The sequence below is a fragment of the Gopherus flavomarginatus genome, chromosome 11, assembly GCF_025201925.1.
Source record: "Gopherus flavomarginatus isolate rGopFla2 chromosome 11, rGopFla2.mat.asm, whole genome shotgun sequence".
Classification (NCBI taxonomy): domain Eukaryota; kingdom Metazoa; phylum Chordata; order Testudines; family Testudinidae; genus Gopherus; species Gopherus flavomarginatus.
This window is the reverse complement of record NC_066627.1, coordinates 33,831,446-33,902,980: the sequence shown is the minus strand read 5'-3', so window position 1 is coordinate 33,902,980 and position 71,535 is coordinate 33,831,446. Positions and strand designations below refer to the sequence as shown.

At 44.5% G+C, this 71,535-nt stretch overlaps 2 protein-coding genes and 1 gene segment (V, D, J or C); all 3 read left to right on the top strand.

Annotated features, from left to right (window-relative positions):
• The window catches only part of LOC127030676 (tyrosine-protein phosphatase non-receptor type substrate 1-like), a 143,405-nt gene extending 136,476 nt beyond the window's left edge, over nt 1-6,929 (top strand). The window contains 5 exon segments of the C gene segment in view: nt 1-41; nt 917-1,276; nt 1,417-1,725; nt 2,693-3,007; nt 3,944-6,929. The exon segment at nt 1-41 is cut by the window's left edge and continues 79 nt beyond it. Coding sequence covers nt 1-41; nt 917-1,276; nt 1,417-1,725; nt 2,693-3,007; nt 3,944-3,948 — 1,030 coding nt within the window.
• Nucleotides 6,930-19,312: 12,383 nt separating this feature from the next.
• On the top strand, nt 19,313-60,507 carry SLC13A3 (solute carrier family 13 member 3). Its single transcript, XM_050917346.1, has 13 exons — nt 19,313-19,436; nt 31,075-31,340; nt 31,784-31,947; nt 36,766-36,832; nt 37,606-37,791; nt 41,019-41,144; nt 45,337-45,432; nt 47,559-47,663; nt 48,750-48,847; nt 50,635-50,747; nt 51,083-51,244; nt 53,788-53,925; nt 58,422-60,507. Exons 1-13 carry the CDS (start codon nt 19,326-19,328, stop codon nt 58,605-58,607), a joined length of 1,818 nt encoding a protein of 605 aa, XP_050773303.1. The 5' UTR covers nt 19,313-19,325; the 3' UTR covers nt 58,608-60,507.
• Nucleotides 60,508-71,248: 10,741 nt separating this feature from the next.
• The window catches only part of OCSTAMP (osteoclast stimulatory transmembrane protein), a 6,773-nt gene continuing 6,486 nt past the window's right edge, over nt 71,249-71,535 (top strand). Inside the window, 1 exon segment of the mRNA XM_050917511.1 lies at nt 71,249-71,535. This exon segment is cut by the window's right edge and continues 35 nt beyond it. Coding sequence (XP_050773468.1) covers nt 71,527-71,535 — 9 coding nt within the window. The 5' untranslated portion in view covers nt 71,249-71,526.

Genomic DNA, 71,535 nt, shown 5'->3' with positions numbered 1-71,535 from the left:
TATATTTTTGACCATATTCTATCGGGAACAACTTATGAAAGGTAATTTTTTTTAAACATTCCTACCCTTCAGCATCCTTCTAGCTGTGGTAGGCCTCCCATTTACGTACTAATGATAATAATAATTAATGACTAATGATAACTTAGTTAAGTGTACACTCTGCAAACAGTGTGCTTCTTAGCTCATTTTTAAGGGAAAGTTGACCAAAAAATCAGAGCTACAGCTTTCTCTAACAAATATCCTATTTGATTCTGAGCCCCAAAGAAGGGAGTTGCTAGCTTCTGTACTTCTATCTGATTTCCTTATGGGTATTTTGCATGTTAGAACAGCTCAATCAGCTGTATGACCCATGCACAGACTCCTTGGGAGGCACCAATAGTAGGTAATCTAGTTTATTTACCTGCATCATGGCAGGATTGATTTCATTTCCCTAAACCATCTGTCATGGACTAATATTTAGTCTACTCTAATTCAGTCATTAGAGGGATGCAAGAGGGTATTAGCAACTATGGGAGACCAACGGTAGAGATAGAGGCACTAGATTTTAGCAGTCATAGCACTTGTCAGTACTGGAGGGATCACAAGGGTTTAATCAGATAGAAAGGGTGGGTTTCAGAAACTGAAGGAGGAGTTGGCCCCCTCAATTCATCTTATTGCAAAGGGCCATTGGGTGGAGGAGGTCCTGGTAATGTCTGAGCAAGAGTGATGACAAAGCAGGGCTCCCATAAAAGGTCCGGAGCGCTCTGCAGCTACACTTTGGGTACATGCCTAGAAAAGACCCAGTGTGTTGATTTCACTGGGGCCAGTATTTCACTGTTAATGTGAATATCACTACTTTATATATCCGGGAACCCCCAATTCTGCTATGCCAGCATCTCACAGAGATTTCTACCTCCCAAATTTATCTTCTTTTCAGTGCCGCCTCAGGTTTCCTTGATTAACAAACCAGATGTGATCCCGATTAATGAGAAGCTGAAGCTGATGTGCAACATAAATGGGTTTAGACCAAAAGCAATTAGTGTGAAATGGTACCGGAGAACCCCCCAAATGGCATCAAATGAAGCTCCTGGAGAAGTCTCTTTTCTTCTGGGTCCGAGAGACGATATTACAGACAAGGCAAGGCAGCCTTTGGAAACCAATGGCAAGTTCTTCAGTGTTCCATCCTGTCTGACCTACACACCCACTATCCGGGATGATGGGGCAGTGTTTGAATGCAGCGTTGAGCACAGTGCACTGAAAAGTGCCATATGGATAAGCACCACACTGAGTGTCACCGGTAAGAGCTTCCCCCCCAATCCCAGCAGATCTTTTCTTACTGAGTCGTTGCCAAAATCTGAACAGTAACTTTTTACAAGATTTCCCTAAACACACACACTCTCTCTCTCTCTCTCTCTCTCTCTCCCCCCACCCCTTCAGCTCGGCCGACAAGTCTCTACATCACTAGCTGGCCTCAGGCTCCCACGGTAGGAGAGAAGCTCATTCTGAGCTGCGTAGTAGAGAAATTTTACCCAAAGGATATCACTTTGACTTGGTTTCGAAATGGACAACTGGTTAGCGATGTGACACAGTTTGGACCTTTCCCTTGTGAAATAGACTATTTCAGTGTCTGGAGCCAGACTGAGTTTATACTGACCAATGAGGAGGAAGGGGCAGTTTATATCTGTCAGATAAAACACAGCAGCTTTGGAAATATAGAAGAACTCTTCTACGAAGTTAACTTGCAAGGTAAGCTGCATGCTGAGTGAGTCAACTGCTGCAATGATGCTAGTAGTGGAGCTGCTTTTGAGAGGTTCAGCAGATTTACACTGTGAGGTGCAAAAGATTTGGAGGGTTGAGTTTCAGAGCTTGAGAGGCAGGGTGGTCTATTGGCCCGCGCACAGGGCATAACGCTAGGAAATCCTGAAAGCTAATCCTGGCTCTGCCACTGACTTGGAATGTGGCTTGGGGCAAGTCAGCCCCTGTTTTTCCTTCTATAAAATGTAGAGGATAGGGGTATTATGAGCATCATCTAGCTAATATAAAGTGCTGTGGAAGTATTCAATATTTCCAGGTGAGACTGGTTTGATCAACTGGAATCTGAATGGGGCCTTTGGGTTAAAGACTTTGTCGGAAGCTAAGGAGCAGCTGAGTTCCTCCTAACCCAGCCTATTAGAGTGATTGCTGAATGGGCCTTCTGTTTTCTTGTCTTAGCCCCATTTCACACACTGATCTTCAGCAGTGGTGCAAAGGGGAACCGGCTCAGGTAATGCCCAAAGTCTGAGATGAGGAAGAAGAGGTGTGGTGCCTGTGGCTGAGTAGAGAGAGACCTTATTCAGCACAGTGCAGTGTGTGTCTGTATGGGAGAGCCTGGGGATGTGATGGGGGGCCTGGAGTACTGAGAGAGCCCCATGAGCTATAAGTACAGGAGAGAGCGTGACACACACAATGTTGGGCCAAGGTCAAAGCTACTGTCACACCCAAAAATTTCCATTGCCAGACCCACAACATGCCATAAACAATCAAGCCAGGCACAATCTGCAGCAGCTCTCTCACTGTGTGAGCTGTAGGCTCCCACGTTCTCATTATGACTGTCATGAATAATTCACCACTCCCATTGGTACAGTTATGCATCTTGGCCGTTTGCCCTCTTCTTGACATTGGGGGTGACTCATCTAACCATCTGTCCTGCTGTGTGTTCTTTCCATTTGAACAGGGACGCCCCCTGAAGTTCTCTGGATCACCACAGACCCCTCCGTTCCTGTGGTGGGAGAGGAGCTGAGGCTGAACTGCAGGATCAATAACTTCTCCCCTAACGTGATCACTGTGAACTGGTTCCGAGATGGGCAGCTCCTGCAAGCGGGAGTCTGCCATTCAGTCTCCATAATGGGAGCCAATGGTTTGCACTCCGTCTGGAGTGTTTTGAGAGTCACGCCTGGAAGGGAAGAGGAAGGAGCAGTGTTTACGTGTCGGGTGACACATGCTGCTTTAAGGGACTCTGTAGAAAGATCATACACTCTGCAGCTGCCTGGTATGTCCTGTACAGTGTGTTTGATTGGATAGTTCAGACAGTGCCTGAACAACGGAGATTAGCTTAAAGCAAAGTGTGGTCAAGGGGCCAAATGAGGCCTGTAGAGTGCCAGAGGGAGGCCTAAAGTAATGGAGTGAGCCGATGGCTGAGAGCTAGGAACTTAATGAGACCTGATCTCAGCTCTTACGCAGACTCCCAGCATGCTTCATCTCTTTGTCTAAGAGCACCCATCTGTACAAACACTCACTTACATAAGGGTGGAGCGAGGAGTGCTGTGTTTGTAAAGCGCCTCATTTCTAATTCTTGTTATGTTATTAGAATGCAGCCTGTGGCTGCTCTCTGCATGTAATCGTAGGACAGGAACAAAGCTGATCAACTGCAGGTTTTTAGGGTTGGTGAAATATTATGAAACACAGTCTCCTCTAAGGTCATCCTAGCCCTCCTGCATCCAACAGCTAGAGGTGAGCACTGCACCAGGGCATGCTTGGACTTTGCTGGTGCGTTCCCCACTCCCACCCCTCCTCTTCTTTTGTATTGGTCTCTGGCTACCAGATTTAGTCCTTTGGCTAGTTGGTGTCTGTTACATTTTCCAAGCCTTGCCCAAAGTACTGTACTCCTATATGGGATCCTCACTGTGGTCAGCAAATGCAACTTCCTGCATCACAAATGGCGACATTTCACCCAGGACAAATAAGGCAAATTTTTGTTTATGAATTTGCCCCATATGGAAATGTCATTTTTATGGAGACATTTAAAAAAAAAAAAAAAGCTCTGCAGACTATTGGTAGTGAGAACCCAAAATGTTTTACTCCCTTGCAAACTAATTAACTCTCCCCCACCATTTGGCATGTGATTTCTTTTTTCGTATCGGTGTAACAAAGCACACATCAGCAGTTACTGCTGGCCAAGCTGACAATTCTGACTTTTTCTTTATAGATTGATGTGGTGAAGGTTCAACAGACTGTCCAGGGTGGGAAAGAAAGCAGAAGGTACACTTCCAGCACAGGGAAAATTCTCTGGAAATGAAATACTGAAAAGTTGATTCTCCATCCCTCCCACTTCATCTCCTGGCTTTCACGTTCTCCTTGTAAAGGGATACTAACTGCTAAGGACTGTGTCTGGTTATATGTCACGCTCGTGGCAGCTGCTTGCTGCCTTTCTGTATGAGAAGCACCAGTTCATCAGCTGGCTTGTAGACAGAGAGAAATTTTTGTTCTTTAGCTTCACTTTTGGTTAAAGGATGGCCTAGCTTCCTGCATTTGGTGGGTTGTACAGAATTGCTAAATGTGCATGTGAGAAACACTGTAGAGTCAGTATTATTAACATAAAACTTTTTCTTAGTATTATTAACACCTAGGATTTATCTCCAAAGGGCATTAAGTAAGTACTAGGGCTAGGGTAGCTAGGGCATAGCTATCAACCTGTTTAACAGAAAGAAAAACTGAGACACAAAGTAGTGAAAATGATTTACCCAAGGTTACGTAGAGAGCTGTGGAATTATTTTCACAGATACTAAGGGGTTCATTGGCTTTCATGTACATTGAAATGATCCTACTTGATTCCTAGACAGAAATGGGCAAGGCCATGATGAAGACAAGAGAAGACCTATCACACATATTTTACCACTGGGTGTCTCTCTTTACCTCATCACTGGCGATAGAACTGAAAAATGTAAAGACGGCTCTGCACTCTGGCCTGTGGTGTCCAAAGTGTGTTAGCTAGCCCAGTGTGAATGGAGAAAGAGCTTTGCCTTTTGTTTTCTTGATTCTTTTCACAATCAAGTATTTGCAAATTCATTTATTGAACAGAAAATTGACACTCCTCCTATACTTCTTACACAGTGGATCGACTCCAGCTGCTTTGAGGAATGAATTCCCTTTCTCAGTGAGCCAACTCTAGATCTGCTGTAAATGGTCGCCATTCCAATGATTTCAGTGGAAATGCACCTTCTTACACCAGGTCTGAATTAAGTTCAGTGTGCAACAACATCAAACCATGGGAAGGTGGGATATAAGGAAGCAGGGAATGATAAAACAAGGGCAGAGGGAGAAGTTCTTTTGGGATAGCATGTGGGGTTTTTTTTGGAGAGGGATGCTGGTTATCAACTGAATTGTCTTAATTTGTTGCATTCTTTTTTTTTTATTGTTGTAAGTCAGTGGCTCTCAAGCTTTCCAGACTTCCCTTTCAGGAGTCTTATTTGTCTTGCATACCCCCAAGTTTCACCTCGCTTAAAAACTACTTGCTTACAAATAAGACATAAAAATACAAAAAAGTGTCACAGCACACGATTGCTGAAAAATTGCTGACTTTCCCCTTTTTACCATATCATTATAAAATAAATCAATTGGAATATTGATATTGTACTTACATTTCAGTATACAGAGCATAAGTCATTGTCTGTACAAAATTTTAGTTTGCACTGACTTCACTAGTGGTTTTTATGTAGTCTGTTATACAACTAGGCAAGTATCTAGATGAGTTGATGTAACTCCTGGAAGACCTCTACGTACCCCCATGAACCACTGTGGTAAGTGACTTCTATCATAAGCAGTGGGCAAAGAGCAGCAAGTGCCTAGGTGTAGATTATTAGAAGTAATAATGTTAAAGACCACTTTGGCCACTGAATTCATTGGGAGTAGAATCCAGAACTCTAAGGGGAAATGAAGGAGGAAAGTGTGGTTGCTTGGCCAACAGGAATGCAAAGATAAAAATAAATGTGAAATATAATATAGATGTGTAAAACCAATAAGCATGGCTGCTGGTACAAGTGTGTGAGCAAGAATACACGTGTATAATGTGTGTGTGTGTTTAGTTACCATGACTGCATGCGAAAAGGATCAGTATCTCACTGTCCCTTTGCATGTTCAGTTACTGTGATTCTGAATGAAAACTGTATGTACAAATTATGCACATGCATTGTGGAATGTGAATATTTAAAACTCTAGGCCTCAGTAGCTGCAAGAATTTGGAATCCGCCAGCTTTGCAAAATGCAGAGCATTACTAACCTCCTGCAAACACCGTATGGGTGCTGATAGGAAAATAAGTCAAACAGTACAATAAAAGCTCATTGGTAAAACAAAGGTCAGTATGTGAGGGTCACTAATGATAAATACAGCCTCTCCCCAGTCAGAACACAAGCCCAGAGTCTCAGGCTGTCCCTTAGTGCCATACCTACCAGCTCTCCCGTTTGCATGAACAGTGAGTGGATTTAAATGTATTGGAATTAGTGATTACAGCAACTGTTGGGTTGGCATCAACCATCCTTCCTTCCATGCCCATTAACAGAGAGATACAAATCTAGTTCCAGCAGGAAATAATTACTGTATACACTTGTTCATTAGCCCGTTTGTTTATAAGCCAATCCCCGTGTAGGTGTGTGCTGTTGGGGTCGCCCCTCTCTGGGGTGGCTGGGAGCCAGACCGCCTCACTACACAAGTCTGGTGAGTTGGGGAATTAGCCTGATGGGGCAGGAAACAGTCAAGGGCTCAGGCCCTCAGGAAGGGACTGAGCAAATAGTTCCCTGACTGGCCTAGCCCTAGATAAGGGCAGGCTGCAAGTGCTCAGTTGGGAGCTCAGGCCCTCAAACAGAGGCTGAGCAAATAGTTCAACAAGCCCAGGCCCTGGGTCAGGGCAGGCAGCAAACAAACAGTTCAGGGTTCAGATCCTCTGGCAGGGGCTGAGCACAGAGTTCAGTAATAAGCCCAGGCCCTGGGTCAGGGCAGGCAGCACACAAACAGTTCAGGGCTCAGACCCTCAGGCAGGGGCTGAGCACAGAGTTCAGTAATAAGCCCAGGCCCTCGGGCAGGGCAGCAAACAGTTCAAGAACAAAACCCAGGTTCCTGAGCGTCTAGGCGTGGGGGAGACAGCCACCCGTGAGTGGGGACGCAGGCCTGCCCACTCCACTGCGTCCCAGCCCGGGGCCTTGACGTGGGGATCCTGGCCACAGCACACTGACATTGGCTCTGGGTGTGCTGCTGCCAGACTAGGGTTGGCTGCCCCCAGGCTACTTCCTACCTTCCCCTCTAGCAGTACCTGCGTCTGGTCAGTGTCTTCCACGGCATCAAGCGCCATGGGCTCCTCGGGGTACCCAGGGAGTGGTAAACTGGGCAGCTCCTCTGGGTCCCTTCTCACCGGTAGGCTTGCTGGCTTCTCCGGTGTCTGGTCGATGTCCGGCCTCAATGGGTATGGCTAGTCCTCGGGGTGGTCACAGGCAGCAGGCGTCTCCCCAGTGGGAGCTAGGGCACCAACATCCAGCCTCTCTGGCAGCCAGGCAACTTTTGAGGCCTGGGGTTGGGCTTTTATACTTCCTGTCCTGCGCCTTGACCTCTGGGGGGCGGGCGCAGACTCCAGTGGCTCTGCCCACTTTGGCATCCGGAGGGGGTTGTCCCTCTCTGGGGCAGCTGGGAGCCAGGTCACCTCACTACACCCCCCAAATGGATAGGTAAAAATAGCAAAAAACTGTATGACCCTTTCTTAAGCCAGCCCTATATTTCAGGGGTTGGAAAACTTTGGCTCCCAGCCCATCAGGATAAGCCGCTGGGGGGTTGGGACATTTTGTTTACTTGGAGCATCTGCAGGCATGGAGCCCTTCAGCTCCCTGTGGCCGCAGTTTGCCTTTCCCAGCCAACAGGAGCTGCGGGAAGCTGGGAATGGTGAACTGTAGCCACAGGGAGCTGAGGGGCTCCATGCCTGCAGACGCTGCAGGTAAACAAAATGACAATGTAGCAGATATTCAGTTGAATGATTCCACAGAGTTTAAAATCATAAAATTTTGGTGTAGACCCATTTATAAGCTGACGCCTGCTCTTTGATGAGTCACTATTTTACCAAAAATATTCAGCTTATGAACAAATATATATGGTAATATGGGAAAAAATGAAGGAAAGAAGCGTCTGGGCCTTGGCTAATGCTGGCGCAGGAAGTGTTGATTATAGGTGTTTACAGGGGCACTGGAACAATTTGTATAGTGGGAGTGTTGAGAGCCAAACTGTAAACCCTGTATATAATGGAAACCACTTCAAGCCAGCACCCCGAGCACCTCTAGTTCCAGCGCCTATGGGCATTTACATAATTAAGAAGATGCAAAGAGGTCGGGGTTTAAATCTTAATTACATTCAAAATACTTGAACTCTAAGCAAATCAGTATGTCACCATTAGTACAGTAAACCTCAGTAAGAGACAGGCCCCTGTCCTATGACTATTGAGCGGCATGTTTATGATATTGAGCTGATAGGGGCTGCATTCAGGAAATTGAATAGAATTAAACATGCACAAATGTGAATCGAGTAAGGAAATGCCTTCCCTTTGTTTCTCGCTGTTAGAAACCTGTATCACTATAAGAGAAATGGCAGATTTCTGCACTGGCCACCAAATAAACTCTCTTTCTTTTCTAAGATCTCACGGTGTTCTTGTATTTCACATACTTGATTTTTCAGAGAGGAGTTTGTGGGGCTCCTGTGGCTACAGCACAGGGGCAGAGTATATTATTTGGTGACTTGGGCTCCTTTTAAGTAGTTGTAGTGTTTTATGATTTGAGAATTTTACCGTTGGGTCTTCAGCTTCTTTATCTGCTCATCCTTTGTCTCCATGCATGGAACGTTACCTAAGTGATCGGGTTGTGTGTGTGTTAAAACGCCCCCCCCCCCCTTAAGAGTCATGTTCACAGCTGATGAGCAGGCTCCCTTTTCTTTCTCTTTCCTTCTTATTGTTAATTATGGGCCTGATACTGCAGTCCTTACCCTCTTGGCTAACTCACATAGGTGTGTAGCCGTTGACTTCAATGGGAGCCGGAACAGACCCAGGACAGTTATCCTGGGACTAGTCACAGGAATAAGGGAAGCAGATTAGGGCTTTGTGTTCGTGGTCTGAAAATGAGAAATCTACCCCACCGGCTCCTGATTTCTACCTGTGTCAAAATGATCCCTGATAACCCTGGAGCCTAGATAGAAAATCAGTTCAAATCAAGGCTACCCTATCAAAGGATGGGAAATTGAAACAGCATCAGGCCAACAAAAGCAGCCCAACTAAAATGCAGCCTGCTTTAGCCATGTGCATCTCTGCTGCTGTAAAGAACTCTGGTATTGGGAAATCACTGCCCAGTGAATGGCACTGGGTATGGTGAGGCTCACCCAACTATATTATGGTCTTGGTTGTGTTTCAGTTCTTTGCTTCCAGGATGTGTCATCTTTTCACCGGGGTTTGTTTGTTTGTGTTGGCTAGAGCTGCATTCCCTAATTGCCACAGATCATTTGTTTTTTGTTTTATTTGGTCATTTTTGGTGTAGGCACGAAGAGCTCATTTTCCTTTAGCGCTGCAGTTGCTGTGTAATTAACATCTTTGAGGCTGTTTACTCTCTTTGAAAACAGATTCTTTTCAGCGTATCAGGCTGGCATAAGAAGGCATTGGAGGGCTGTACTGTTGTCTGTGGTTGGTTTTGAAGTTTGACTTTGGCCTTCCGGGTTTGGATCTGCAGGTTGTGTGTGGAGAGAGAAATGCAATTAGTCTGATTGAATAAGGTCTCTTCGGCTGCTTTGTTTGTAAAGGATTAAAGCTTATGCAATGCTGGAGAGTTATTCTGCATCTTAGTTCATGCAGTAACTTTTTATTCATGTCTCTCAATGGCAAAATATGAAACTTGCAGAAAGGGCTGAAACATACACATACCTTTCTCTCTTCCAACCAATTCTTTAATTAAATGGAGAACCACACAGTATCACTAAGGAAGTAAGCAGGAAAGGAGGTATATATGCCAGCATGGACTGAGCAGGGGGCTGGGAGCTAGGAACAGCCTGAATTCTAGCTCTGCCACTGGCTCTCTGGGTAGCCTTGAGCAAGTCATTTAACTTCTTGTGTCAGTTTCCCCATTTGAAAATCCACTTACCCACTCTGAAGGATTGATAGGAGTTTTAATTGATTTGTTATTATTTGCATAATATTCCAAAACTATAAAGTGCTATTGGAGAGGAAGGAAAAACTATCTCACATGGACCAGGATCTGCTCAGACAAGTTGCAAATCAGTCTCTAAAACATACTGTACCAACAAGCTCTGTGGTTATATACTCCACCTCTTTTCCACCAGGCCATTGATTTATGGTTTTTATTATCCAAGGGATGGTTTTCTTCTTTGGAATCTGTTTTGTACTTTCTTGCTACTCATTTGACTCTGTTAAAAACTATGACTTTCCTGACACATTAGGAATGACCTATCTAGTATCGCTAATGCCCCGATGGCTAATTGGCTCTGAAGGGGAAAGGGCTTGTCGGCCTAATAATAATTCTATATCTTCTAGTACGTTGTGGGGCTGAATTCATCACTGTCTGTAATGCACTTTGAGCTAGTCAGCGAGAGGATGCTGTAGAAGTGCAAAGTGAGATCAGGTTATTATCTTGCTTGTCTTTTCTGCTCACTCTCTGGTTTTATTCAGACTGATTTAGCCTCCATTTGCTGTGCTCCAGACACAGCAACAAAACAGAGAGAAAGTCCAGCCCGCACTTGACTTTATCCTCCCATCTTTTCCCCCTTTGATCTGTTCCTCAATTTGATTATAAAGTTTGAATTGTCATCTGTATCTTCTGCCCCTTGCATGGAGAGACTGGGATTCTCTGAGGCTATGGTCGATTTTACTTTTTTCTTCTTATGTGGCATTTCCATTACTGGAGGTTTGCACTTATGGTTGCTCATTCTGTACGATCCTCTGCTTATCTCTTTGTGGATAACAGTCCTTTTGGTCCACCAGGATACTACATTGCATTGACTGAGTTTAACGGCATCGGAACCTTTGTAGAAGGTTGTGGGGAGGGCAAGGCCAGAGTGGCGGGGGAATTAAAGTGCTACTTAAATATCCCACAGAGTACAACTGTAACGTAAATACCCAGAATACAAAAGGTAGCCAGATTATAATATTTAAGGCATAATTATAGTATGAACAAACAAAAGAAAAGAAGATAACTTTAGTTCTAAACATCAGGACTGCATTTTATTTTTGTACTTCACTTGCATTTATCATGTTATTGCATATACGACACTATTAATATGGCATTATTATTTTTTTTACTATTGAACTGTAACTTGAAATTCTGTAACATTACAATCAAATTGTCCTTGTTTATATATAATGTATATTTTAACAATTGTAACCCTAAATTGTACATCTCCTTAGAAAAAGGCATCAGCAAAATTAATAATCATAACAAACAACTCTGAAAGAAGGTAAACGTGTCCCCATAGAAGAGCTACCATATGAAATGATTTTTCTATGTTTTATAAAAAATAAAATAAAATCAAAAATATATTTTATATTTTTAGATATCCTAACAAACATCATGAACAGGCTGTAGCAGACAGAAGCAATACAATATCTATTAAGAAAAAAATGTTAACTTTAATGCAGTTTTGATCACGCAATTATCTAGGATTGCAGTGGATATCTGGGAATGCATCTGATCTCGTAGTGCATCTTGGTCCCTAGGAGTACAATTGTGTTTTTTCCACATGTATTTCTTTGTTTAAAAGTATGTGTGTTGGGGGGTGGGAGGGAAAGGGGCTCCTTGGCCCTCTCCCCAGGTCTGGTGACCTAGTTCCAATCATCCTTAATAGTTTTTGGTTAGTTATGTGGTGTATCTAGGATATTTTCAGAATTCTTCTGTAACATCATAATTTGAAGGATTGCAGTTTATTATCAATTGTTTGAATGTCCATGTTGGATTTTACTTTTAGTTAGTTAAATAAAAGAATCCTCTCCTTGCCTTTTATGCTGTCCTTTTTCTTTTTGGCTGTTTGATAAAGAGGAAAAGAACTATCCTGCCTGTGCTGATCGGGAATTTATTTTGCAGGGGTATTTGAGGTCAGGTGTGAAAAGCCAGTCATTTGGAGTTATAATTTCTGTACTTCCTCTGTGATCTGTTTATAAAGCATCCTTTTCTAACAGGCTTAGCCTTTGCTTGGATTAATGTATTTGGGACACATTCACTTGCAAGTTTTTGCTTGCTCAGCATCAGTGTGCAAAGTGGGGAAATAGCTTTAGTTTTGCTAAGATTAGAATGACACAAGGAAGAATATTCCAGAGGGCCTGGACCAAAACTCTTGAGCTTAGGACCTGCAAACTTTGAGAAAGTTTGGAACTGACTGTTGTCCTTTGGCTTGGGTCTGCTGTGATTAGCTCTTACCTTTACATTGGTTTCCTCCTAGCAGTGTAGAGAACTTGTCAACAGTCTTTAAAAAAGCCCTGTGTTATTGAGTGGAGTTGGAAAAGCTGTTGTCATTTTTGGCTTCTCCGTAATGTGCTGTTGTGTTTGATTTCTGTGTACGGAGAAGAAATATGATACTGGATTCCAGATTGAGCATTGGAACAAATATTTAAGCACATGGGTTTTCATTGTTTTTTTTAGCACATCAACACCTTTTCCCCCTTTGCATTTGAGATGTATTTAATGTAGTTGCTGGGATCAGTACAAGGGTACCTGGCTGAAATTCTCTGGCTTGTGTTCTGCAGGAGGTCAGACAAGACAATCTAGTTGTCCCTTCTGGCCTTAAAAATCTAAGATTTTATTTTGAAATGCATGTCCTGCTAATCCCCTCCTGTAACAAATGGCATGAAGCAAGTGGCTCTGCAGTGTGGAAGATCTTGAGGAGAGAAGATGCCTGTGTCCCTTTTCTGAGAATTGAGATGGAAAAGAAGTAGGGTCACCTCGCTTTACTGTCTTGGTGTAATGCCATTGTTAGCAGCAGAGTTGCACTACTGTAAAATTGGAATAACACAGTGGTCCCCTGGAAAACAAAACAGAAACCAACACAAATAAGCACATACCCACTTCAGGCAAATAGCAGCAAATTTTAGATTTGGCTGCATTCAGGCAACCACTGTTTTCTGTTGCTAGATTTGCAATAGAGTTGCATTCAAGTCTTGTTAGATAGGATACTGATGGACCTCAAGCTAAAAAGAGTTGGGTTAGTACTGCTAGGAAATCCCAGGAAGTAATAATGGTGAACCAACTGATATCAGTGCTGGATGAAAGAATTTTGGAGTCCTGTGCAAATTGGGGTGCCCCCACCTCAAATTTGGCTCAGCTGCCCCTTCCCCGTTATCATGTCAGGGCAGCTGGACCAAACCTGAGCGGCTCTACAACCCTGCTCTAGCTCTGCTCCAGCTGCTGCCAGCCCTGCAGAGCATGAACAGGGGTTGCACAGCACCCCAGCCCACCCCTTACTCCACCCAGGCCCCCAAATGCCCCTCCCACATATACCCCTATTGCCCTCTACCTGCCCCCACTTATCCTGACATCCCAAACACATCCCAGCAGCCCTGACATACATCCTGCTCACCTCAGCCCCACTGACAGAGCCCCCAACATGCCCCACTCACCTCAACATCCCAGCCCCACAACCTCACCACCCTCCAAAATCCTCCATCCCCCCCCCCACAACTCACCGCACCACCTCCCAACATCTCCCCAGCTCCCCTAACACTCCCCACCAACCCTTAGTCCACCAGCTGCTAAGGTCCCTGACTCTCACCCACCACCCTTTGAACCTTCCTGCCCACTCACTGGCACCCCCCACCGCATCCTCTGGCTTCAGTGTTTTGCTCCAGTCCTGGGCGAGTGCGGCTCCTTACGATCCCGGCTGTGGCTCTGGTTGCTCCCCTCACGCACCCTGCACTCACACAGCAAGGACCAAATCTGAGTGGGTGGCATTGCCAGGTCATAACACCACTCATTCAAATTTGGCCTGGGGTAGGGACAGCCAGGCTAAATTTGAGTGAGGGGCATTGTAATCTCATGTGTCTGGTCGCAGCACCACTCAGGTTTGGCCTGTCGTCACAATGCTACCCACCCAAACCTGGTGGTCTGGGGTGCTCCTGAGATGGGTGTAGAGCTCTATCTCCACGGTCAGGAAAAGACCAAAATCATATCAACACCATACAGCATCTTCAGCGGGTTGGCACCCTTGTTACTTAGTACTCTGCCACTGCCTCAGCATGGTGCTGGGGGTGCTGTGCTGCAGAGCGTGCTGGAGTTACTTGTTCCTGAACCAATGCCTCTGCAAGGTGCTTGCTCTTTCGCTGGATATGCCATCTTTTGGATAAGATGTGCCAATTGTAGTCATTAAAGAGTCCCACAAGAGTAGGGGTATTAACTGTGGTATCCTGGCCAAATTCCAACTTTACTACACTTGCCCCTAGAATTTCAATTGTATTAGTTACTCTTCACTTCTCCTATAAATATGATGGCAGAGTGTTGCTGGTGCAGCATGTCTGCTGCATTTCCATCCCAGAAGCATCTGCTTTTCAGTGGTGGGCTAACTGATCCACAGACACACAGGGTCCAGTTTTCATGCTTGCCACCTTAGTGAGGGCACTAGCTGTGCATTCGGGTGCTCAGATTGAAAACTGGGTGCCCAAGTTTGAAAGGTGGGCTCCCCATCTACAAATTGCTTTGGAGTCTGTTGAAGCTGAAGATGCTGTATGGTGTTATGATTTTGGTCTTTTCCTTACCATGGAGATAGAGCTCTACACTTGATACCAATTAGGATTCAGACGCCTGTAGTCCCAGATATGTTTGTATGGGGTTTGGGATAGGGTTTTTTCAGTGGAGATCATTCAGCTCTGGAATAAATTGGCCCCTGTGATCTGGAGAAACCCAGATGTGCTGGTCTTCAAAGCATGTTGCAAGAAATGTCTATTCTCCTAGGCTTTTTCTTAGGGAGGAGTGACTAGGGCTGCATGGAGATGGCAGAAAGATGGGCTTGTGTTGCTGGGAAGGGAATTCAGTGATTGTTATATGTTGACAGCCAGTCAGTTTTTACTTTGTGTGTATTTTTGAACTGACTTATACAAGCAGCTGGAGTGTTAGGCACATTTTATACATTAAATAAATAGACAAAAGTTAATAAATATTAATTAACCAAGTAATCTTAATGAAACAGTGACACTACTCATTTGAACAATGTCTGGCCCACCCCATAGGCTGGGTTGATTTGTTTGCAGGTCACTGTATCCCTTTATCAGCTGATTAAGGGTAACTCGCTAATGAAGTCGTCAATTGGTTTCTTTAATCCTTTGTTACTGCGAAAGGAGATCAATCAACATGATGTGTGTGGCTCTCTTCCATCTTCTTTCCTTTGTCTGTGCTCTTCTTAATCTCAGGGTATGTCTACATCTACAATTTTGCAGCGCTGGTTGTTACAGCTGTATTAGTACAGCTGTATAGGGCCAGCACTGCAGAGTGGCCACACTTACAGCAACCAGCGCTGCAAGTGGTGTTAGATGTGGCCACACTGCAGCGCTGTTGGGCGGCTTCAAGGGGGGCTCCGGGGAGCGCGAGAGCAAACCGCGGGGAAGCAGGTCTCCTTCCCCGGTTTGCTCCAGTGTTCCCCGAACCCCCCTGCAAGCAGATCTCCTTCCCCGCGGTTTGCTCTCACGTTCCCCGAACCCCCATGCAAGCAGGTCTCCTTCCCCGCGGTTTGCTCTCGCGTTCCCCGAACCCCCCTGCAAACCGCGGGGAAGGAGACCCGCTTGGGGGGGGATTCGGAGAACACCGGAGAAAACCGCGGGGAAGGAGACCTGCTTGATTACCAGAGAGGCTTCCTCAGGTATGCTGGGATACCTGCTTATTCCACGGAGGTCAAGAAAAACGCTGGTAAGTGTCTACACTTGATTACCAGCGCTGGATCACCAGCGCTGGATCCTCTACACCCGAGACAAAACGGGAGTACGGCCAGCGCTGCAAACAGGGAGTTGCAGCGCTGGTAATGCCCTGCAGATGTGTACACCTCCTAAGTTGCAGCGCTGTAACCCCCTCACCAGCGCTGCAACTTTGTGATGTAGACAAGCCCTCAGTGCCTTCTAGTGGAGAAGGGAACATGTACAGTGAAAAGCTTGACCTCCCTCAGCCCCCCCAGCCTGCCCATTCCATTTGTTTTATGTGAGTCAGGTTTGACCTGCATTCCACTGTGAGAAGGGTTCTATCTTCTAGTTATTGATAAGAGTCTTTGAGTTACCTTGTTACTGGAGAAGTCATCTTTGGAAACATTCCCTTTCCACTGCCAGCTATTTCACAGCAGTGCTGGTTAGTGTCTGAGTTCTGGGGACAATGCTAAAGATTTGGAGCTGTTGCTTGTCATTATGCTGAGTTGTATTCTGTGCATTCTGCAACCCAGAACGTAGAACTTTTCACCTTTGGCCTATGTCTGTGTCTGAACAATATCTAAACAGAATATGCTTTAAATTATGGAGGAAGATGTAACAGGTAGGAGGGGGGAGAGGGCGAAGTGAGAGAGCACAAAGAAAGCAAGAATCTGAGCTAAGCAGATCTGGAGCATTACCATCTGCTATTGGACCATATCCTGACATCCTTTCTCAGGCAACACTTCACTGATCTCAGTGAGAACTTTGCCTAGATATTCACTTCTGGATTGTAATCCTATCGATCAGTGGTTCTCAACCCTTTTCACACTGGGACCTTTATTCCATCTAGCTGGGGATCTCCTCCTGTTTGGCATTCATGACCCTAGGAATGGCTAGCCAACTACAAAAGCAGTTTCTCCTCCCTTGGTGTTCACACCTCAACTGCTAGCAGAGGACCTTACCCTCCCTGATTGAACTAACCTCGTTATCCCCAGACTGATTCTTGCCTGCATATTTATACCTGCCTCTGGAAATTTCCATGAAATGCGTCTGACGAAGCGGGTATTCACCCACAAAAGCTTATGCTCTAATACATCTGTTAGTGTTAAAGGTGCCACGGGACGCTCTGTTGCTTTTTACAGATCCAGACTAACACAGCTACTCCTCTGATACTTGAACCTAGGTCTGGAATTTTATTCCATAGATATCTGGATTGAAATGTGAATTTAATTCATGGGACCAAATTTTCAAAGCATAGTGCAATTACTATATCTATAGCAATACAACCCATACCTATCACATCTGCCACCAATTAGAGTTTTTGCAGATGTGCTGTGAAATGCAGCCCTTTTCCTCTCCCTCCCCCATTTTGTAAACATCGCAAACTGAGGAGCCCTGGATTTTTTATTCTCTTTACCCCTCCCCCTTCCTCTCCCACTTTTTTCTTAAAAAAACTGTCAACATTAACTGCAAAAACCTAATTCTAAGCTCTTCACAGCAGAGAATGCATTTACTTGTGCAGTTAGGCCTTGATCCTGACTGAAGTCTCTCTTGGTGTTACTGTAATATAAATGTTAAATAATAATGAAGGTTACACAGTTAATGTTTCTGATGGAACCTTAACTTTACATTTTCTGCCTTTTGTAGCTTTAACAGTGCAAAATTTAAAGTTACAAGACATTTTTTTGAATTGATTTCTATACTGGACCTTTGCTTTAGATTTCTTAGTCTGGCAAAACCTATTTTTTAAAAATAAAGGTCTTATTTCCCAATGCCTTCTTCCTTGCACCTGTGTAAGCAGGTGAGATCTCCCAAATCAGAATATTCCACTCCCACCTATGGGAATCCTCATCATTTTTGCAAAAGTGTAAATGATGATATAAGGTGCAAGGTGATGGAGAATCAAGACTAGACTAAACGATCACAAAATGAAAATGTGCCCCTTGGAGTCTAGGGCAAGATGTGTATTCACTACTTCACGGACTCATTCTCATAGTGGGCCTTGCGATTCACTGTAAAAGGCACATTTGGGGGAGAAGCTGCCATTACTGTCCTTCTAAAGATGACCAACTGCAGTACCACAAAGACTGTCAGTGTTTCTTTGTGTTAGATACCCAAGGATAACAAAACATACACTGCTTGTGCTCACTGAACACTAGGGCCAGCCCAGAATCATCCCTGGTGTAACTACTGGCTTCACTAGTGTTGAACAAGGGGTAAATTTGCTGCAAGGACAACATGCTTCTAAAATGACTGAAAGGAAACACTGGCTCAGGGGCTGCCAGCTTCTCTGCAGCATTTAAATGACTCGGCTTTGAGCTCATATTACTATTATTATTTATTATTATTAAACTCTGAACTTTTTAACTTGGTTGTTGCATATAGCATCCCCCCGCCCCCAAATACAGCAACTGTCTCTATTTCTCTTCACTTACTCCAATGCAGAATAACTTTGGACTACCAGCTCCACATTGTGAAACAAGCTAAGCCGCAGCAGAAAGGCAGGACCAGGCCACACGTAATCATGGCTAGTGTAATACATGTGAAGCAACTGGAGATAGTTTACAGCTGGATTCACTTTGAGTAGCTGTGTCCTAGATGCAATCAGGTGCTTTTCTGTGATGATGATTTGAAGAGAAGGCTCTGGTGTTTGATAACTGAGAAAACACTTCAGGACAGCGACCAGTTTGCTGTAGAAAAGGAGATGGTGTCACCAGTGATTAATACTGAGCATTCTTCACCCCCGTGGCACTCAGGGAGCCTAATTCATACCCAGAACACATGCAGTTAATGGTACCTCTGTGCTTTTGACTCCATGCAGCACATTCTCATGTGACTTACCATCTGCTGGGTGGTGACCATGAATGGTGGAAAGCCGGGATGATGGCAGTAAGCAGAGTCATTCTAGCAGGATCAACAGAGGGGGGTTGCACTTCCCTGACATTGAAGCCAAAGGGAGTGAGTGATGAGCAGCAGTGAGTCCCATGAGAGTGAGCAGCAGAAAGGACAGCACTTCCTGCAGAAGGGTCAAGGATAGGGAGAGCTGGGATGCCCAGAATCTCTGCTAGCAGGACAACTGTTCTTCTGCCAATTGAGGGAGCACTCCTAGAGTGTGCCAGCAAACAGTGGGTGCTGGCTGTGGGACCCGCAAGGGATGGGTAGTGCTCCAAGGATGCTGAGGGATGGCTTCTAAGAATACTGGCTGCAAAACCACTCTTCCTTGCCCCAAGCCCTGGGGCAGTTACGGATTTCTAAGGTGCCCATCATGGTGGTATCTAGCCAGACTGGACAAGATCGCTCAACCTAGTTGGCCAGAGTTCACCGCTCACCAACTCCGTGGCTGGGGGGTTGAGGTTACTTTGCACATCATGCGCCCCTCACCTCGGGGAAGGGAAGCTGGTCTCTGTACCGAACAGGCAGGTGTCTGCCGGGGCACTCCCGCCGGCCTTTGGATTCCGGCTCCCGGGACAGCGAGGGGGTGGGTGCGTGGGGCTGGATGCGGGACAGGGGTGTGGTGAGGAATGAGGAGCGGGGTTGTCATGCGGGGGGGGAGGGGGAGGCCAGCAGCAGTGGCCCCGTGCTCAGTGCCGCCCCCAGGTACGAGCCCTCCCTCCCCCTCTCCGAGTAACTCTCCTCCCCCCTGGATAAAGCGGCGGCCCCTGCGCCCGGCCGCAGTCGGGTGTCTGTCGGGCTATGGCAGCGATCGGAGCCCTAGTGAAGAAAGTGTGGAGTATCCACCGGTTCCTGGTGTTACTCTGCACCCCTCTGGTGCTGCTGCCCATCATCATCAGCCTGCCCCCCAAGGTAACCCCTTCCCTTGCACCTCCCCACGCTGATCCCCCCGCCTGCAGCCCCACAGGGGACCCCTCCCGCCTGCCCCCAGGGAATCCCGATTCCCCTGCTTCTCCAAGAGACACCTCCAAACCTGCCCCCCTAGCAGCCCCCCTCCCATCATCCCAGGGACCCTCCCCCGCCGTGGCCTCTGCCCCCAAGGGAGCCCCTGTCCTGCCCGCCACGCTCCCTCCCCAGGTCCCTTCTGGCTCCTTTCCCAGGGCGAGCCACCTTCCTTCCTACCTGCCCCCTGCCACTCCCCTCTGCCCTGCCCGCGCTGGTCCAGGTGCATCCTCCCTGGAGCGCCCCAGCTGGAACCGATCCGCCACCCAGCGCCTCGTCTGCCCCGGAGCCTCCCCCGGGTCAGAGCTGTGTCTCGGTCCCTGCGGAGCAGGCTGCCTCGGTGCCTGTGGATGCAGCAGGGACAGCAGCAAGCGAGTTGGTGTCCAACTCTTAGAACTTTCCGCCGCGTCTCTCGGCGCCAAGCGTTGGCTTCAGAGCCGCGTTTCGCTGGCACCGGGCTCCCAGCAGCTGGGACACACGTGCGATGTGCGCTCCTGCGCTCCTTCCCCCGCTCTCCGCCAGGCCAAGGCTCCGCAGAGAGGCTGCGCCCATGCCCGGCTCCAAGTGCCCCTCTCCAGCCCGTCAGCACTCGCCGCACGCTGACACCCCTGCCCTGGTACATGAGCTTGTTTTCCAGACCCTTTCCTGTCAAGACACTGGGGACATTGGGGCTGGCTTCTATGCTCGTCTGAATCCCCTCCCCGGACAGCCTGCCCTCCCTGCTGGCTGCCTGGGGAGAGCTTTCCCTCACCCACGAGAAGAAGACAAGGGAATCTGCAGCACTATGCCCTGAAAGAGCATTTCAAGTCAGGAGACCTCATGAACCTCCCCACCTGATCCTCATGTTTGCTTGGCAAGGCCATAAATACCTGATGCAAACGGTGCCTCCAGCTCCATAGAGCGCAAAATGGCATTGGATTCCGGAGCTTGGGAAAACTACCCTGCACAGGACCCCCTGCACGGATGGGGCCCCGCATCCCACAAGGGGAAAGAGAGAAGGCAGAGGGAATTAGATCAATGGCCCATAGCCCCAGAGCACACTCTGGGTCAGATTCCACAGCATGGCTTTATGCCCCTGGTACTGTGAGCAGAGTCTGGCCTGAGGGTGAAAATAACGTGTTCTACCTGCATTTATAGCATGGATAAGGCTTAGCCTATGGCTGTGAGCTGCACTGGCTGCTTAGCCATTTCCCTGTGTGGTTTTATCCCTACCTGGTTTGGGCCCTGGCTACTCTGGCTCTCCCCCTGCTGTGCTACCACGGTTGTGGATGGTGTAGTTTCTTGAGCTAGATTCTCCCTGGATTTAACTGCTAGGAGTTCCCAGTGGAGCATTTTCTGAGAAGCAGTCTCTGTGGGTATACTGTAAGTCCATCGTTTTTTACTCTTGGGCACTTGGGGTGGAAGTGAGTTCAGGGGAAGGGTCTGTGCTTAGTTTAACTCTATTGGAGTGGTGGAGAAATGTTGCTTTGTTGTAGGGTGCAGATACAGTGATTTTAATTGTGATATGTATTTATATATTTGTGAAAGTGCCTTGAGCTTTGTGTGTGTATGTGTGTGTGTGTGTGTGTGTGTGCACGTGTGGGAGAAGCGATAGCTCCAAACAAACCAATCCATCCCAGGGTGGTGGGAATATTGACTAATGCAGAACTAAGCAAGAAGCGTCTCAGAATTGGCTACAATTAAGTGGAACATGCTAAGATCTGGCACTAACAAGTATGTGATTCTACTCTTTCAACCTTCCTAGGACACCTAGCGCTTATAGAGTGCTTTACATCAGTAGATCTCAAAGGGAAACTTAGGTACAGAGGGACTAAGTGACATGCCCAAGGTTACCCAGCAGGCCAGTGGCAGAGCTATTAACCCCGAGTTCCAGAGTGCCAGCATAGTGTTCTGTCTACTAGGCACACTGCCTCCCCAACTGTAAGGAAATCCCACTATAAGGAAATCACAAGATCTACATCCAAGAACAGTTTTCTTAGGACAGCCAAAAGTTGCAGGTTTGGGGTCAGCATTGTGGTTGGAGTCTCAATAAAATGATGAATGGACCACAATATGCCCAATGAGTATTACATGGTTTAAATGCCTTGTTATCATTTTCTCATATGAGCAATGTTGTAAAATATGGCATTTTGCAGGCGTGGGACATGCTTGTAAACAGGCAACCTTTGTTATCATGACTGAAGAAGCTTCTTGAGTGAAATATTTAGATTTTTCTGTACAAGCTATTTTCAGTTTAGGATATGGGCTTGGGGACTGTGTTAGAGAGCAGAGCAGGTGTTGTGTCTTTACAGTGAATGCTGAAAACCTTCTTGGGGAAATACAGGATTTTTACAGCTTTCTCTCCAACAAAGTTTGGCTAGATGTCTAGAATGACTAGTATTTCCTCTCAGGAGACTTGGGGTATTTCACCCCAATCATTGGGAGGTGTTTTGCCATTGACTTAAACGGGGCCAGGATTTCACCCTTGAATTCACATTACGATTCAGATCCACTTGAAAATGAATTTGTTCCTATCAGCAAAAATTGGGCACAGTTCAGCATGTTTGGCAGTCTCTGCTCAAGAGAAGCTCTGGACTGGAACAGCCATGGCTTAGGTAAAACCTTCACTTCCAAAGTCACAACGTGAATCCCTGAAATAAAAAAGAAAGAAAGAAAGAAGAAGAATTAACATTGTTTTAGCTGATGTCACCACACAGTAGCAGAGAGAATTCCTTTATGGAATTAAAATCCATAGTTTCCATTTTGCATAACTGCTTTTTGGATGATGTTTTACTAAGTGCATACGAAATCTTTTGATCGTTTCAAAGGGCAGAAATAGGATTACATAACAAGTACCTAATTCCTTCCTTCTGCAGACTTGTAAATAGCTCATTGTGTTAGTTTGTGCATTTATTTTCTGTAGCCGAACAAGTGGCTTTAACGCTTTTAATGGCTTCCCTTTTGAAACTGACAGTGATGTAGGTCCAGGCATATAGTCTGTGGTAGAAAACGCATGAGGTGTACTAAATGCAGACTCTTGTCTTGGGGTATGTCTACACTACAAACCTAGGCCTACTTACAGCCACCACAGTAATTACTGCACTACTGTCTACACTATGTATGTCTACACTACTCTCCTTAGCTTGGTAGTGTGTGTCCTCATCAGGAACGCTTCCACCGACCTAAGACGGACAGTGTGGGGAGCTGAGTGCCCGGTCTCTCAGCTGTACGCCAGGAGCCTGGCTGCCCCACAGGCTCCTGGGGTCCTGGCGGGCTGCCTCCCATTCTGCTCCCCACAGGGAGCAGGGGAAGTTGCCCAGGGCTTCTTGCCTGCCCCTTCCCTGCCAGAAGCAGGGAGGAGGTCACCCTGGCTTCTCGCCTTGGCTCCCAGCTGGGATAGGAGCCTGAAGTCCCCTGGGCTTCTCACCTTGGCTCCCAGCTGGGAGCAGAGTCCAGCTGCCCGGTTGTCCAAGGGAGTGGGGCTTTCCTGTCAATTTTGCGGCTTCTGCAAGACAGGACAGTCAATGTAAAGGACACAGTGTCTACACAGACATTGCATCACCCTAACTACACCGACATAAGCCTTATGCCTCTCCTGGAGGTGGAGTTATGATGTCAGTGTAATAGGACACTGACATCGATGGGAGAAAAGCTGTAGTGTAGGCACTGACTGACATATTAGGTCAAAATAAGCTGCCTTATGTTGACCTAACTTTGTAGTGTAGACCAGCCTTTGGAAGCCCAGACTTAGGATTTCTAATATACTGATAGCACACTCCTCATGTGCAAGTCCATACAAGTCAGCATGATTAGCACTTTTTTGCTCCAGAAAGACCCAGGGATGGAAAAGTGGAGGGGATTGAAACTCAGAACTGGGCATTATGTGCAGGGGGTGCTACAGATCAGCGTTTCGGTGCATTGTGGGCCATTGTGTGGAGAACTGAGGCCTGGAATAGCAAGAGCTGCTGCAGGTCAGGTTAGAGAGGTGTTGGCAGAGTTGCATGTGGGAAACTTTCACCATCTCTGACTGAGCTATGTTAGCAATTAGTCTTTAATTTTCATGAGCTTTAAATTCATTCACAATTTAAAAAAATTGCTGCTTCACTGCCATTACTATCTGTATTACTTTAAAGTCAAATCCCCAATGTCAGTGCGGTGACTATAAATAAGAGCAGAATTTGGCCCTGCATGTTTAAAACAAATCCGAGCAGCAGTTTCACTATCTGAACCGTCCTTCTTAAGTTTAGAGTATGGATGAGCCTACAGCTGGGAGTGACTCTTGCAGAGTGTCATTTGTTCATGTTCCAGATAAAACTTCCGGTTTCAAAAAATAAATTGACACCTTTTTTTTAAGCAAGCAAAGAACCGTACTTAGGTATTCATGTGGGATTAAATTCTGACGTCTGGAACTGTGTTTAACCTGTCCTGCCACAGCCTGAGCAGCAGGTGGCTGCTGGGAAATGAAGGGCACAGGTTACATATATAACTATGTTCACCAGGAGGGTTGAACAGGCAGTCTCAGCAGGTGAGGGGAGCCCATGCAGTGGGATACCAGATGGCATAGTGGCTTGTAAAAGGAACATGTGCTAGCTGTGGAACATATACCATTACCTGCCTGGCTGAAGTTAAATGACTGACTTAGAACAGCAGCAAAGAATCCTGTGGCACCTTATAGACTAACAGACGTTTTGGAGCATGAGCTTTCGTGGGTGACATGCATCTGAGGAAGTGGGTATTCACCCACGAAAGCTCATGCTCCAAAACGTCTGTTAGTCTATAAGGTGCCACAGGATTCTTTGCTGCTTTTACAGATCCAGACTAACACGGCTACCCTCTGATACTTGACTTAGAACAGACAGCTGCTAGAAACCTCATTGATTTGTGGGTTTCTTAAACCAGTTTCTTATGAGCCAGGCCCTCAGGGAAGATAGTAAATGTAGATCTGGTGCAAGTCCATGCATTGGTTTAATATATAATCTATCTCTTGGCATAGTAGCTAAACCCTGATAAATATATATGATGAACACTCTGGGCCAGTACCTCAGCCACCCCGTTCTGGAAGCTTTGAGCAGCATAAAGCAGTTGGAAAGGTGCCCTAAGGCACGCCCTGATTGTAGAGGAATCCCTTGGTAATGATAAGCTACAGTAGCTAGCTCTATGCTACCCATTCCCCACATCCCTGGGCAGGAGGGAGCATGACAGAGTTGTGAGGGGGTGGGGGGCAGCAAGCACTGTGCTCTGGTGAGCTATGCCAGTGTAATTGCCTCGAGGGGGGTATTAAAAGCACGTGGAAGTTAGAGCTGGTGGGTGTTGGTTCAGCTGTGCATTGTAGTGTTCAGTGGTCACTTGGTGCTTGATGTGCTTAGAAGAGTTCTGCTTTATTCTGTATCCTGTTCCAGCTGGCTAAGCAGCTTCACAGCACCCCTCACAGACTCTCTGCCTTGGAAGCTCAGCACTTAAAGGCCCAGATCCTAATGTCACAGGTGGCCCCCACATCCAGCCCTACCTTATGGATTGGAACCACACCAGTTCTGCTGCCAAAGGGCCCTCCACAGCCATGAAAGAGGGGCTAGATTTTGGCCATAACACAATGCACTTCTTAATGGCTTTCAAAGGGGACTGGAGATGTGGGGCCTAACATACAGCACTTAAACAGAACCATTATCTTAGGTGTCAGTTTGGCCTAAGCACTGAGCACTATGAGTGCCCAGTAGGGGCGGGGCATGGGAGCTGGGATGAGGTTATTCAAGGTCTTCAGGGCTTTTTAATTTGACTCAGTAAAAGCTCCACTGGAATCGTGAAGACCAGTTAACGTAAATGACTGAGCCAGCTTGTTTGGCTTCCCAGGGGATCCATTTCCATTCACAAGGGGTTGTGGGTCAAAGGGCAATGATTCACCTGGACTTGCACTGGAACTGCAAGAAACTACAAACTTAACATGAGGAAAATCCTAAGTGGGCCCAGGCTCCCTAAAAAGATTTGAACCCCTCAGTGAACTTTCCAATGGACTTGATCCAAGTGTGCACTCAGGTGACATTCAGCTGGCTAGGAGTTTCCTTGTGAACACTGCCGCAGAGTGTTTCCCGATTTTTGATTGTTTTGAGTGTCGGAGGATTGAAAGTTCACCTGTCAAGTTGGGGTCCTTCCATTGCTGTTTATCCCCCACCCCTCCATTCATACCAAGGGGACGCTGTTAAAAGATTTCACCATTAGCCCCCGGCAGGGCAGCAATAGCTCCGGTTGTAAGCAGAGATACCACGTAAAGACGGCTGTGCGAGTACATACATTGACAGATGGACTGCAGGATCCTGGCGTGCTGACATTTGAACGACACCTCCAGCATTTGTCAGTGCTGTCTGAGGGAGTCACATCATTGGAGGAGGAGACCCTGGGGTAAATGGCATCATCCCTACTTCTACAGATGGGAAAGAGAAAGTCTGACCTCAGAGTCAGGTTTGGTTGGATTCCAGCATGTGCTCCCTCAGTGGGGGCTGAAACAATGAAAGGGTAATGTGTCGATTGTGCATTAAGCGTCACAATGCAAGGTTTCCTGAGGAAGTGCATCTCCCTTACCACACTTTGCACCAGGGCCCCTCGGGTCCTCTCTGCCTGCTGCTGAAATTCTTGAATATCTAACCCAAGAAGCTGAGCGGGAGTTGTGAATGATTGCAAAGAGCTCAGGCAGGGCAGCAGGTGGTCGGAGGAACTGTGTTGCAAGTTTGAGCACAGGGGGCACTTTTAATGAGCTGTGCAAAGTGCTTGTTACAACTACTTCTAATGAACTCAATGTCTATAGTCCCCTGGCTTGGCAGCATCTGCTGTAGCCAGGCTTGCTACCAGGGGCTCCAAGCAAGTGTTTAATGCCCAGTGCTGTCTAAAAACAAAGGTTCAATCCCTTAATGAACACAGATCAACTTAAAACTAACTCAGAAGCAAGATATAGGCCTGGAAGCAATGGATATCTCCTGACTGGAGTAAGGAAACTTAACAACTCCCAGGAAAAGGTTACAGCTCTCACGTTTAAAAGCAATAAACAGGAACCACTTTCCAACTATGTAGCAATAGAGGGTGTCTGAGGCTAACTGGAGATGGTGGGTGATGTCCATAGAGTTCAATGGGCTAGCAGCATCTGGGCTGCGAGAGGAAGTGATTGCAAGAATGGGGTATGGTGCACCGGTGAGAAGGCATGTGCAGAATGAAAAGCAGTGATATCTAGTGGTTAGGGTGGCCTGGGAGTTAGGGCTCCCGGGTTCTATCACTGCTTCTGGGAAGGGAGTGTAGTCTAGCGGGTGAGAACCGAAGGCTGGGATCCAGACTGTGCCATTGATTTGCAGTGTGACCTTGGGTTAAGTCATTTAACCTCTGTTCGCTATCCAGAATGTTTGCAAACAAGGCATGTGTTGCATGATGATTTACAGGATAATTGCAAGAAGCCAGTATTCTGAGTGGAAATCTGATTCCAATGCTTGTGGTCACCCACTCAGTGAATAGACCATGTGACCTTTGTGTACACTCAAAACAGTATGAATGTCAAATTGTGAACAGTTTGCAAGCAGCCTGGAGACTGATAGGTATTTGTATGCTAGATAATGGTGATCAAAGGTGAGATCCTCACCTCTGCTCTGACCCCCTTACCCTGGGCAAAAGGGCCAGAGTGGTGAACGGTGATCCAAAGATTCTGGCCCGGGGAGGAATCCCCTGTCACAGGAACTGAGGAAGGTCCTCTCCCACCTTGGCTGTCCTGGCATAGGTGTGTGTGGCCGAGGGCCTAAGGGGTGTATTGGTTGTGGGGCTGTAGTACACAGCATGGCAGCCCAAGGAGGCTGTTGTAATTTGGAGAGGCCCTTGGATGCTATCCAAATTCTGCCAGGGGACTGTGACTATCACCAGGCCTCAGCATGGATCCGCATTGTGGAGGCAGAGAAAGGGAGTTCTGAGTACCAGTAGCAGGTAACAAGAGCTTAAGGTATCAATATGTATGTACAAAATGGTATGTACAAAAGGTACAAAATGGTATGTGCAAAAGGAAGGTACAAAATGGTATGTACAGAAGCGGTTGCAAACCATTAGCCTTACTGATTCTTCTCCTGAGCCTGTGACAAATTGCAGGGAGGGGTTATGCAGTCAATGGGCTGATGAATGTGTATTGCCCAGCAAATTTTGCCTGACTAAGAAAGTCTTCCAATAGCTCCCATCAGGGCCGGCTCTAGGCACCAGCGTTCCAAGCATGTGCTCGGGGTGGCCCTTTTCAAGGGGTGGCACTTTTCAAGAGGCGGCACTCCGGCCTTTTTTTTTTTTTTTTTTTTTGCTTGGGGCAGCAAAAAACCTGGAGCTAGCCCTGGCTCCCATAACACTGTCCCCACTGAAGTCCCTCCAAGATGTCAGCTCACTTCTTCTGATGGGTTGTTCCTGTCTCCTCCTTCAAGCTGCCAGGCAGTGGAAGTTTGTCTTCTGTAGTAACCATTGCTAGGTAAGGCTTGGCTTCCTCTGCCATTGCAGAGTGCACAGTAGGTATCCTAGCATGAAAAATCCCGGATTCGTCAGTGGGACAAAGGTATCTCTTGAGCACAGCAGAGCAGAGGTCATTCTCTAAAGAGCCAGTTTTGTCTCTGGTATAACTGGAAGCAGCTCCGGGGCAGTGCAGAGTTACCCAAGACTTCCCTAGCAATCATTAAATGGTTAAAAATTAACCCAATCACAAGACCCACTTGAAAGTTTGCATTTGCTACCAAAAATTATCTGAACTTTAATTGAGCTAGAGACTTATTTATTCCCCAAATCCCTATGCTGCATGGGGGGTGGGGGAAGCAGAGTGGTGCCGATATGCAATGGTTCTGCAGAGTGGGATATAATATGTTGGGGAGGAGGAACACATTGCTACATATTCCCTGTGAGGTGCATGCTGCACAGACAGTATATGCATTGGATGTGGAGGGCCTGACCACCCCACCAACTGTCAAAGCAGTTGCCCTGGCCAAAGAACCCTGGCTAGGATAGCAGGTGAAATCAGTTGAATGTAGGCACCTAACTCCCTTAATGCTTACTAACCAACCTCCCAGGGGCTGGGAGCACTAGTTCATTAATATTTGGAGAGTGCTTTGATAATTCAAAATGTTCAGTTTTATTAAGGACTTAGAGGCTGTGAGTGTTGTTCTTGGGGCTCCTTACTCCTAATCAAAATTTGGGTGGGTGGATGGGTGCTGTTAAAAATACACTCTTTGTTTTCATTTAAAACTTTTCTTTGGGTGAGGTCCATCCACTTTTTGATCTGAACTAAGTTACATCAAGAAAACTACAGTTCTGTCAAAAGTACAACATTGGCTATTTTTGTTATCGATTAATAGATGCCACCACAAAATTGCAACGAGACACTTCAGAATCATGGTACAATTCTTCACGCCTGGTTGTGTCTGTAAACCTTGGCTTTTGATCCTGCTCTGCAAGTGAATTATTAGGCTACAAGGTGTAACCTGTTGAGTTGGATTGCTTAATTAATATGTAGAAATTGTCAGTGTTCTTTTCGGAAAATAAAAACTCTTGTCTTTACAACTAGCCCTCTGAATTGTGCTTTTATCTAACCAGATCAGTTGAGAGCTTCGTTGATGGCGCTCTTGCATTGGGATGTTGACAAACAGATTAAATCACTGATACAATAAGAGACAGAACATGACACCTGAGTTGAAATTCATTTTGGTGAAACTTTCCTTTCTGGAAGCTGAAGAGGATTGGGCAAAGGGAAAACAGGTCATTTGATCTTGTGAAGTTTCTGGAACTTGGACTGAGGGCAAAAAAATGTTTGCATTACAGTCTGTAAACTCTGTTGGAAAACCCGGGGTGTTAGCAACTCTCATCTCATTTGAGCAGCATTGTAGACAGAAGATTAACAACATTATTAGTCAACTGGATTATTTCTCTGTTTCCTTTATTGCTAGCTCTCCCGCCTATTAACCCTCAAGGGTATAGAGGGGTCTCAGTGCAAAAGTTAATGCAGTCGCTGGAGAATTTATTGTTGCTGGTGTCCAGAAGGCTCAGTGCACATTTCTCTTCCCAGTCCAGCCAGGTTTTGCTCCTCCTGCTCCCATCCCTGTGCAGATCTGTAGGCATAGGGGATGGGAGAGAAGAATCAGTGCATGGATGCAGTTGACTCTCCTCTCCATAACAAGGGAGATGTACCCACCCATCATGTGGAGGCACAGAGCCTCCATACACATAACCCAATGCCTATGGCAAAGCCCCTGAGATGTATATGGATATTAAGGTTTCCTTAGGGTCTAGGTCCCAGACCCTCTCTTCATTCCACAGAAGGGAAACTAGGAAAATGTGATCTAGATGAAATTACTATAAGGTGTGTGCACAAATTGTTGAAAGACCATACTCACAAAGCAGGTGTCAAGAATTCACTATCACACTTGGAGGATGTATCTAATGGAGTCACGCAAGGGTCAGTGCTGGATCAAGTATTGTTCAATATTTTCATTAATGACTTGGATAATGAAGTGGAAAGCATGCTTATAAAATTTGCAGATGACACCAAACTGGGAGGGGTTGCACACTTTTGGAAGATAGAATTAGAATTCAAAATTACCTTGATAAATTGGAGAATTGGTCTGAAATCTACGAGATGAAATTCAGTAAAGATGAGCAAAGTATACTTGAGAAGGAAAAATCAAAGCACGACTACAAAATGGGAAATAGCTGGCTAGGTAGTAGTACTTTAGAAAAGGATTTGGGGGGTTACAGTGGATCACAAATTGAACATGAGTCAACAATGTGATGCAGTTGTGAAAAGGGCGAATATTCTGGCATGTATGTTTAGAAATGTTGTATGTCAGGCAAAGGAGGTAATTGTTTCGCTCTGCTTGACATTGGTGAGGCCTCAGCTGGAGTACTGTGTCCATTTTTGGGTGCTGTATTTTAAGAAAGATCTAGATAATTTGGACAGAGTCCAAAGGAGAGCAACAAAAATGATAAAAGGTTGAGAAAACCTGATCTATGAGGAAAGGTTAAAAAAAATTGGGCTTGCTTAGTCTTGAGAACAGAAGACTGAGGTGGACCTGATAAGTCTTCAAATATGTTAATGGCTGTTATAATGAGGATGGTGATCAATTGTTCCCCATTGGAAGGTAGGACAGGAAGTAATGGGCTTAATCTGCAGCAAGGGAGATTTAGGTTAGATATTAGGAAAAACTTTCTAACTATAAGGATAGTGACCTACTGGACTAGACTTCCAAGGATGGTTGTGGAATCTCTGTTACTGAAGGTTTTCAGAACAGGTTGAAGAAGCATGTGTCAGGGATGTTTTAGGTATACTCAGCCCTGGACTAGATGACATTTTGAGGTCCCTTCCAGCCCTGCATTTCTATGATTTGAATCCTGCCCCAATGGAATGATCAGGGGCAAATTCTACATAGATGAGGGGTGAGCCCCTCCAATGCTCTTTCTACCCCTGCACGCTGGTGGTAAGTGGGTGTATTTTACTTGTCCGTGGTAAGTGTACCAATGTGTGAAGGCTTGTTTGTAACTCCAGAGCCGTCAGCTTCTCTCTCTCCATTTCCTTTTGCCTCCTAAGGAGGGAAAATGCCTCTATGTGATCCTCGTGATGGCCGTGTACTGGTGCACAGAAGCCCTGCCTCTAGCTGTGACTGCTCTGCTGCCAATCACCTTGTTTCCATTTCTGGGGATTCTCCCTTCGAACAAAGTTTGCCCACAGTATTTTTTAGACACCAACTTCCTCTTTCTCAGTGGTTTAATCATGGCATCGGCCATCGAAGAGTGGAACCTGCACCGTCGGATTGCCCTGAAGGTCCTCATGCTTGTGGGAGTCCAGCCTGCAAGGTAACCTACAGACCAACGGTGCTTGCTCTGTGCCTTAATTTCCCAGGCTCAAACTCTGGTGATTTCAACATGTGAGCTGAGCTGCAGATTGGCCAAGAAAACAGTGCGACAAATGGTCAATTGTGCACACTAGTAAGAGCATTGCACACGCCTCTCTCTCTCTCCACACAGACACCCGCACACTCACTCACTCTCCTTTTTCAGAGCTTGCTGATTTCATTAAGATCAGGTTGTTTTCATTCCTTTGTTGGCTTATAATGAAGCAGAGGAGAAATGCAGCCTTGTCATATTAGCATTTATCCCAGTTATACACGCTCTGGCATATTATAGCCAGCTTTGTTCCTGTTCATTTTATGAGACTGTGGCATGGGATTTTCTCTGCTGGAATCTAAAATTGACCTTGTAAAACACAGGTTGTTAAACTTAATTTTTCTGCTTTTCAGGCTGATCTTAGGAATGATGTTGACAACTTCTTTCCTGTCCATGTGGTTAAGCAATACAGCCTCCACTGCTATGATGCTTCCAATTGCAAATGCGATTCTGAAGAGCCTCTTTGGAGAAAAAGAAGCATCTAAAGATCTCAACAGAGAAAATGAAGAAAATCCAGGTAGCTCCCATAGCACAATAGATTGCACAACCTGGGGACAGTCCTGTTCCCAGTGAGCTTGGTGACTAAATTTCCATTGACTTCAATGGGGACTAAAGCAGACATGTTAGCTGAAGTTTAATATGTATTGAAATGCCCTTTTTAATAGAATGTTTCATTATGGAGGTGAAAGGGCATTGGACTGTTACCCTCTCTCATCACTTCCCTTCACCCTGGCTCCTCCTCCTGTCATGCAAATCAGAATAGATTCCTATAAGCCTCAATACTCGTTGGGAGCCATGAGCTATTGAATAAGACATTTCACCAGACAGACCTGGTGAGGTGAAGCATTTGATTTGCAAATGGTCCTGGGGCAAAAAGGGAAAGGTTGGGTGATACATACCCACGGAGCTCTGATAAGCAAAGTAATGGTGCAAATAAAACTCCAAGCCCATAAAGGCACCCAGATGTGATGGTGAAGAGACTCATATCGATACCTAGACAGGCAGAGAGACAGCCAATACCTCTTTTAAACAATAACTTTTTGCACAGTTAGTGGCCCTATCTGCGGGCTCTGGGTAAGACATTCACTGGCTTTTTAGGCCCTGATCCTGCACCATTAAAGTCAATGAGAGCTATGCCATTGTCTGCCGTGGGTTTAGGATCAAGCCTTTACAGCACACACCCTTTTCCAGTGTGGGAGTGATTAGAGCAAGGGATTGGAGTCAGGATTTCCTATCACTGATTTGCTGTGTGATCTTGGAAAAGTCATTTCTCCTCTCTGTTCCTCTCTTTTCCCAACTGTAAAATGGAGATAACAACGTGGGGCGAGGGGTTAGAGGGTTAAATGAGGCTTATAAACCTTTGAGATATCCTCAGGACTAGTGCTACAGAAATGCTAAGGATTATTAATAAACAGCTATTGCACAAAGTTCAATCAGTGAGCTTAGTAACTGGGGGGAAAAATCTTCCCCAGTAGTTCGATTGTTCACAAAATAATTTCCAGGGAGGTTTTTTCTTTTGGGAGACAGTGATGAAAGCAGCAATATAGAAATGAAGTCCTCGCTGAAGCTATTAATTATGGTTAGGGTAGTAGTAGCTTCTCTCTCTTCTCCTAATTCCCTTTGTGAACTGCGGAAACAGAAGTACCCCTTACTGAGTAATGGCTTTTTGGTGGCTGCTGATTCCTGAGATGTAGAAAACTGAATTCAAACATATGTATGTTCTTACAGAGTTGTAATTCACAATCCGTGTATGGCAATCATGAGATATTTTTGATCCAAGCCATTTTGTTGCTTTTACTCTATGAATTTTTAACCATGCACATTTTTAGTCTATTACAAATGGTTACTCTTTTTTGTGACCTTTTGGGGGAAGGGATAGCTTAGTGGTTTGAGCATTAGCCTGCTGAACCCAGCGTTGCAAGTTCAATCCTTAAGGGGGCCGTTTAGGGAACTGGGGTAAAAATTTGTCTGGGAATTGGTCCTACTTTGACCAGTGATTAGACTAGATGATCTCCTGAGGTCCCTTCCAAACCTGATAGTCTGTCTGTAATTAGAGCATTTAGTGAGTTTGATCTTTAACCCTGTCCTTTGAGCCGATTTGATTATTTATTTATAATGTTTATTATGGTAGTGTCTAAGGAACAGTTAATACTGGGGACCTATGGTAGCCCATTGTGCTAGGTACTGTACATACTGTCCCTGTCCCAAGGAACTTACAATGTAAACAAGCAAGACAGACAAGGGCTATAACATACACAGAATCAACAGAGTGATGGTTTGCAGATATGTTAGCTGCATCGTTGTTATTTATTTGGAAGTTGAGACTTGCCAGTATAGTAAGCAGAAGTGAAAGAAAAATTCACAACTGAAATATAGGGTGTCAAAATGCAGATATCCTAGTATCTCTTTGTCTGGGAGAAAGGTAGAAATCAGTAACAGTGGAGCCTAATTTAGCTCTAATACGAATGCCAGGACAGATTTGGCCTTTTCTCTCATCCTCATTGTATTTAGAAAATAGAATGGGAGCTTCATCTGTGATCTGGACAATGCAAGCAGAATTTCTTGAATGAACGCCAAATCTTGAAGCAATTTCTCAGTCAAAAACATGAATTTGGTTTGTGTCTAGAAAGATGATGAGAACTGTGAACGAGGTTTTTCCTTAAGGGTTTATCTGTTATTGAAACTTGGCTTGACCCCAGGACTAGGCTTAGATTTTGTTGCCCAACTTTTGCACAGCTTGCATGAAACCAACAATTTACACGCTACCTTTGCAAAGAGCTACACTCATTTTAGACTTCCAAGGTATAATCAGATACATTTCAAAAAATTCAATGAGCAAGAATATTGCAAAATGGGTTCCATTTTGAGCTGCTTTTAAGAATGACATCTGATGATGTGCAAAATTTTCCCTTTTGAGGCTGGCTGCAAATTCCTTAGGCACAACCTTAATTAATTTGATTATATTCTGACACTTCCAAATATATGCCCTGTGACATCCACATGATGAGCTGCAGAGCCATGTGATAATAAATGTATCCTGCATCTTTGACCGCCTCACCTCTCTGCCCGCTAATCCGTCTCTGCCAACATTTCAGTCCTCTGAGCAGCTTTAAACAGCTATTTAAAAATGTTTCCTCTTGAATGTAGATTTTCCTCTCCAGAATCACGTGGGGCCTGTCCTGCAGTCCAACAAGGCTAGGAACGGAAGCATCATCTCATTACAAAGTTACAAATTCATAGCTCCGCCTTTCCTTTTGTTACCTTTGGCAGACTGTGAGATATCAGCCCTCAGAATGTTACATTTTTAGGGTTGGAAACATTACTTTTTCAATATATTTTAGAAACCTCTAAAAGTTCATAGTGGTGATCTTCTTACACCATGCCTGGGTTCATGTTATAAGTCACCTTGTCTTTACTGGCCAAGGGAGTCTAATAAGAGCACAATAGTGTTAAAGCTAAATTTTATCTAGAGCAGTCTTTCTGTAAAGTGTGTAGCCTGTACAGATTGTGTGATAGTACAGCCCTGGATGAGGGGTTTCTTGGCACACTTTTGGGATAACCTGCATAACTCACAGCTTCATCAATCACTGGGAATGTGGCTATTATGCAGTGTCTCTCTCTCTCTCTCTGTTTAAAAAAACAAACAAAAGGGGTTCTCAGCCTTGGGAGTGCAATGCCCCAGGTGGCCTGTGAACAGGTGTCAAAGGGTGGATCCTTTCCTTATTGCTATATGGGAGGGGGGTTGGGCCCAGTATGAAAGACATTGAGAGCATCTAAAATAGACAAAATGAAACTTACACTCTTATTTAAAAGGCCAGCACAAGGGCTTAAGTGGGATTTAAATGGTGCATAGGCTTTGGTTTGGCCCTCTATTCAAGAGTTGACATTTACGCATAGAGAGAAAGTCCACAGACACCAATGGGTTAATTTTCTTCCTTCCAGTTACATCCCTTTATTATAGCTTTCTTGGAATCAAAGCTCAGCTTTCCAAGAGAATTAACTCTGATTCCACAAATTAGCAACATGTAAAACATGACATTGCAAAGTTCCCTGCTTCACTGAGCTTGATCTCTTCAGTGTATGAGTAAACAGGTCCAAAGACTTTGACCATTGTGTCCTCTCCCCATAGTTCACTACATTTTCTTGAAGGTAAGAGAAGGCAATGTTTGTGGATGAAGTATGTGCAGGGAAAGCTGGGGGGAAAATAGCACTGAGTCCATGCCCATGATGATCAGCAGAGCATTTTGATTGTTAGTAACCCTAATTGTAGGCCTCTGAAATCCTAAAATGTATGACAACACAGCAAGGGTAGCAATGTTCAGCAACAATAGCAAACATCAAGTATAATAAAGAACTGTGTTTCTGGCTTAAATCTAATAAAATTCACTATCTCCCTGAGACCAAGGTAAAATTCTGGGGAATGGGGTTTTATAAAAATGTATTGCTCAAATGTGCCATGTCACTGAGAACTGCAAGCAGAAGAGGCTAGTCAGATCCAAAGTTCCCCCATGCTCTCCTAGGCCTTATGCCCCGGGGTTGGCCTTCAGAGAATTATGCTATACTTTGAGAGTGTTCAACCTTGGGAATGTGTGGCTTTCAGAGGGCTGATGGGCTCTAAAAATTGCCTGTGCTCTCTGGGTGAAATTGACCCATGTGAAGATGGCCTGGGATAGGGCCTAATCACCACTATGTCCTACTCTAGCCTTCAAAATGAGATTGGAGGTGGGAGCAAAGTGGTGCATGGGGCTGAAATTTCACCCTCTCAGAGCTCATCTTTTGGGGGCAAGTGATTTTGGGACAGGGATAATCTTGATGTAATTTAAGGCCAAACCATTTTTTAAAATTCAGATAAAATTATTTTGAGTCCTAAAAATGAACCATAGTTTATCAAAAAATAAACACCAAATACCCGAGAGGTTAAATTACAAACTGGAAATACAGTCTACATTAGAATATCCATGTCACTAGAGACATAAAAAAAACAACCCTTGGTCAGATGTAGACTGTCCTGGTCGCACAGGAGGAGCTGAGTTTGTCAAGGTGAGGGAGAGCAGGCTGCCAGAGATCTTTGGAATGATGTTATACATGGCATCCTACAGAGCATAGTGGTGGCTGTGGGGAGTGGGCTGTATTGCCGCCTGTACCCTGGCCTCAGATCAACAGGAATGGATTTTACTTCTTCTGTCTCCTTGAGCTTTATCAGCATAGAACTCTCTGTGTGTGGAGTGAATTTTCCTCTTTGAAAATGGCAGCCCTTTCCATTCCATTGTTTGGGTCAGGGAGAGTTTTTCTAGATGCTTTAAACTGTTTTAAAGTCCTAATCTTTCTTTTTCAGCCTCTTTACAGCAGAATAAACTTTACACTGTACCAACTGAGCTGCAGTTTCTGGCAAGTACTGAGGAGTAAGTTAATTATAAAGTTTGTATTGGAGAGCTGAGTGAGGAAATTATCCCCTCAAATAGAAACAGCCTTAGGAGTGAGAAATTCAATCAATGAAACTCTTTTGATTCCACCTATTACTCTATTTCCCGACTACCAACAGCCTGACCAGAAAAACCCCTCTCCAATATGTTCAACAAGACAGCACAGGGCCAAATTTTCACGCCACTTTGAAAATGTGATTGGAGGTGCCTACTGCTGGGGAAGTGTCTGCATTGCTTTTTTGAGAACATTAAATGTGTCAGGCATCAGGTTTAAATCACCAAGATTTACATCCCTCTGATGGTCCAGGTTTGATATGTAAATGATGTAGAATAAATATCTTCCCCAGGAATAGACTCTTCTTGCTATTCCATAGCTTGAGAGCATCAAAGCCTTTTTCATATTTTAACATGAAGAGTATTGACTTTTTGTTAATTTTTTTTTACAGCCTTATCTTACAAGGTGATGAGTGGTTTCTGGGAGATGTGAGCACCTTGAGCTCTTATTGAGGGCAGTCAAGGGGCTCAGCATTTCACAGGACCAGTCCAGTACAGAGTGGTTCTCAATCATCAGCTGAATGATGAGGATGTCAAGCAGGCCCCATGTGTTGCAATATTCTGCATAGACATCCCTTGGGATATTGCTAATCTCATTGCTAAAAGCTGAGAATTTTCCTTTTGTCAAGGTTCTGAATTGGTTACACCTGTATTTGAACCAGGGCTTTCAATGGAGTCTCTTTTGGAATGTTTTAAAGCAAAGATCTGATGGAGGAGAAGGAAGTTGTCATTGACGTTGCCATGGATTTAAAGAAAGAGGACGAATACAAGGCAAACATATGGAAAGGTTTCCTCATTTCAATCCCTTATGCAGCCAGCATTGGAGGTACAGCAACGCTGACCGGAACGGCACCAAATCTCATCCTTCTAGGACAGCTAAAGAGGTATGGGAGGAAATTCTTAGGAAGCCAGATCCCTAGGAGTACAATCAGTTTATGAAATCTCTGCTGAACTGCACGTTCTGTGAGAGGGAATTCTACAAAATTAAGACGTCACATGTTTCCTATAGGAAATTCACCTTTAGGCTGAGACCAGGTATGTGAAGTTCCTGCCCTCAAAAGCAAGTTTTGGGAAAAGGAAGTGACAGTAGGAATTCAAAAGGAAATGGCTCCTTCAGCCTTAGCTATAATACATGGGTTTTCACCCTAATGCTATAGGTCCTGATTCTGAAAAACACTCTCATATGTTTTCGGGACTTAACCATATGCTTAAAATCAAGCACTTAGAATCACAGAAGTGTAGGACTGGAAGGCACCTCAATAGGTCATCTAATCCAGTCTCCTGCATTCAAGGCAGGACTATATAATAACTAGATCATTCCTGACTGGTATTTGTCAAACCTGTTCTTAAAAACCTCCAATGGCACAACTTCCCTAGGCAATTTGTTCCAGTGCTTACCCACCCTGATAGTTAGGAAGTTTTTCCTAATGTCCAACCTAAACCTCCCTTCCAACAATTTAAGCCCATTGCTTCTTGTCCTATCCTTAGAGGTTAAGGAGAAGAATTTTTCTTCTCATTTTAACAACCTTTTATGTACTTGAAAACTGTTATCATGTCCTCTCTCAGTCTTCTCTTTTCCAGACTAAACAAACCCAGTTTTTTCAATCTTTCCTCATAGGTCGTGTTTTCTAGACCTTTAATCATTTTTGTTGCTCTCCTCTGTACTTTCTCCAATTTGTTCACATCTTTCCAGAAATGTGGCAACCAGAACTAGACACAATACTCCAATTGAGGCTTTGTCAGTGCAGACTACAGTGGAAGAGTTGCTTCTTGTGTTCTGCTTACAACACTACTGTTGATACATCTCAGAATGATGTTTGCTTTTTTTGGCAACAGTGTTACATTGTTGACTCATATTTAGCTTGTGATCCATTATGATCCCTAAGTCTCTTTCTGCATTACTCCTTCCTAGGCAGTCATTTCCCTTTATGTATGTGTGCAACTGATTGTTCCTTCCTAAGTGGAGAACTTTGTGTTTGTCATTATTGAATTTCATCCTATTTATTTCAGAACATTTCTCCAGTTTGTCCAGATCATTTTGGATTTCAATCCTATCCTCCAAAGCAATTGCAGCCTCTTCCAACTTGGTATCGTCTGCAAACTTTATAAGTGTACTCTCTATGCCATTATCTTAATAATTTATGAAGCTATTGAATAGAACTGGATCCAGAACCAATCCCTGCAGGACCCTACTTGATGTGCCCTTCCAGCTTGACTGTGACCCATTGATAACTACTCTCTGGGAATGGCTTCCAGGCAGTTATGCACCCACCTTATAATAGCTCCATCTAGGCTATATTTCCCTAGTGTGTTTATGAGCAGGTCATATGAGACAGTATCAAAAGCCATACTGCTAAATTCTAGATATACTATGTCTACCACTTCACCGCATCCACAAGGCTTGTAACGCTGTCAAAGAAAGCTATTAGGTTGGTTTGACATGATTTGTTCTTGACAAATCCATGTTGACTGTTACTTATGACATCATCTTCTAGGTGTTTGCAAATTGGTTGCTTGATTATTTGCTCCATTATCTTTCCGTGTACTGAACCATATGACAAGCTGGCAGACTGGTCTGTAATTTCCCAGATTCTCCTTATCCCCCTTTTTATAAACTGGCACTATATTTGCCCTCTTCCAGTCCTCCGGAATCTCTCCTGTCTTCAATGAGTTTTTGAAGATAATCGCTAGTGGCTCAGATATCTCCCCAGTCAGCTCTTTGAATATTCTAGGATGTATTTCACCAGGCCTTAATGACTTGAAGACATCTAGCTTGTCTTAGTAATTTTTAACTTGTTCTTTTCGTATTTTAGCCCCAGATCCTATGTCATTTTCACTGACGTTCACTATGTTAGACATCCGATCACTAATAACCTTTTGGTGAAAACAGACAATAAAGGCATTTAGCACTTCTGCTATTTCCACATTTTCTGTGATTGTCTTCCCCTCGTCAATGAGTAATGAGCATACCCTCTCCTTGGTCTTCCTCTTGCTTCTAATGTATTTGTAGAATCTGTTTTTGTTACCCATTATGTCTCTAGCTAGTTAATTTATGTCTTGGCCTTTCTAATTTTGTCCCTACATGCAGGTGTTGGGTTTTGTTTATATTCATGGTGTCGTAATTTGGCCAAGTTTCTACTTTTGATAGGACTCTCTTTTTTTTTTTGAGTTTCAAATCATTGAAGATTTCCTGGGGAAGCCAGGATGGTCTCGTGCCATACTTCCTATCTTTCCTATGCAGTGGGATAGTTTGCTTGTGTGCCCTTAATAATGTCTCTTTGAAAAACTGCCTGCTTTTTTGAACTGTTTTTCCCCTTAGACCTGCTTCCGATGGTTAAGTGTTTTGGTGAACCAGGGCAACTTTATAAGTTGTCCATTATGTGGTGAAAAAGGAAAACAAGGCACACACTATTTCTGTCCTGGATGGCAGTGTTGCCTAGCGGCTAGACCATTAAACTGGGACTCAGTTGATTCTGCTGCTGGATGAACGTGGACAAGTCCTTTGTGCCTCAGCTTCTCCATCTGTCAAATACAGATGATACTGATGTCCTTTGTAGAATGCTTTGATTATTATTAAACATTAAGAGGCTTCCCATCTGAAAAAGTAGATATAGTGTTGTCACTGTAAACTTGCAGTTATTTCTCAACCATGCAGTGATCTACATAGAAGGTTCTTCTTAGACATGGATGAAAGTGGGTAGACGTCTTCTGTAAGGTTCATGTTCACACACTCTTAAAGTGGGTTCCACCATGAATTAGGATTAATTAGTTAATTTCCATAAAGTGCTAAATATTGAGTGTTATTATTTGGGAATTCCTGCAAATCTAGAGAGGTCTGTTCCAAAATGTCATTTCAAATTGTCCATTTAAATTCTTTGAAGCAGGGACTGTTTTTCACGACATGCTCATACAACTCCTAGCACAATAGGGTCCCAATCTCAATTGGTGCTGGTTGGCACTATTGATATACAAATAATCACCTTTTTAAAAACTGTGCAGCTGGAAAGTTTGCATGACATTTTGATCTTGATTTCAGACATCTGTTCCCCTTCATTTCATGTGAAAGGGGTGTTTCACTCCTCAGATTAATTAGCTTTCCCTATTTTCCAAGTTTTTTTCCAGGGTGTGATGTGGTGAACTTTGGATCCTGGTTTGTGTTTGCATTTCCTTTAATGCTGCTTTTCCTCTTACTGGGATGGCTATGGATCAGTTTCCTGTACGGGGGAATTAACCTAAGGTACTCTTCTATCTAATCTATTTTTATACTTTAATCTAGTTGTAACTTCATTGTAGGCAAACAGTTTATCTGGTCCTGATCCAAAGCCCAGTGAAATCAATGGGATTCTTGGATCAGGCCCTTAGACATTTCATCTGTACATGTTGTAATAACTCAGTCGATACTTGTTCTATACAAAGCTAGACGTAGGACATGTATGTTCAGCTAAAAGCTCCTATTTGAGTAAATTCATTGTGATGAATAACGAGAGAAATTGCCATATAAGTGATGAATGCAGAGCTCAGAATTATAATATTATTTGATATTCTGTTCAGAAAGTTCATGGGAGAGATTGTGAAGGGTTAAAAATATGGCACATGAGTATATCTGGTCAGAAAAGATTGATGAAGCACATTTTTGGATAAAAACTGAAAGCAAAATTTTTCTTTCCATTACCCATCCAGCTCTAATAAAAAAACCCTTTCATGAATTCTACTTTTTCAAAGGCTCGAAGGCCCACATTGTCAGGTGATATAAATTAGAAGAGCTTAACTGAGATCAATGGAGCTATGACATTTTACCCTAATACAGGATCTGACCCAAAAAATGGGACTTTCAAAAGCATTAACATTGGCCTAACTCTGTTCCCATTGAAACCCAGCAGAGTTTTACCATTGACTTTAATGGGAGCATTTAGGCCAATGCTGAGCACTTTTGAAAATCTCACCCAAGGGTCTCAATTTACAGCTAGCTTTCACTAGCCTGCACATCTGAGCCTGCAAATGTTGGGCACATAGTCGTTTGGAGGTGCATGTGGGTGTTTGTGTGCACAAATCTGACACTTAGGTAGTTGGCCATCCAACTGACACGCACAACAAAGTGATTTGCATGTGCAGTCAGTGAACATAGAGTTTTGCAGGCTTAGATTTACTGCCTGATTCTGTTCCCAGGGAAGTTAGTGGCAAAGCTCCCATTTATTTCAGTGCAGAAGCAAGTCTTTAGAGACTCTGGGTGAAATACTGGCCCCACTGAAGTCCATGGCAAAATTTCCTTTGAATTCAGTGGAGTCAGGATTTCATTTTATGGTTGAAAATTTGGTCCCTGGAGAGGTTACTTTGTGACAGAGATTAAACATCAGTGATTTCATAACACTGGGATTTTTTTTTCAGTGTGTTTAATCTACAACTAATCTGTAATACGATTTTATTGTAAATCTTTCCCCTGACCTAGGTACTTGCAATGTCCTCTCCAACTTCCACTCCATGCTGCACTTGATCTGCTTTAATCAGGTGCATTGTTGAGAAGTTGGCAGCATTTTGAAACCTCTCTTTTTTTCTTTCCATTTTCACGTTATTAATTAACATGCATTTCTGTTTCCTGCGTAGAGCATATACAATTTCTAAGAGATGCTTTTGAAATTTTTTTTTAAAATGTTTTATTGGTTTTTAATGTCAGGAGAAAAAAAGAAAAGGAAAAAAATAGTTGCACATTAGGATTGCCCAAGTATATAGTTATATCAGTGACACAGAAAACAGAATTACTAGGGAACTTTTTCAATGCAATAGGAAATAACCAGTGTAAGTCCCTGATCCCTCAAACATGAAAGCATGTATATAACTATGTTCGTCTGATTCAGCATGTGCTTAATTTTGATTTTGTGTTTAAATCCGATTGATTTCAACAAGAGCTAAGAATTGCCTTGATGAGCTGGGGCTTTAAGTAATCCCACTGAAGTCATGTATTTAAGGATTCTCTGTACTAAAAAAGTTATACTAGTGTAACTATGTTGGTTAGAGGTGTGATTTTTTTTTTAAACAATATAGTTATACTGATCTAAACCCTAGTGTGGATGTAGTTATATCAGTATAAAGATGCCTTGCATCCCACCCTGAACTGGAGTAAATTATACCAGTGTAAACACTTTTATGCAGTTACAACTATGTCAACGCTAGGATTATTTTGCTGCACTAACTATACCAGTACAATTAAACTTTCTAGTGTAGACAAATCTTAAGTATTGGCAGGGTCAGGGCTTAGAAAAATCAAGCTAAAGAAACAGAAATAGAAATTAAAGCTTATTGAAGAATCCAGATTTTGGCCTGGTCTACACTTCAAATTTAGGCATGCAAGGGTGTGAAAAATCCAACCCCTGAATGCTGCAGCTATGGAAACCTAAATCTCCAGCGTAGAAGCAGTTTTTATAGGTTGCCAGAAGAATGTTTCTGTTGACCTAGTACCATCACTCAGAGAGGTGCAGCAAAAGCATTTACTCAAAAGCATTTTGGATAACAAGGGGTTGTCTTGATGTCCTTGGGTAAAGCTGCAGCTGCTAAAAGAATCAGAGTACTGTGTAAGGGGCTGTCCATAAATTACATAATGCATTAGGGAGTAAGTAGGTTCTTAATCTTGTGTGTTTGTTTCAGTGTTAGTGTTACAAAGGGCGGGTGGGTCTTTAACATCACCAATAAATGTGTTATGTAATTTATGGATATCCCCAATATCTGTTGAAGACTTAGGAATTTTTGGATTGTCAAACATGCATCTTTATAAAGGATCTAACCATTGGACATCCATTGAAAAGAACAAATGAATTAATCAGTCATAGTATCACAGAATCAGATGTCTTACGGTGTAAGTCTGGCTTTTCAAATGTAATCGAGGTCCCCGGAAGTATTAGAAATGTATTTTAACCACATGACACTGATGGGACACAAAGCAGCTGGTGATGAATATATCATTCGTATGCACATGTACTGTTTAAGAGTCAGACCGTGTACGAGTCTAGGGTTCCCTGTTTAGAAGGCTTAGCCTGGCTAATGAAGAGAAGCATATTAAAATGCCAGCGCCTGTTGTTAAAAATTCCTCACATATTTGTTTATCATCAGCGAGTGCTTTGCATAAATTAGAGATTGCCCAGAAAGTTGCTGATGATTTGAGAAGGTGGGGGACGGGACGGGAGATCCTTATTTCCCACCTTGTCTCTTCTCAATCAAGTGGCTGATGCAGTCATCTGCTAAAAGTGATGAAATCTGCAAATCTGACAACTTCACTCTCATTTACATTCTGAACAGTCTCTGTGAACACAGGCTGTGATTACCACAAATAAGCTTCTTTAGTGCAGTGGCCAAAGTCTCCTTTGCATAATCCTGGGTAGAAAGGCAACACAAAGTAGGATAAGTATTGGCCTTGTTTACACTGGGGAATATTACCACCAGTGAGAGCCCTAGTGTAGATAAGGCTCCTGTGGTTTCCTCTGTTTTTACCACTGCATCAATTAAACCTGCCCTGAGAAGGAGCTGTCTATTCTACCTCAAGGGACACATGTTGCTCCCCATTCTGAGCACTAATGAAATTTACACACTCATAACCCAGGGAGAATTCAGCCCAAGGGTTTCTAGGCAGCACCAGAGCTTTTCTGTTGGTAACTAGAGCCACGTTTCTGGCAGGCATCAAAAAGTGCCTGCTCAGAACTTGAGTGCTTATCTCTTTGCCTGTGCCTCACTACATCTGGGCATGCCCTATGGACCATTGGGTGCATTAATGTCTGTTTGTGCACATCAATGAATGCGCTCACAGATTCTGCAAGCACATTTGTGTCTTGTCATGAGAGGGTGGGAATATTGAGCTATGATATCCACTGTCCAATGCATTAATGGCTAGATTTTGCCACCTTTACTCACATTGAGTGCCATATTACTACCTGTGCAGTCCCACTGATGTTTACAGGTCTATATGCTGGATAAGGTATGACTCAGTTTGAGTAAGGGTGTCATTAATATTATTTGTGGCATTATATACAACTTGTCTGAGAGATGGGAAATCTATCTAAGAGACTGAAAGTATGCACTATATTATGAAATGGATCCATATGATACTGGTTTTCTGAAATCACTAGCCCATGCTGTACCATTTATCCTTCTAAGCCTTCACAGAATATCAGGGACCTCAGGAGGTTGTCTAGTCCAACCCCCTGCTCAAAGCAGGACCACTATTTTTTGCCCTGGATCCCTAAATGGGCCCCTCAAGAATTGAACTCACAACTGTGGGTTTAGCAGGCTAATGCTCAAACCACTGAGCTATCCTTCCCCTCCTGCAGCGACTCTGTGCATGCCCTGTATAGGTGTGTGCAGGAATAGTAAACATGAACATCCGTGTTTCAGTTCCCACATGAACGTGTGAAAATGAGGAGTGTTTGTGATTTCTGTGTTGGTAGGCACTGCAGAAAGAAAAAGTCAGAAATAAGAATGGATGCAGAAGACCGAGCCCGAGCAGTCATAAAGGAGGATTATCAGAAACTGGGGCCAATGAAGTGAGTAGCAAAAAGGGAATAAAAATGACAGAGAAATCAACTGAGCTGGAAAAAACTTTTCTGGGGAGGGAAACTGAGGATATTTGTTAGAATTTGTCAGTGAATTTCCATTTGTTATTTGTGACCATTTTGAGTTTGTTTTCCTCAAACATTCAGTTGCTCCATCTCTGCTAATGCAGATAATTGCAGATAACAAACATGTAGCTCAAATATTCCACAAATGCCAATTTTCAATTGTAGATGACAATTCATGCTGTCTGAATTACACACTGTAAGTCTTTTAATCGGGAAACAGAAACAATATCATGTGACTTGGGTAACGAGCCAATACAATGTGAATTTTTAATCTTCATGGAAAGCTGTTCTTATGAATGGTCTGCAGAGCAGGTATTATTTGCTGAAGAGATTCATGATGAATATAAAGAATATAATTCAATTATTTTTGATCTGTTTGTGGGCAATTTGTGAACAGAAAATTAGATGAATTTTTGTGGAATACATTATTCATTGTGAATTATTGTCTGACATCTATTAATCAGTCATGTGAAGAGAAAACAAGATGCGTTTGACTTCCTAGGATGGCATTTCAGGCATAACTCTGCTATTTCTGGCTTTGGTTAGGTTAAGCCAGATCTGTATTGATATTTCAATACAGTTTTTTGAACAAATCCTGAGGAACTTTTACATATTGGAGAGTGGGTGGAAGGGCATCAGAGATGCTTAAACTTACAGAATGAGACGCCAGAAAAAGATGTACAGCAGGAAAATCGAGTATCAGGCCCTATCTGTTTCAATTGGACACTAAAAATCTAGGCAACCAGAGTTAGTGGATATTTCTGAAAACGCAGGTCTTACTTTTGCTGCGTCTCAGTTTCCCCATTTGTAAAATAGTGTTTCCATACTCACAGAGAGAGCTCAGCGAACAACGGACATTTCAGTTTGGCCAATATAACAAAAAAAGATCTGTTTGTTTCAAATTGAAGCGGAATTTCTTTGAGGTTTATTTTTTTGCTGGAACCAGCCCCCACCCCTAAATTCAAATCCAGCTGGGGTATAGATGCACTGTCTGTGACAACCCTGCTGCAGTTCACTAAAGGTTCTCTAGTGCTGTTTTACCTTGACGCAGGAGTGGATGCAAGCACACTACAGCACTTTTAGTGAGTGGCAGCAGAGTCCACATGGATAGTTCCTGTTTGGCAGGCTAGTGTGCTGTAGTTTTCCACACCAGCTTGCTGCACATTAACTCTTGGTCTAGACAAGTCCTCAATGTTTTGTTTCAAATAGTCAAAATAAACCATTTTGTCTGTTTTGGGTGGGGAAATAATCCATTTTTTCTGCCAAAAGTATTGGCTGAATTTGACCTGATTTCTCTGATAGTTTCAGTATCCCCTAAAATGCATTTTTAAAAGTGAATTTACTGTTTGCCAAAAAATAATAATCGCCCAGCTTTACTCACAGAGATATTGCGAGGGTTCACTGATGTAGGTAGTGCAGCACAAACAAACATTCTAATTATTATTCTTGTGTGCTCTAAATGAAAGAAATTGGTTTATTTTTTTCCCTTCAGTACATTATGGACCAGCCTGCAAAATGTCATTATAAGAATCAAAGTCCCACTTTGAGTTTTAGGAGCAGAGAAAGCCCATTAAGCCATGTGCTACAAATTTGATTAGCTTAAATTCAACCCAAGTGATTTCTTCTCAGTGGTTTAAGTATCTCTACTTCCTTGTGTCTTTGAGAGGTTTTAAGGCAATATTTTGGACGTGTCTTGGTCAAATCCTAGCTCCACTGAAGTCAATGGGAGTTATGTCACCGACTTCATTCAGGATAGGATTTTACCCCCTGTTCCTTACTAGGAATATTAACAATAGCAGATGTTACTGCAACTGGAAGATCCCTTCCCTCATCAGCTCTCAGTTATTCACACCCTCAGTAGGGGATACAGTCTACATTCTGCTCTCAGAGAGGGAAAGTCCCCATGTGTCATGCGTGAAGTTTTACCTGTCTGAGCTAAGGCTTGAAATGTAGTGAAATCATCACTAGCAGTTAAAGGTGACCTAGGAAAGGTAACTCATGTTCACTTCATTAGCATGACTAGATTTTAATTGCATCTCCTTACACCTTAGGTTTGCAGAACAGGCAGTTCTCTTCCTCTTCTGCTTGTTTGCAATCCTGCTGTTCTCCCGGGACCCAAAATTCATCCCAGGCTGGGCAAGTTTATTCACTCCTGGGTAAGATTCTATTTTCAATCCATTGTAACATTTTTTTCAATAGTATTTTCAGGCTTTTGAGATCCGTGGGTTTTCCATAGTCCTTGTTTATACTGTTGTCCAGGTTTCATGGAGTAAATGGAGCTGAGCCTTATGTATCCCTCTAGAACCATTTTAATTGTTTTTGTTTCCAAGAGGAGGTAGTGGAAGCCCAGAGGGATGTTAATATTGAAAATGCTCACGGCCTGAGCTCTGGGAATGTTGCCTATTGATACATTTAGGGCCAAGTCCTGAAGTCTTTGGACAGACCATTGATTTCAGTGCAGGTTTGGGCTGAATAAAGGCTGCAAGAGTTCACCCCTTAGTGTTTTTCTCTCTGCATTGCAACCTTTTCTTTGCTGTGACATCCATGTGAAGACAAAGATGAAGAACCATAAAGGCAATAATAGTAATACTCACAGAAAGAGAGTGAATTGTTTCTGCACAGAAAAGAGCCCAGCTCTATTTTTCCAGGGACACAGTTCAACAGACTATTCATATTCAGAAAAGGAGTTCACCACATGCTCGGCTCTAATGGGAATCAAGTACATACTTCACGGATTAATTTTGTTCTCAATATTTTACAGTTACTTAAAGTTAAAGCTTAAATGCTTTGCTAAATTGGGGCCTAGAGTTTTTATATCACGCTCTTCATTTTAGAAGCTGAGCATTTTACAAAGAGATCATAACCGAAAAAGGCCAATGATCTGATTTTTCTACTTCCCCGCAACCAGCTTAGGCAATCTCCCCAGACCTCCATAGTCAATATTCTTCTCACATACTCTATCAAACGGAAAGCGATTCAGCCATTCGAGCAGCCAGCACTGCCACCCCCTCCTATTTTCTTTAAAACTAGGTTTTTGTGTTTTCAGTGTCTCTGATCAGTTTTCTAAAGGAGTCACAGCCAATCTTAGACACGTAGCTCAGAAGGGAATTAAAAAAAAAATCATGAACAATGAGTGGTGTTGATGCAAAATCCTAATCCTCTTTGGTAAATCCCAATTTTTGTAAACTTTACAAATCTCAAGACTTTTGCTGCTTACAAATGTTTCTGCTCCTCCTGGACAGGTTTGTCTCAGATGCGGTTACTGGAGTCGCCATAGTGACCATACTGTTCTTCTTCCCTTCACAAAGACCATCCTGTAAATGGTGGTTTGACTTAAAAGGTAGGTTGTAAGCCCCTCTGTCTCCTTCTTCTGTGTTCACACTGCAGGAGCTCAGCACATAATAGTAAGGCAGGGTACTCAATCAGCAGGTAGGGGATAACATTTTGAAAAGCACCTATGTCCCATTGGCTTTCGATGAGACTTAGGGCTTGTCTACATCAGAAAGTTGCAGCGCTGGTGAGGGAGTTACAGCGCTGCAACTTAGGAGGTGTACACATCTGCAGGGCACCACCAGCGCTGCAACTCCCTGTTTGCAGCGCTGGCCGTACTCCCGTTTTGTCTCGGGTGTAGAGGATCCAGCGCTGGTGATCCAGCGCTGGTAATCAAATATAGACACTTACCAGCGCTTTTCTTGACCTCCGTGGAATAAGCAGGTATCCCAGCATACCTGAGGAAGCCTCTGGTAATCAAGCTGGTCTCCTTCCCCGGTTTGCTCTCGCGTTCCCCGAACCCCGAGCAAGCAGGTCTCCTTCCCTGAGGTTTGCTGGGTGGTTCCGGGAACGCGAGAGCAAACCGGGAAAGGAGACCAGCTTCGCCGCGGTTTGCTCTCGCATTCCCCGAACCCCGAGCAAGCAGGTCTCCTTCCCTGAGGTTTGCTGGGTGGTTCCGGGAACGCGAGAGCAAACCGGGAAAGGAGACCAGCTTCGCCGCGGTTTGCTCTCGCGTTTCCCGGAACCACCCTGCAAACCGCAGGGAAGGAGACCTGCTTGTTCGGGGAACGCGAGAGCAAACCGCGGCGAAGCTGGTCTCCTTTCCCGGGTTTGCTCTCGCGTTCCCCGAACCACCCAGCAAACCGCAGGGAAGGAGACCTGCTTGTTCGGGGGTTCGGGGAACGAGAGAGCAAACCGGGAAAGGAGACCAGCTTCGCCGCGGTTTGCTCTCGCGTTCCCCGAACCTCCCTTGAAGCCGCCCAACAGCGCTGCAGTGTGGCCACATCTAACACCACTTGCAGCGCTGGTTGCTGTAAGTGTGGCCACTCTGCAGCGCTGGCCCTATACAGCTGTACTAATACAGCTGTAACAACCAGCGCTGCAAAATTTTAGATGTAGACATGGCCCTAGGCAACTAAGTACTTGAGTCACTTATGTAAATGTTACCCATATGGCTATGGCCACCTTCATCTTTAACTGGAGGTGCAGCCCGTGCAGCCCATGGGGCTCATCTCACAGCAAAGCAGCACTGGCTCTGGCCTATTATCACAAAATGAAAGCAACTGCCATTATGTCATTTCATGCAAATTAGGTGTTGCTTTCAGGCTGCGGCAAGTTGCTCCTCAGACTCCCATTGGGAGAAATGTGGTTGTCCGTAGTTCACAGAACATGACAGCCCTACCAGTTTACCTTTCCATGTGACACAACAATAGAGTTCTTATTCAGAAGTGACCTTCTGGGGGAGACACAGCAATTTCCTTCCTAGAAAGCTCCTCCCACTTTGAGCTGCAGGTAGAAAATTAATACGGTGATGAACTTGTCCACAAGATTACAAATGTCAGAAAACTTCCTCCTGCCGTAATCTGCCGGATGTCAGAAAGGAGAATATCTATGTTTATTACACCAAGGAAATTGTCCTTTATGTTATTAAAAAAAACAGCTAAGAAAAAGCCCAAGAAAAACTTAATTGCTAGAACTTTTTTGCTGCCTGTTTAATTGAAATTGAAATATCCATGTGTTTGTTATTAAGTGATCATCAGCTAACTTGGACAGCAGTGAATAACGTAGCTATTTTATCAGATGACAAGTTATTTGTTAATCTCTGTGTGTGTGTTTCGTGGGAATCTCTTTCTCTAGCATCAAACACTGAGAATGTGCCTTTGCTGTCTTGGAGAAGGGCCCAAGAGACTGTACCTTGGAACATTATCTTGCTGCTCGGTGGAGGATTTGCCATGGCAAAAGGATGTGAGGTAGTTTTTGGAGTGATGCCCATCATCAATGTTACTTTTGTGTCATTCTACTCTATACCCATGGTTTTTAAAAGGGTATCAGTTCGGCTTCTGACTTTGCTCCTGCAATTTTGCACCTGCAGTGTATGGCAGTTGAGTGACTGGATTTGACATCTAAGGGCTATAACATGCCCCCCTCCCCCGCCACCCCCACAAGGTGGCTGCGTTTCAGAGGTGGGTGGGCAAAGTGATCTCTATTTATATGTTGGTTTGCAATTCTGTGAAATGATCTGAGTCTTGCATGGAAATCCAGGAGCTCAAATATAAAACCTGCTGCATTTTCTCTCCTGCTGCAGGAGTCAGGCTTGTCTGTCTGGATCGGAGGCCACCTGCATCCCCTGGAGAATGTGCCGCCAGCGGTGGCTGTCGTGCTTATCACAATAGTGATCGCCTTATTCACAGAGTTTGCCAGCAACACGGCCACAATTATAATCTTCCTGCCTATCCTGGCAGAACTGGTAAGATACGTCACCATGATGGGGCCAGCTCTGACCCCTCTGTGGTCTCTCTCAGTGCACACTCTTAGGTGTTAGGCCTTGTGCCTTTACCTTGTCTGGGATGGAAGCCCCGAATTCTCCCATTATCAGACCAGGCCCTGCTCTACAGGTCCTTGTGTACCAGCGTGATGACTCAGCAGGCCTTACTGGGTTCAGCCCCTGCAGTTCTTCCTTTTGGGGGCTTGTGCCCTGTGGTGGCCACAGTGACAGACAGACTTGTCCGAACAGCAGGAACAAAGCAGAACATAAGAGAACAAGGATTTTAACATGACAAAAAGTCTCCTGCATGTCTATCTTCCCCTAAGCCCTACCACCCTGTAGGTGTGGATCAGGCAGGTTTTGCTACATCTGACCCCCTTGGCAAAACAAGTCTGGTGACTTTGTCTGGAGCCTGGATGTAGCATCTTCACAATTCAATAGCTCCAGGCATTGTCTCTTAATGATCTCACTGTGTTATGTATTAAGAGTCATAGTGTTGCCATCCTATTGGTTTCCTAACAACCCTGCTATTAACCAATAACCCAATATAGCCACGCTGTAACTATCCCGATAACCAGGTCACATACAGAATTCACAAATTACTGCAGTCAGCCTCATGTGCTTCACAGTCTAGGTACCCTGTGAAAACATTTTCCTCTATTGCCGCAACCCGGCCTTCATCAGCTGCAGAAGATGCGCTAGTCATCTGAGCAGCCATGGGGTCACCTCACTCCTCTGTATACTAGGCCCAGTAGTCTCCAGGATCTCAGCTGGCCTATCCAGCTGTGTGGAGTTGTGACCAGGGTCACTGGAGGGGCTATACTGAGACTGCAGAGTCAGGGCAAATGGTAAAGAATAGGTCAGAGATCCCCCAAACTGGTGGTTTATTCTATAATTAGATTTCACCAAGCTAGTAACCAAACAGTTCCTGTAATACCTTACTGATTACCAAGAAGCCAAAATACAGTTCTCTTTAAGCAATCCAGCCTTGGCTCCCACCCTGACAGCCAACTCTAATATAGTGAGAGTTAGCAAAAACCTTATTCACCGTAAATAAAGTTCTACTAAGAGACTGGACACATTACCCACCAGGTCAATGAATATTTTAGATCTCACCCAAATACATGCTTATAGCCAATCTTTATTCATTAAGATTTATTAATAAAAGAAAAGACAGAGAGTTGCTGTGGTTAAAAGATCATTCAACGTACAGATATGAATAAAGTTCTTAGGTCAGTTGCATAGCAGAGATGGTGAGGTTGCTGCTTTGTATAGAGCCTCCTGTAATCAATTTAAAAGGCTATAGTCCAAGAGGCAGTTCTTGTGCAGAGTTTGTTCAAATTCTTCCATGAAAAGTACAAGGTTAATCCACAGTAGACCTGGAGACCTCAGTCTTACAGGCTTAGATTTTCCCTGTCAAAGTTTAAGCAGATCTGAGAGAGCAAGCATCAGATGTGAAATTTCCTTTATAGCTTGAAGCAAGTCGTGTTCACAGCAAGGCTTCCTTGGTTGAAGAATAGGTAATGTATATTGTTGCTTTGAAGCTAATCTCTCATTCCTAGGCATACATGGGTAGCTAGTTGCCTTCATGAGCATAGGGCAATTAACCATCAAACAGCTTACAGGTCATTTACTACAAATTTCAAAGATAAATGAAAGAATAATATTATTGCATCATAAGTTTCATCTAAATTATAATATCCCCTTTTGACCTCTGAATCCATAGAATACTGTCGTAATGAATCACTAAAGCCAGGAACAGAATTTTAGCATCTACAAGCTAATTAGATCACGTTAAACCTCTAACAAGGTAAACATACACAAATACAACTAGAATCTGTTCTTGATTCTCTAACAATACAGGCCTCCATTTCAAGGACTGTAGTCTATTTATCACACCTGTGCTAACAATCTATAAGGAATGGACCTTTATACAATTTCACTACTCTTCTAATATGGCCTTAAGAGTTGGTTTTGGGTCACTCAGCCTGCTGGTCGCTTAACCCTCACTGGCTTAGCCCCACAGGGGTCTGTGTGCTCCCTGAGGCCATTTAAAGAGACCTCAGGTTTTAGTCAACCAATAGTTTTGCGATGTTGTGTATTCAAGTGGTTAGAAAAGGCAGCCGGGAGCCAGAATTATTGGTATCCATTTCAAGCTCTGCCACCGACCTGCTGTCTGACCCTGGGCAAGTCACTTCCTTGCTCTGTGCCTCAGTTTCCCTATCTGTGAAATGGGGTTAACAACACCTGCACACTTCACAGGGAGCTTACAAGGCCTGCTTAGTGTATTGGACTGTTTGGAAACAAGATGCTAAAGGAGTGTAAGTACATGCTGCACAACAGATTAATATTAATCTTTAAAAATGTTCTTAGCAATAGAACAGCAGGATATTCTATTATAAAGCACAGATCACTGAGTTCTGCTAGGCCCAGTGCTGTAATTATTTGCATTCTTAGCTGTAGCTCCATTGTAGCTCAGAACCCCTAATGTACAGTGTTATATTTTTACATTTTGTTCTTTTAAGGCAATTCGTCTGAAAGTAAATCCCCTGTATTTAATGATACCAGGAACTATAGGATGCTCATACGCTTTCATGCTACCAGTCTCCACGCCCCCGAACTCAATTGCATTTTCTTCTGGACACTTGATGGTCAAAGATATGGTAAGTTTTTTTTTATGTACAGAAATCACTGGAGACACAATCATTTAGATGAAGAGTTTTTAGGACAATAATTTTGAGATATGTTACCAAATCAGAGTGTTGTAAAAATAAAATCACAAAGGTCAGTTTGAGCATCCCAAGCTAAATTTCCCAGTAGACCTTGGTCAAAGTCACCATCTGTATGTGAAGGGCATGTTACTACATTCCTTTTAATTGGTTAACTGGATCTACTGCCAGTGGTATCTGATGTAAATGCTGGCTGAATCAACCGCACTAGAATATTTTAGTCTTTTCTGATCTGGAAGGAATTATTTGACATAATATGCTTGGAGCAATCACCCAGGCAATTCCCATTCAGGAAGATGATAGAGGGAAACAAAGAGAGAGGAAAGACAGAAGAGTCTAGGAGAGCCAGAAAGCTACAATATGAAGCTCTCCGAGCGAGCAGCAAAATTAATATCTCTCAAAACTCAACAGGAAACATGTATATGAATTCTCAGATGTGCTGTCAAGTTCTCTATGGAGACTAAATGTACAGCCTGTATAACAATGACCCTCACTAATGAAGAGACATGCTATTTCCTAAACAAAGTGTCACTAAGAAACGAGCTACTTCTCCTTTTGATTTTACTATTAAGTTTGTTTTGCTTTGTTTTCCTGTCTGGTATTTTCTTGTTGGCATTTAAAAAAACAAACAAACTTCTTATTAAGGCAAAGTTACAATAGAGTGTTTACATCCTACACTGTACATTACTATTAGTTTTTTATTGTAGATCCTTACATTAAAGAGCACCAAGGGAATGTTTTCAATTCACTGGGCAGAAGAGCTTGACCACAAAACTCCTATGAATGTCCATCGGGGTCAACTTAGTACATCTCTATACTCCAGACTGAGCATATGTCCCCTTATATAACTCCTCACCTGTGGTCTGTGGACCCTTAATGGTGCACTAAGCCCGTTTTGATGACTTGCAGAATAAAACATTTTTGTAAGCAATGGCTGAGGAGGGAGATAGTCACATAGGGGAAAGGATCTCCCTCTTATAGGTGCAACCATTCAGAGCTGGTTAGAATTCACATGAAGATGGCTCAGACGTTCTTCCCTGTAGCGTTTATGTGGTGATGGCCACACTAAGTGACTCTCGTACCATTTTCATTCTCATACCATTCTCACACTCTTATCCTCAAGGCCAGTGAACATGAGCAGAAATCACTCGACCTGTTCGGTAGGAACCTAGTCTTACGTGATTCTGTAGTGTAGTAGGTTGGTTTGGAGATCACTGGTACTAGCTGCTAAGTTGGTTTGGCTACCAGGGGCCTCAGCCCACACTCCAGTGCTTCTCAGCATTTGCACAAGCACTAAGTAAATGAGGATGTGAGAACTGGGGAGAAAAGAGCAGGCCTGTTTTCAGTTTCCTCAGAAGAGAAGGATTACTGGAAATGCACCAGGAAGGGGATTGAATGTTACAGAACATCTTGGTGTGCAGAAGGGCAAGGAGAACACTCAGCGAAAAGCAAGGAGGTGATGAGGAATTGGGTAGGCTTCTCTCAAGATTCCTCCCCATTTTCCGCTCCTTACATCTTCTTACCCCAGAGTTGCAGTTACTCCTCTCCAGGAGTCAGGCTAGACACAGCTACTTCCAAAGCCCATCTACATTGTTTTGTACCTCAGCCAGAGGGGATTGCTGGAGAATGACCTGAGGCAATCGCCCTCCCACAGGCTGAGCTTCACATCACTTACAGCCTCTGCCAGCCTGAAAAGTGAGAATCTGTGACCAGAACCTAGTTTGTCCAGTTGGAAGCCCATAGCATTGCCAGGAATCCTGCCCTGAGTGTGTGAAATCCAGACAATAATGGGATTTGCTACTTTGCTTAAGATCTCATTGTTCTGCAGCAGGAGGTGAGTGTTCTCATGATCCCATCCATGCTCACAGCACTGGATTCAGCAACTGCCATGGCTGAGCTTATGCTTGGGAAACCCAGTTGCTTTTATAGTCCACACTAAATGTGAAGGTCTCTGTCCAGCTCATTAGTGACTGGTCCACATGTGATGTTAATGAATCTGCAAAAACCACCCACTAGAAGACTTAGTCCTTTAAGATCAGGTGGTAGAGGCTTGTGCTTTATACAGTCCACCAGGAGTACAGGAAGAGCAGTCGGGGGAGGATGGGCAGATTCTCTAGTTTATGGCATTTCAAGACAAAAGAGTGGGTGTTTTGAGGAAACCACATTCTTGCTGAAAGGTCAGGTTGACTGGATGTCAACTTGATTCCTAATCTGTGTCCCTCCTTGCACAAGATCATTGTGCTCCAGTGGAAGCCTGAGCAGAGGAATCCACGTGGGGGCAAGTCAGGTTACACACTAGGGTAGTCCTACTCCTTTAGCGGCAGAACCGCTCAATGACTTTGCACACCTGCTCTCTGGTTCTCAAAACCAGTGTAACAAAAGGATGGGGTGTGGGCAGAGAATAAATATGGCCTTAAGCATGACCCTCGTTGTGCTAATGAGGCACTTTAAGCAACTCACTCTCCTCTCTGGCCTTGGTGCTCAGACAGTAGCACTCATTAATACAGGGTTGGGGTCCTCTGTGCCCCCCACATCTTGTTCAGCAAATTTTACCTTGTGGTAATATGTGCCACGCTCCGTCCTATATAGGATCAATCCTTAAGGCTCTGCAACAGTGGCTGTTGCATGCAATGAGATGAGGTTCATTTTTCCTATTGGAAGCCATGGGAATCTGGCTGCTTGGGAGCCAGAGAATGAAGGGCAAGTGTCAAAGTAATTAAAGAAGAGGAACTTCAGAGATTAAAAGATTCACGTTGCTGAGCAGGAATCTGATCTTACACTCTTATGTTTAAATATGCTGCTCACTCACCAACCAGCGGGGCAGGTGGAATAAGAGGAAACCAAGTTTATGTGCATGCCCCCGGGTCTATGGCTCAGCTGAGAAGTTGGAATTTTATCTATAGGAGGGGCTGATAGTTATTTTTAGGGTTGGCTCAGTTTAGAGACTGTCACCCTTAATCACATCCCCTTTAACTTAATTTGAAATGATAGAAACCCAGTTAGCTCCAATTCTTGTTGACAGGTCAGCTTGCCTGGATGTCGACTTGTTTCCCAAGCTTGTGTCCTGCCCTTGGCTGGCCCCAGGAAGGAGCAAGTTTTATGACTTTGCTGTGATGTTCTGTGACTATGGAATGAAAGTGCAATTTGTGAATGTCCCTTTCAGTGGCACAGGCTTACCCAATATCCTCAATGTACTTAGCCCAACGGAGTTCAGCATTCCTTCACATCCTCTAACTTTCTTTTGCCCCACTCTACCTCAGCCTCTTTACGGTTAAAAAGTGTGATGACATGCCTTCTTCTGGAGCTGCTAAAATAGCATCTGGCCATTCAAGCCTGTTCTCTCTCTCCCTTTGTACACCACCCGTTGCCTTGGTTCAGACTGAGGTTTAACAGTTGCCATGGTTGTATGAGTTTGTGCCTTTGCACTGAGTGAAGTGAGAGTCAGTTGCTTTGGAAACAGTGAGTCAAGTCCTGAGGCTCCTTCTCAGTTTTACTTAGGCTGAAGCCAATTTGAATTTTGCCTGAGTGAAAACTGAACAAAGGCTTTGGGAGAAGGCCTGACTCCTTTTGAAACTCAGCTGTTTATCAACTCAAGCTCCTGGTGTCTTTGCATATTGGTAAGGGGCTCTGGTGGTTTTCTTTTCTAAGAACTGCTGCACACCTAACCTTTGATTATTAATTTGATTCAGCTTTTACTCTTTGCCTCCATATTGCTGTAGCTTTACAGAACTGTTTGTTCATATTAATGGGCCAAAAATGTCTGTGGTTTCACTCATTCCCTGAATGTGGACACTGATTGTATTACAGACAGGGGCTTAAAGACAGAAAGTGCTTTTTAGTCCACAGACTCTTTAAGTTGGATTTCTCAGTTCCCTGATGCTCGGCTAGCGTGTAAGAGAATCCTTTCCTTCTGCAGAAATGAACCTTAAAACAAGCACATACACACTCCATTTACTGGGATGTTAGAGATGCTTTTCCAAAGCCTGATCCTGAAAAGTTCTGAACACCTACTGCTGTCAGTGAAGACAGCAATAGAAGCTGCGTGTACTCCGTGCCTCTCTCTGGCCCTGATCCTGCACCAATAATGGCTAAACTTTCATTTATACCATTGGCACAGGATCAGGCCCCAATTCACCAATGTGTCTGAGCTCGTGTTAGGTATGAGAACAGTTTTGTGGACTACTCATGTGCTTAAAGTTAACCATGTGCTAACGCTCATGTGCTTGGATGGATGAGGACCTAAGTCAGCATTTGGGAGTGGGGTCCCTGGCTTGAGAAAATCCAGTTGAAATGTTAATTAAACTCCTCTTTGTTGTAATGGACATTCATGTGCAGTCAGTCCTCAGGGCTGGCCAGCGTGGTTCCTTGCTTCACATGCTCAGGATTTCCAGGCTAAATCCAAGTATAATGTATCTGCATTTCTTTCACAGGCGAGAACTGGGCTGCTCATGAATCTTATGGGTGTTCTGCTGCTTAGCTTGGCTATAAACACATGGGCCAAGAGCATCTTCCAGCTGGGCACCTTTCCTGCGTGGGCCAACATCCATGGAGAGAACATCACGTCCCTCTTGTTGGATGTAAAGAATGTTACTTTAAGCTCGCTAAATAAAATATGAACAAAGCCAGGTCATAGGTGGGACTCATTCACTTAGGACTGGGTCACTGGAATGGCCAGAGTGTACGCACAGGACAAAGGCCATGTTGCTGCTCACATTGCACAGGACTTTCCATTCATTTTATTTTATTTTTATAAATATTACTCATTGTCATGACATAATTTTTGGGGTGGGGATCTTGGAAGATTTGGCTCCTCCCCCACAGATATCTATCAGCCAGTTTTAGAAAACGTTGTTCTTCATTAGTAGAGGTGTATTAAATGGATCACCAAGTAAGTCTCTAACATTTCCAGGGTAAATGCCACTCCTGGTGAAATCTATGGGAGTTTTGCTGTTAACTTCAATGGGCTAGTTTCTGATACCCTAACTGATGCTGGATGGTATCCTTACTCCCATGAGAGAAGTCAATGGGACCATTTCAGGTGCTACGCAACTTGGATCAGGGTATCAGAACCAGGCTCAGTGGGGGGCCATGCTTGATCTCTGTGATTCTAGAACATTTGTTAGGGGTCAAGTTTTCACAAGGATTTCACAAGTCATTGCATCATGTAGTATGAAGACTATTTCTTCAGCTTCTTATGACAGGATAATTCAGGAGACTATGACAGGCTAGCCAGAATTTGGTGTATTGCTCCACAGTGGGCAATTGGTAACAGTAGGCTTCCAAATACATTCATTAGCTTGGGATTTATTTTAAAACCCATGACAATAATTTTCACCAACACTTTTGTACTGACTGGAAAGGCAGAGATTTGTGGCCATGTTCACTCCTGATGTAACTCTGTGTCTATCAGGGGCATCATGCCAGTGGTTTATGTGGCGATTCTTAAATTGGGGAACTTCTTTTAACTGAGGTTTGAGGTTGACCTACTCATGACAATGCAGCTGAGTCACAAGTCAGTAGACTGTTCACAGAGGAATGTTGACATTTTTGCGAAACAGAGTTTGATTCTTTTATCTGATTGCTTGGGTACTTTCAATGAAAGGATTTGCAAATTGAGCATGATTTTCATCACCATTTTATCCAAACACTTGTATTTTGTTTGTGTAAGACTCTGACTATTTAATTAAAGATCAGTATTTGAAACAGATGGGTTGAAAGATGAGGAATCTGATATGGTGCTTTGGGGATGGTTAGCGAGGGAATCCTTGCACTGATTCAGATGTTGGATTCAACTGGCCCAGATTCCCAGCTGGTGTAAACTGGCATAGCGCCAATGGCATTGACAGAAGTAAGCTGACTTACACCAGCTGAGGTCTGGCTCAGTTTTCCCTCTAGTTACTCAAAAGATTCAGTGTCAGCTCTGAGAGCAGACAGGGTAATTTATCCATCAGACCCAATTCTCTCTTTAATCGCAGTTGCTGCTGTTGCTGTGAAAACAATATTGATTACAGCACAGTATCAGGGCTGCCCAGAGGATTCAGGGTGCCTGGGGCAAAGCAATTTCAGGGGCCCCTTCTATAAAAAAAAGTTGCAATACTATAGAATACTATATTCTCGTGGGGACCCCTGCGGGGCCCGGGGCAAATTGCCCCACTTCTCTGCCCCCCACCCCCCGGGCAGCCCTGGGAAAAATAAACATTTAAAAACCTTCTGCATCTCGGCACAAACCCAGTTTTGAGAAACCTTTTTTTCAAGTCACCTTTACAAGGTATCACTGGTTCTCAGCATCAGCTAGTGCTAAAAGGCACTAAAGCTCATTAAAAGGGTTGGACAAATATTTTCCGTCAAAACTTTTTTTGGATCGAAAACTAGGGATTTTTAAAAAGCAGAAAAAAACCATGGAGAACTTCTGCTTTCCTTCAAAATTTGTTGTGGTTTTTTTAATTGAAAAGCTGAAATTAGTCTGCCAAAACCTGAACATGGTTTGGGGTTTCAGAAGTGTGTGGCCAAATATTTGCTGCTTGCTGTGTTTGATTGTTTAAAGAAACAATAAAAAATTCTGCTAAAAAAAAATCCAAAATTTTTGAACCACCTCAGCTTGTGACTAAATGTCTGAGCCCATCCAGCCAGAGATTTTCCAGGTTTCTGGTACTCTGCTAGCTTCCTTAACTCATACCTGTCTCCATAACTTTGGGTTCATTTAGGTTAGAACATAAAAATGGCCATACTGGGTCAGACCAAAGGTCCGGCCAGCCCAGTATCCTGTCTACCGACAGTGGCCAATGCCAAGTGCCCCAGGAGTGAACCTATCAGATAATGATCAAGTGATCTCTCTTCTGCCATCCAGCTCCACCCTCTGACAAACAGAGGCTAGGGTTACCATTCCTTATCTGTCCTGGCTAATAGCCATTAATGGACTTAACCTCCATGAATTTATCTGTTTCCTAGAGACTGGCTCCATGGGTTCCCTTACAAACTGGAGATGGTTAGTTACTGTGGGTTTGTCTTTAATATAGCTTATGTACATACTCTACGAATTGAGCATTTGAGCTTGTTCCAGAATCTGGGATGAGCCTATGTTGTGAAAACTGAAATGTTCAAAACAGCACATGCATGTGAATGGACACAGGGTGCTAAAATTAAATAAACCCAGGGGGTCTCAAACTGGGGGTTGGGACCCCTCAGGTGGTCACGCGGTTATTACTGTGGGTCGCGAGCTGTCAGCCTCCACCTCAAACCCTGCTTTGCCTCCAGCATTTTTAATAGTGTTAAATATATTAAAAAAGTGTTTTTAATTTATAAGGGGGGGGCTCCCACGCAGTGGTTTGCTATGTGAAAGGGGTCACCAGTACAAAAGTTTGAGAACCACTGAATTAACCCCTCTGGAGCATCAGGGAATGCAGAGGCGGGGGTGTCCGTTGGTAGGGTTGGGAAGGAGGTAGGTGGTGTAGGATATTGCTCTTCTCATGTGATCCCTCCCCTCTGGCTCTCTTGGCTCTATCACTGTTAATCTAAAGTGGCTAATTTTAAACGAAGCTACCCTCCCCTGACATGACTCTCCCTATGGCACTGAAATTAAATGTAGACTATAATTTGGTATTTGAGAAGTGAAAGGGATGGTAGCCCTAAGGGAAAAGATAACAGCTTGGCTCTTTGTGTTAAATAGCTGTCTGCAAGCCTCAAACTGCTAAATGAACTTTAGGGTAGGGAAGGTTGTGCCTCCCCAAACAGCCTGGCCCTGCTCCCTACCCGACCCCCACCCACTTTCTGCCCCCTGACCGCCCCCCTCAGAATCCCTGACCCATTTTGCTCTTTGTCCTCTGACTCCCCCGCCAAGACCCTCCCAGCCACCACCCCAGGACCCCCCCCGAACCCCCCCGCTCCATCCCCTGACTGCCCTGACCCCTATCCACTCCCCTGCCGAGTCCTGACAGACCCCCAGAATGCCCATGATCCAACCCCCATTCCCTGACCACCCCCCACAAACCTCTGCTCCCTCCCTGTCCCCTGACTGTCCCCAGGACTCCCTGCCCCTTATCCAATGGCCCCAGCCCTGGCCCGCTTACCATGCCGCTTACCCCTGCCTTCTCCCTCTCCCAGAGCCTCAGTGCACCGTGCCCAGAAGCAGCCCTGGACAGCGCTGCAGCGCCGAGGCTCCAGCGAGACCAGAGCTTGCAGCCCACCCCCTTACCCCGAGGCTCTGAGCGGGAGGAGCTCAGACCCCGCTGGAGCCACTCCGCTTTAGCTCTGTCCAGGGCTGCTCCTGGACATGGTGCGCTAGGCGCTGGGGGATGGGGGAAGGCAGAGGCGGGGGGGAGCCTCCGATATTTTCATGGGGGCCCCTGTGGGACCCAGGGCCCTGGGGCAAATTGTCCCACTTGCCCCCCACCCCCTGGGTGGCCCTGCATAGTATGAATGTTTCCAGAGGGGTCAAGCTGAAACCGAACATGGGACTCAGCTGATGTTGGGACAAAATCCTCATGATCAGGGAACTTGAACAATCAAATGCATTCATTAGTGTGCCACTGTGTTAAGTTTTATCTGTGAAGCCAGGGGAGAAACATGGGGTCTGAGGCACCTCCCACTTGCCCCAGTCTCACTCCATTGGCTTCAATGGAGCTGCTCTTTATGTATGCTGGGGTGAGTGAGAAAAGAGTCTGATTCATTGATGTTCTTCTAGTCAGACCAGGAACCCTGCAGACTCAATGACGATGTCATCCATTTAAGAGTGTGATTAAAGTAAGGCTTTGAAGCTGCATATCTGTGAGCTTGTTGGGCCAGTTTCTGGTTCTGTCATCCAGAGGTGTATGGTGACAGTGCGGGCACAGAGCAGCAGAGACTGGAGCCATTCTGCGTGGGCAGTGGTGGGGAGATGACTTTTGTGGGTACTAGCAGAGTTCATGCAGTGCCACACGCACGACACTACCTGGGGACGTAATGTGATGCAGCAGATGCTGCTCTCAGGGCTTGCGGCAGGTGCTATGCCCCCAGGTTGCCTGGTCAAGGCCTTTTGGGGGCATATGGTGCTAGCTGGGCCTTGCTTGTGTTCAGGGAGTGCTGTCAACCGCACTGTGGCTGCCTCCTCTTGAGCGTTTGCCAGCTGCCGTTGCACCTGCCCTGGAGGAAGCCAAATGCAGCCAGTAGTCGCTATAGTGCCACTTCCTGTACCACATTCCCCGTTCCCAGCCAATGGGAGCTGTGGGGGGCAATGCCTGGAGGCAAGGGCAAAGCAAGGAGCCCTCTGCCTCTCCCTCCCCCCCACCAGGGGCCGCAGGGGAATGGTGCCAGCTGCTTCTGCAGAGTGGCGCGGAGCCCACGGCACCACGGAGGGCAATCCCACAGGCCGGATCCAAAGCCCGGAGGGGCTGGATCTGGCCCGCGGGCCATAGTTTGCCCGCCCCTGTGCTAGACATCCCATGAAAGCAAGTCACAGGATTTGGGCGCTTTTATAGCAGTTTTCATTTGAGAATCTCAAAGTGCTTCACAAATGCATCCTGCCTGTGGCGGTAAGGAAGCACAGACGGGGAAACTGAAGCTAAGTGATTTATCCAGGGTCATCCAGTGGGTCTGTGTCAGACCTGGAAACCAAATGTAGATGTCCTGCCTCCAGGTCCTATACTTTAGCCACAGACCATGCTCCCTTCTCTCTGTATCTCTATAATCAGGATACTGCTTTTAGAGCCCAAAAATGTGAGCACCCCTCACGGGTCTGGTGTTTTCTGGTTCAAAGCACTCCTGGAAATGTGGGATTATGTAATTCTTCTCCTTTGTAGCCATGTGTGCACCGGTTCTAGAGTAATTGCGCTCTCCTAAAGTCTTATTTCATGGTTTTAAGAGTATCACTAACCATGCAACTCTCTCTTAGTTACGTTTGTTATTAGCACCAAAAATCACAATGATTGCATTATACAATTGTATGCACCAATTTACCTCTTCCCAACCCCTGCAGTTTGCATCACTGCCTTATTAGCTGCTAAAAGACTGAGGCCTAAATTATCACATTTGTATATAATCCATCCTGAATTTTAATTCTTAAGCCTTCATGTTCATCACTTTCTAAGGTTAATCAGGCCACTGGCAGTTAAGTCGCTTGTAGTTCTCAGGGCTCCTGTTATGTTATGTGACTGAATTGTCGTATTTTCTTTTCTTCATAAGCGACTTTCCAGGACCATCATGATCATTTGACTTAGATTTTCCACACTTTGAACTTGATGAAACACTAGCTGATGTCGAACGTTTGCTTTCTCGTGTCTTTACACTTTCCATTTTCAGCCACTTGTCCGTATTGAGTATACAACAGTTCAAATAAAAATACACTAAGAACGCTAACAAATGAACAAACTAGTAAATGAGAAGATTCCCTCACGTCTCATTGGAGCAAAACAGCACACTATAGAGAATGACTGAGTATGGACTAACTGCGGGTTGTTAACACCACATTGGCTACAATGATCTTGGTTTCAGCTGATTTGACGTGCAAACACTTTCTCTTCTGCCATCAGGGGGATGTGGGGCCAGGGACAAATTAGCCTGAAAGGCGCCCCCCCCTCAGGTATAGCACGTCTCCCCATGCCACTCTACCCCTCATGCCGCCCAACTTCCCCTGTCTGCCAGAGACAGGGTCCCAGCTGCCGGCCCTGCACTCCATGGAGCTTGGGCTGCTCACCCCACTGGCTGCGGGGCTCTGGCTGCAGCCTTGCACTCCTGGGTTCCAGCTCCTGCCCCTGCACACCCAGAGTCCCTAGGGACGGCTCTGTCCGCCATTACAGAATTTTTTCTGAGACCCCCGATACATTTCGTGAACCCCCCAAGGGTTCACAAACCCGTTTGGGAACCACTGGTCTACCAGCTCTCAGTAACGCTACATGGCGCTTAAAACAGAAATTGAAGAAGAATCCTGTAAACAACAGGGAATATTTTAGGGAGTCAGTGTACAGATTGCTGAGTTGGAATTTGTCAGGACAGCAGGGTTAAGATGTTCCAATGCTGTGCCATGAGCTCTTTAATTATGCAAAGTGGTAAAAGCCAAAAGACAGTACCTTTGGCACTGGCAGCACAGCGTTCCTTAATGTCACCATGGAGCATTGGTTCAGCAATGACTCAGAGAGCCGAGCGTCATTTACTGACTCACCACGCTTGATTCCTCCTTAGCTTTTCCTCACAGGTCTTCCATCCAGACACAGACCTAATTGGCTTGTGAGATCAAATACATTTGAACACCGAAGTGACATGGCAGCATCTGACCACAAGAGGACACAGTTGCTTCAGATAGGTGAGAAAGACCCCACAACTAACAATAAAATTCATTGCCATGAAGGAAGCTTTGGAAAAGGTTAGGGAAAGTCTGACAGTCATGTTTCCGGCTCATTTTTCAGAGAATATACAACAGGCATATACAGAAAAGGAAGGAAATCTCAGGTTTTAAATCTGCCCCTGAGCCTTCCTACAGTTATCCCCACTGGCACTTAAATGCATATCTAGATTTATCCATGAATTTTTGCATGTGCGGTAAGAGATCAAGTTATGCAACAGTAGGAGGAGAAACAACCCATATACCAACTTTAGCTCAGACACACTCTGGGAGCACAATGAATCAGTTAAGTGGAAGAAGAGTTATATTTATAGAAGGGAGTTTTCAGAGTTTAGTATCACAGACTATTAATTTATTTTGCATATGGTCCCTGTTTGACAGAATCTCTTAGGTCCAGACCTTAATGTAACTCCTTGTTTATTTTGGGCCTGAGCCTGCCTCTGTCACTCAGTCACTCTGTGCAGCTAATGAGTCAAATTTGTCATTAGTGCTTTAATTTTCCAGGAGGCAAATACAGAAAGTGGCACAGAAACTATTTACCTATCTTGGGACTGCTCATGTGAGTGCAGGCTGCAGGACTAGTTCCTTTGTTACCACTGGGACCAGGTTACAGTATTTCTACCAACTTCCACAATCCAGCAAGTATTCACCTTCCCTGGTCCACAGGCACCTGCCACAAACAAAGTTACTGAATAATTTGCTGCCCCAGAAGACTGCCTGTCTAGCTTGTAAGACAGGTTCAGTCCAGATCAGTACACTGGCCTAATGCTAATATTAGTTACCATTCAAATAAAGTAGAAACTAGTTTAATTTTAAAATAGTTCATAATGAGACCTTAATTGATTCTACAGGAGACAATGGTTGGATCTTTAATCAATCCTTTTATGTTCTGGAAATTGAATTCATATCCTCATGCAAGCAACTCCAAAGGAAGTGCAAAATAAATAACAGCTTCTTTTGTGCTACCCTAACGGCCTGCCCTTCACAGACAGAACAGCTGGATTAGTTCTGTATGCGGCATTCGCTGGCTGGTTTATGCTGTTCACATAATGTCTGAAGCATCGCTAGGAAACCTTTGTGTTACCAGTTGACTGGGGAGCATAGTTACTATAACTACAGTGCAGAACAGCTGGGGTGTAGCTGCTAAACCTGAATTTGCTCTCCCCAGCAAAGGCTCAATTTGCTCTCCCCAGCAAAGGCTCATCAGATGCATGATGCTTTGCAACATATGCTTGTGCTCTATAGAGTTGTTGGGTGTGCCTGTCTTGAGAGGTCTAATGTGCAGCCACTTAAAGACACTAGCGTTACGTTAGTTCTTTCTGCAAGGTGACAGTAAAGATTATTTTATCTCAAGTTCTGCACAAATCTATGGTCACAGCCACACAGGAGTGACTTAGGACTAGTCTGCTGGCCCAAGCGGCTGCAGACCTGGAGGATGAGGGCTACAGATAAGTTCCCCTGCATGGGAGAATCCTCTGAATGGCATAAAGCCTCCATAACTCTACTCCACCTTCTACACCCCAGGGTCCTAGCATAGGGGGCATGCGCAGGGAGAAGGAGGCTTGGTCTGGAGGCCATTACAGCTGCCAGACAATTGATGGCATCTGTTATAAAATACAATAGCTTTAGGTTGCTCTAAATTACACGGGGGACTGAGTTGGTTCCCTTCTAACCGTGAAAGCATGAAGAGTGATTTCAGCCACCGTTGCACTTCTCCTTGTAGTTCGGCACTAAGCACAATGCAGATATATTGAAGTCTCTGAGCTGGAGCTGTTAATTGCTCCTGGCAGTCACTGTGAATTTATTCCAGCTCTCTCTTTCCTTGTTATCTCTATGGCATCAGTTGTTGTGGGCTCTAGGAGTCTGAATTCTGTTTACACCAGTGCGCTCTGAAAACAGCCTGGGAGCAGGTGATGAAAGAGAATGCACATCAAATGGAAAGAGTTTAACTTAGCATGGCACAGCAGGGCAGACAGCATGTGCAAATTAAACAGCAATTCTCTATTTAAAACATTTTTAATGAGCTTTAACAGTTCGGTGAGCGACCTGTAATTAGCCCAAATCACTTCACGCAGAAGCAGCATTTTAATGTGAAACTATTCGGCTGTGATGTACGTTTGCCAGGAAACAGAAATGGCTCCCAATAAACATACAAGCTCTGTATCAAGCCTGGTAACCATCAATTCAGGTGCGTAAAGAACCACAGAGAAATTTCACAGTTTGTGCTTTGGCCTGTATCTGCTCTACCAATTGACTAAGGTTTTCTATAGAAGCGTCACCGTAGCATCTGTGGGAATTCTCTGTCCCTTGAAATCTTTCAGTCAAGCCTGGATGTCTTTCTAAAAGGTCCTCTTTAGCTCAACCACAAATTATTGGGCTTGATGCAGAAATCACTGGGTGAAATTCTATAGCCTGTGTTAAATGGGAGGTCAGACTAGAGATCATGCTGGGCCCTCCTGGCCTTAAAATCTATTAACCTAAACACCTTACAGATAAATTACATCTGCATTGTAAGATCCCTAAGGCACTTCAAGGGATCACTGCTCTTCACCTTCCCCTGGTTTTAGGAGGCCGTCCTTGGGCTGGGTGTACAGTGTGGGTGTCCAGCAAGGCCGAGGGCAGAGAGAGATGGATGATGTCACTCTGTGGCAGAAATCCCTGTAGATGTTAATATTGCTCCTTCCACTACGCAAATTCTACCCTCCTGCTTGAAGGAGTAAGAACATGCAGTTGTAGCAGGGAGAACTATGAGCTACTAATACAGCTGTGCTGTAGGGGCAATGACTTTGTGCCTAAGCTTGAGTTCAGTGGAGGTGGGTCCCTCTTGCAGAGGTCTTCTACCCAAACATGGTTGTGGGGCTGTGCCTCCCATCATTCCACGTTTCCTCCAGTCCTGATAGGAGGACGGGGATGCATCAGGCCTGTTGTTGTTTGGAGTCATCAGTACATTTTTTGGTTTTTGTTTTTTTTTGGCATGGAAGGGATGACTGCAGCTCTGAAGAAGCAGATGACAGTGGAATCTTGCTATAACCATTTCCTTAGATATTGCTGATACCTTAAACTTCTGCAGGAGCACAGATACAGAAGATTGTGTGGGAGCTATTTATTTACGGCCTCTTTTTTTTCAGTGACAGCCATCACTGCAGTATCTCAGCACTCAAGAGCTGCCCAAGGAAAGTTCGAATCAGGTTTTATGAGTGTCTTCTTTTCTAATTAGATGTAGTCAGCTAATTAGACTGCAACTAAGGGATTGGTCAGCCTGTAAAGGACCTGTAATGTGTTGGGTCGTATCCCTTTAAATAGCTTATGGACCCCTTGTGGAGCACTGTCTTTCAGAAGCCCCCAGAAACCTGCCAAAGCTGCAGCATATATATGTACCTAGGTCCTCCCTGCTGTATATTATTAGTGAACACAGTTATTTGGACTCCACGTGCTTTCTTCACAATACAATAGTGTGAAGAGCAAGAGACTCAACAGGGCCATTTCCAAGGGAGCAGCCATGTGCTCCAGGGAGTGACTAGATGCGGAAGTGGTGAGCACTGGTAACAGGAGAAGCCACCTAGTGCTTCATCTTCTCCCCACAGCTGGAGCATTACTCTCATACTATGATGAGAGCTAAAAAAGAAAGATAAGAAACGAGGTGAGAAATCATAAAGAGACAGGAAAGTTTCCTTCTGAAGCACTGTCATTGGACACTGTTGGAAGATAGGATACTGGGCTAGATAGACCATTGGTCTGACCCAGTATGGCGGTTTTTATGCTCTTAAAGTCTCATCCTTTCCCAGGGCAATAAAGTAAACATTCAGCTTTACCTCTCTGGGAACCTACTACCAATGTTCCCTGGAGTGTGAGTGGGGCTAGGAGGAAATCAGCTGGGCTAGGAGGGGAGCTAATGATTTCCTAACATGCTTTGATTATGGTTGGAAAAATGACCATGTGACTAATTTTCCATCTGACTCAGTGTTGTATTGACTTGCCATATGTCTTTGTTGCTTATCTGCGAAAATGCCTGACAAAAACAAGCTTTTATGCTATAGAGTTAATGCAACTACAGCAAGAGATGAATACATACATAGTGCTCGTGTACTGTGTGATATTTACAAACATCAGAGGAGCCTCACAAGGGCCCTCTGAAGTTGGGAGGGTAGCACTGGTATCCCCACTTCACAGAGCAAGACGCTGACATACAGAGCAATGAGTTGACCAAGGCCACAGGGCGTGTCACTGGCACAACTGGAACTAACAATCAGGACTTGTTGACGCCCAGTCTCATGCTCTAACCACTAGCCCTCCTGTTCTCCTGAAATATTTCCTATAGCAGGTGGCAAGTGACAAATTTTGGGCTTTTATGAGAACATAATGAGTATGTTTATGAGTAACATGTGATTTAATTTTGCTCATCAATGGAGCTTCTCGGAAGAGAAGAAAAAAGAACTTGTGGGTGGGGGAAAATCAAGCATTCAAAACCGGACAGTTTTTCACTTTGGATTTTTCCATTGAAAAAAATGTAAAAACATTTCCATGAAAAAATTCAAGTGAAAAACACTTTTTTGACATTTTCCACAGAAATAAAAGTAGCTTTTTATTTACCAGCTCGATTCTATTCTGTCCTGATTCTTCTACCACCCTCATCACTGCGCTCTGTGAGCACTTTCCAGCAGCGCACTGAGCAACGTGGCTCGCATCGGCCGTGCGTGGGTTCTCAGCCTCTCCCCTGGGTGGGAACGGTGTGTGCAATGGAGTGGTTTGGTTTGGTTTTTAAATGGTCACACTGTGCCATGTTTATCATACATGGAGAAGGGATGTCAAAGACGAGCACCTTGTACTTGAGGAGATTTGTGATGCTCCCCAGTTTCTGTGGGGGTTAATGCCACAGACTCAGATCAGCCCCAGAGAAAGCTCTGTTCATCTGCACTCATTTCTTAGAGCCTCCCACACCCCTTACTGGCATTAGCAACTATGCTATGAGGCACATTTGGAAACAGGCTGCACCATTTGCTGCTGTAGTGGCACAGATCCAGCCTTCCCTGTGCTCCCCCGGAATGTGCTTTACATTCAGTCATGCTGAACAAACGCAGAGTAACTTTTAAAAAACACAGCCAAGCTAACAATTACCCGAGACAGGGCAACATATGCAGGGAGAAGACCGTACAGGGAAATAAAAGGACATACTGTGGCCATGGAGGTCAGCTGTGGCCATAATAAATCCATCTTTGTAAAGTGTTAGAGGCTGATGGAAAGTGAGGGATAGGCAGCATTCTGTGTGGCAGGGGGTGAATTCTGCATGCTAGTGCCTACCCTAGCTAAGGCAAAACCACCTGACATCCTAAGATGAGATGGGGGGATCCCTCCAAAGCAGGTGTTGTCAGGAACAGAGAGTAATTAGCAAGAGGAAAAGGAGCCAAAGAGAGCAATTAAATTGGCATGGGATAAAATGGTACTTTCAGGCTTCTAAGGGGGTATCTCAGAGTTGCAGTATCGTAATATACTGACTGGGGAATAATTTCAGGAATCAAAGCACTGAGGCTCATTTTCCTACATATGATTCACGGGGCCATTATTTGGTTGGGTCACTAGGGCTTTATAAAAATGTTCACCGATCCTGAAAACGTTGTGAATTTTAGCACCAATTATTATTTGGCTGGAAATGCCCATGATAAATAAATCGTGTTATTCAGCTTAATTTATCCAATCAAGCAACAGAAACAATGCAAATTGCAAATGGTCAATGCAAGCAGTCCCCGAGGCTGAAAATGATCTGCCCAACCTCTCTTGCAAACCTTTTTGAGTATCAAGTATATTGGAAGGAAATGACGATCAGCTGATGAGCAATTCACTAACCGGAATCAAAGGGCTTACATTCAGGAACAAACATGATTCAGAGTGAACAGCTCTACCACAGACTCAAGATCGATGACACCTGCTTGGTTCTTTTCAGAGAACTGACACTTCTGCTTTCTGTGAGCAAACTTGTGCAATGCCCTGTGTGCCTTTTAGACAAGCAGTTTAGAATCCAGCAGAGGTTCCTCAAGAGAGACAGACTAAACTTGTTTTGCATCTGATAGTGTGATTGCTATCTGGGGCTCTTAAAATGTCCATCCATTGAAATCTACCTCTCTAGTCCCAGCTGGTCACTTCTCCTAGTTCATCTGTCTGTGCCTTTTGGGAGCTGTACTTGAGGTTTCTTTCTGAGTGGATTAAGTGGCAAGAAACTTTCCTGAAGCATGAAGCCC

Coding starts and splice junctions, on each gene's coding strand:
- SLC13A3 (XM_050917346.1), top strand. CDS start 19,326: ATGGCAGCGATCGGAGCCCTAGTGAAGAAAGTGTGGAGTATCCACCGG. Junction 45,433..47,558: donor CAGAAACTGGGGCCAATGAA/GTGAGTAGCAAA, acceptor CTTACACCTTAG/GTTTGCAGAACAGGCAGTTC. Junction 51,245..53,787: donor TGCCTATCCTGGCAGAACTG/GTAAGATACGTC, acceptor TGTTCTTTTAAG/GCAATTCGTCTGAAAGTAAA.